Source organism: Spodoptera frugiperda, unplaced genomic scaffold (assembly GCF_023101765.2).
Source record: "Spodoptera frugiperda isolate SF20-4 unplaced genomic scaffold, AGI-APGP_CSIRO_Sfru_2.0 tig00000782_1, whole genome shotgun sequence".
In the NCBI taxonomy this organism is placed as follows: Eukaryota; Metazoa; Arthropoda; class Insecta; order Lepidoptera; family Noctuidae; genus Spodoptera; species Spodoptera frugiperda.
Window position 1 is genome coordinate 1,686 of NW_026095718.1, and position 66,975 is coordinate 68,660.

General features: G+C 34.6%; 1 protein-coding gene across 1 annotated transcript; it reads left to right on the plus strand.

Moving 5' to 3' along the window:
• The first annotated feature begins 36,195 nt into the window (after positions 1 to 36,195).
• On the plus strand, positions 36,196 to 59,483 carry LOC118263131 (homeobox protein caupolican). Its single transcript, XM_050707609.1, has 3 exons — positions 36,196 to 37,360; positions 53,337 to 53,672; positions 59,370 to 59,483. The coding sequence occupies exons 1-3, from the start codon at positions 37,319 to 37,321 to the stop codon at positions 59,481 to 59,483; spliced, it is 492 nt and encodes a 163-aa protein (XP_050563566.1). The 5' UTR covers positions 36,196 to 37,318.
• The last annotated feature ends 7,492 nt before the right edge of the window (positions 59,484 to 66,975 follow it).

Genomic DNA, 66,975 nt, shown 5'->3' on the forward strand with positions numbered 1-66,975 from the left:
CGTTTATCAAAAAATTTATTTGGACATTCCTAACGCGCCTTCGCTGCGCTTGCCCCGACTGGATGTGTTGGCATTTAATTTATCTATAACGCTGAAAATGCCGGAGACGGCCGCGTAACCGTTATTGCTGGGGTTCTCTCACCACTGGCAGGCTACGCACTTCCGCTATGTCAATGATTTATAGCCGCTTACGGCATTTGCGGCGTTTAACTGTGTGTTGTCCGACCCATTGTCCGAGGATCGTCGAATATGGACGAGAATCATTCTTGAATTATGAGCTGGGGTCGGTTGCCCTATAATTTTTGATTTCGCGTCCTAATGCAAAGGGTCAATGCGTGCTTTGTCCAAGTTAAATCTGTTTGCGTCGCCTAAAGGTGACGTTGATTTGTTTGCGTTTCGATTCGTCGCGCTATTGTCATGGGCGTTTTAAAAAACATATGAATGGATTTATATTCGATTGTTGGTACCGGAAGTTTTTACAGATAAATTTTAACAACGTTCTTTGTTGGCAGCGTTGACCCTGAGTAAATAACCGGATATTAGTAGTAGATACATTGTTAATTTTATTGACAAACGGTTTTGATGTATCCTTGTTAATGTCTTTTATGAGTTAAAGGGATTATTTAATTGGAGATTAATTTTATTTATGGTTTCCAATATTTTGTTGTACATTTTTTAAGTAAACAATTGAGTGAAGTTTTGTTATTGAAAGAAATGTTTTATCTCAATTCCCAGGTTAGTCTTTCAACTAGTTAATAATATGGTAAGTGGTTTATGCGATATTGCCGACGTTTATGGTGGGTGCAAGGGTATGACGTGTAGGCACATTACATCGCACAGTTCTCACGCCGACCTCTTACTCTGTCAACGACTCACTCACTCTATCAACACTGAACTTGATTAAACGTGAACCATACACGTTCCTAACTCACTACTTTAATTAATTAAGCAAACCGTTTCAAAGTACGTCTACCATTGGAGTGCCGAAAAGAAATTCGTTGAATAATTAGCTGTGAATGTCCAATACGACATAATCAACTATTGACATAGTAGATATTTGTTATGAATGAGTATTTCATAATATTATGTAGATTTATCATTTAACATCTTAATGCGATTATTAATAATGTTACTATACAACAAGAGAAGGCCGTATCTAATAAAAATCGTTTTAAAATCCTCATTTATAAAGTACTTATCCTAAGCACACCTTTCTTTAGTTCTCTTTAATTATATGACGAGATAAATATTACTATTTGCTTATAATGCTACAAGCAAAGGGAGTAATTTCCTTTACTTGTTGTTAATGTCAGATTAACACCGAGGAAAGGAAATAACACGTCATTTTAATTAACACGATAAAAAATGTCTGTCTGTTAATCGCTTAATCGAAATATTGATGAGATTTAACTTCAAAGATAGTTTACTGTGATGTTTTACTAAAGTTTTATTCAAATACAATAAAAATATGTATAAAATTGAAATTTACCAACGGCAAGTACCAATGTGACTTTTCCGAGTTATAAATATAATACGTACTTTCTAAGATTATTTAGATACCAAAACACAAACCGTGAAGGAAAATATCGTGAGGAAACCCAGGCTTATATTTACTAATTATATGTTTGAAATCGCCGACCAACGTGGTGATTAATGCTCATACCTTCTCCGTGTGAGAAGAGACCTTTGGTCAGCAGTGGCCACTTATAGGCTGATGATCATGATGATGAAATCCGTACTAATTTTAATATATTTTAAATAAATTTTCATGAGAAACAGTATTTTATTTTAGCTAAATATACATTCTTTAAAACTTGCGTTCATGACTCATTCCCATCTCAATCATCACAAACGTATAAAGTCGTTAATATACATAAATATAGCTATACTCAGTTTTTAATTCACAACGTAAGTTAGATGAAACCGCAAACAGATGCTTGCTTCTTGCTAGGTTCTTAGCGGCAAACTTTAAAGCTTTGTTCTGACCGACAAATAACTAATTTAAACGCAGTGAGTAGCATGTGATATGGATTTAGATAAACAGATCGTACGCACCGATACCGAACCGAATGCATTAGATAACATTGATGTTAATTACTAGTCAAATTCGATATACTTACTTCTTTCGAAATATTAAAAGTGTCTATTTTTAAACCTTTTTGAGATTGTAGATTGGTGATGTCACATAACGATTGCATCATTGATTAAAAATGTGGAAATTATGATTTAATAAAATGTTGGTAAGACCATGACAAGAAGTTTTCCTGATATTATTTTATTTATCAAATCATACGTATTACTTTCGGCGGATGGCGGAATGAACTGATGCCTATAAAAATGATTGGCCACAGAAAGTTCTACGAAGTAACGAGTGGAAGGATGGTAGAGGGGCATTTCCCTGCAGTGGGATGACCAAGGCAGAAAGTAGAATAAAATAAATGAAATGTTATCACTAACAGTTAGTTACGGAAAAAAATAACATAATAATTAAGCCAACTAATATTGTAAATGCAAAAGTTTGTAAGGTTCCATAAATCCATAAATTTATACAAATGTAGAATGATTCACAAAACTTATAGAAATTTTTCATATTATGTAAAAAGACTGACACTACGTAAAAATACTTACAGAAATCGATTCTATTTTTTCAATGAGGTGAGTTAGTGACTTAACCTTAATCAGATACTATAGAAATGGTCCGAATTAATAAAATTCACCATTATTAACTAGTTGATGAACGAAATATGTCTATGAATAGTTTGTGTAGCCATGTAGCTACGGGCTACGAAAGCTTCGTGTACTACGTGGCTACGAATATAAATACTGAAAATGTAAAACTCTGATTTCAAATAGTAACTACATTGGAATTTTTACTGAATATTTTGAAAGATTTCAATTTATGAAACACGCCGAGCGTCACCATTATTAACGGCGAAATATGCGATTGCTTACCATCAGGTAAGCAATCGCACACTTGAAACACCAGAGGCGTTACAAGTGCGTTGCCGGCCTTTTGGGAGTTATGAATTTAAGGGTTGTTGGGGAATCGGGGATTGGGAAGATTAGGAAGGGGGTAATTGGACCTCTGGTAACCTCACTCACACAACGAAACACAACGCAAGCGTTGTTTCACGTCGGTTTTCTGTGAGGCCGTGGTATCACTCCGGTTGAGCCGGCCCTTTCGTGCCGAAGCATGGCTCTCCCACACTTATACATGAAAATACATGAAAGATACAAATACATGAAACTTACTTACGTAACATTTTATGAAATCTTTATCCGTGTTAGTAATCATTGATATTGGACATATTATGCTAGTCAAATCAAACGGGGTTTGATCTATTTTCAAAACCTTTGTTTTTCTGAGCTAGACTTTAGGAAATTTATACTCTAAAAATATCTTCTGGTTATACTTAAACAAGTGTTAAAATTATAGTTGCCTAAATTTTCTTTATCTGTTGTATCACTTCAACTTAATTCATCGGAAAAACCGTGTCTAGAGATTATCTCGATTATAAGTAATCTGTCGCTTAATCAAAAATAAGTAGTATATAGTTTAGCATTTAATTTAGCTGATAACGAATTGAAGGCCTGTGCTGTTACTAAAATTGTTTGGCTATGTAGACCTTTTAAGTTTCTTATCATATTATTACAAATCACTTAAATATAACAGCATACATTACATTTTAACATTTTTAACTATAATGTAAAATAAACTAACTAAAATCTAGTGCTATTTTAATTATTCTGCATGAAACTATTATGATCCTCAGTGAGCAAACTAATCTAAGAACGTCAGTGCCAGTTTAGGACTGTCAACCTAAATGAAACTGTTGAATGGTTCAAACGAAGGAATAATTCTAACTTTATTTATAATTCAAAATCATGTTAGATGGAAGTAATACTATTAATTCCGTATTTAGCTTTTTTTATTTCTATTTATATTAGTTCTCTACAGACTTTCGGACCGTGCCCTAGTCATTTTTTTTTTTTACAGTGAGTCTAATCTATATTAATAGTACCTATGTTACACACTACAATTAACCACAACTATAATTATTACTACAAAAATAGGTACTTACGAATTTTTACCGTATTATAGCTTATGCAATATCGTTAATTTTATAAATATGAAACTTCCTACTTTACTAACACGTGATAGAAGTTTCAATCACACAACCAATGATGCGGAGAAATATTGAAACCAAATAAAAAATATTTCAATTACAGTAATAGTCCTTAGTATGCGTATGACCAGGAGAGCAAAGCTATGTACTGAGCTCCTAGTAACTAAAGTAATTACTAAGCAATTGAGATACGGTACCTCAAAAGATGTTCCATGCACGTCAAAAGATATCTCAAGACCCAAACGCTTCACTTTTGCATTTCATTTGGTTTTGAATCTCGTCCAGGGTGGTTAAAAAGTTACGGAAACTATAGAAAACTAACCATACAACAGATTAAAAGTCTTCTATAGAAAAGTTATTATCTATAAGGAAAATTAGCGAATCGAATGCCCATTTAAATTAGGTGTATTATATTATTTTTGTTTCCAATGAAGGTTATTTTATCTTTCACATTGATCTAATTGTATTTTATGTAAAGAAAACAAATTCGCAAATGTAATGAAAATTATTCCTTTAATTGACCAGTAGAAACTTTATTTGTAAGTTACCTCTCTTTTATTCTCCTTCATAATTCGTTTGCTCCGTCATTTTTCAACCATCCTGTATTACTTCAAGTTGTGCATCAAATTAATTTAAAAGGAAGCATTTTATAGTTTTCTTACCTTATTTCTGTGCAAGCTGTTTGTTTGTCAAACCTTTTGCAATATGAGTTTTAATACTTGGTTCCTTAATAATTACATAGACTTCGTACCTACTGCAATATACAGAAACGTAGAAGCAATTATATAGTATCGACTGCTTCCACATTCTGATGTTTAGATATGTTACGTGACTGGTAATGTAATTGGGTAAACATTGCGAGTAACTAATTTAATAGGTTAAACCGCTGTAACAAAATATAATTAATTAATGAATTTTTCAGTGATCACTTAGGTGATTATTTATTTCCAGTTTTAATTTGTTTTTTTCTTGTTGTCATACCAACTTAAGTATATTCATATACCAATTATTATTGATCTGGTTGCAAAAATTTAAGTCGCTGTTACAACAGAGAATTTGAATTTACAATAGTAAATGATATTAAAAGGTATATGAATTAATAATTAAAAATATTAAACACGACTTTTTATTTTTTTTACAGAAACAAATAGGTACTTTCGAGAGTATATCGATTTGAAATATCGCGTGACGTCATTTCTTGGTACTCTTTATAATATGTAGAAACTCCTAAACTTTGATTCGTTTTCTTTTATGATGAGATACGTGTCTAATATGTTTTCATTACTGGCGGACTAAATAGATTTTTTAATTTTCATACCCCGTCTCAACCCTATCATGATCACCTCTATCTCTCTTCATACTTACTTAAAATTGTGAGTAACTAAGATGTTTACCCAAAAGTTTGTGTTCAGCAATCTGGTTTGTGACTGCGAGACTAACCATGAAACTAACAATTAAATTTATAACATTAAACGACCATTGTTGTTAAGTATGTATAAAACTTGTGGTTTTATTACACTTTATGAGCATATCATGAAGTTAAATATGTGAATACATTGTTTTATACTCATCTGGTTATTATTAGATGTTATTTATCATAAATGGTTTATCATAAATGGTAAACTAGCAGTTCATGTAGAACTGCTAGTTTAAAATATTGTTAATGTTTTTTTGTTACCGTGTGGGCCGGCCGACTAAAACATTGTGGTGAGCCGGTGGTTTAAGGCGTCCGCTTCTTATGCATGAGAGTGCAGGTTCGAAACCTACCAACGGCAAGTACCAATATGAGTATTTTCGAGTTATTATGTACTTTCTAAGGTTGTATTATTTAGATACCACTGAAAAACGGTGAAGGAAAATATCACGAGAAGACCTGAAAAATAATTTTAATAATATGTTTGAAATCGCCAACCCGCATTGAGCAAGCGTGGCGATTAATATCATTCAAACCTTTTCCGTGTGAGAAGAGGTCTTTAGTCAGCAGTGGTCTTATAAGCTGTTGATGTGTGATGTAATTAATTTTATTTTGAAAGCGTTTTGAATCGATTTCAACCTGCCTGCCAAGCTAGGGGATTATGGAAAACTCTATGATAAAATGCCTATGTTCAACCGAGGATATTTTGGTTGATAATAATAAATGATGATGAAGAGAGTGAAATGCAGGATTGAAACGAATCACGTTAGACATAATTTATGCTTGAATGCACTAATGTTTTTTATTTTTATGATTTTTATAAAACGTTGCCCCACATTAGGATTTTCTCCTGTGTCGTGGGTGCGTTTACAAACATACAATTTCACATACACACTAATGATGAATGTGCTTATTCCTTTGAGAAATGGGCACCGAGTTGTTACATTTTACTGTGCTGAATGTCTTCCATTCGTGTGGGTGCCGGTGCCTTTAAGTAATACCATCACTACCTTACCGGTCACGTCAGGTGTGCTCTACGTGTTCTTGTCTTGCATCCAATACTCTAATACTAAGTAACAGACTTAGGTGCAGTCACAAACCCATCTTTACTTTACAGCATTTCCTATTTCGAAATGTTTTTGTGTAGGTACCATGTAATATATATGATTACACTGGTAGTCTCAATTATCTATGTACATTTAATGCGCAAAGTTTTTTTTTTTATTTTCTCCGTTCTTATTTTGATCAATCGATGCTTAATTTACTTCAGCTTAGTTATGCAGAGGTTACTGTTGAGTTCGTTAACTCGAGTACTCAGTGACCCTTTTGTTTTCAGGGAAGGAGTGTGTGGTTTTAGTCGGTAAGAGTCCGACATAACCTGCTGTCTGAAGCACAATGTAAGACAAAAGATATCCATGAGGATTTGAACTCGTCAAAAAAATTATGCAGCGCTGAGGATTTTAATGAATTTTCCCAATTTAATGTAGGTCCTCGAGTATGATGTTCCAGGTGTTCAGGAAATACGTTATGTATACGTTGGATTTACTTTTTCCTGACCTATATACAATATACTTAAGACTATAATTGCTTCATTTTAAGTACCTACTAATATCTTGTAATCCAATATAGGACGCATTAGTAAAAGTACTTAAGTATTATAATATAAGAACGTAAGTGCTTCCTATACTACGTACTTATTTAGTAGATTTAACATTTTGGTATCGATTGTCATCGTTATTTTGGAAACCATCTCTGGGAAACCCAGGTAAGTTCTTGATTCGTCGGATTAGATTGTATTGATACCTACAACTTTTTGATTCGCTGCAATCAAAACATCAAGGAGCCTCGTATCTTTTACATTAATCACTTTGTTTAAAATGTATAGATAAAATTAATGTAGGCAGAACACTTTTGATGTCTAAACGAACTGTAAATCGAGATTAAAGGAAACCTGCAACTTTATACGTAATTACTTTTTGCTTCTGAACTTTACAGACTGAATCACTTTTCGAGTATAGCTGGTATAGTAGAGTTTTTTTTTGTATAACCTAAAACTGCTTAAATGGTGTAAGTCTATTTTTCTGAAAGAATCTAACAGGGGTCTTCAAAACTCAAATGAATAGATGGCTTGTAAGCTGATGTGTTCCGTGTCATGGGCTGCGTCAGTCTGAACAAGATTATTAAACGTCATCTGAACTGTTTCGTAAATATGAGGCACTTTTAATGTGTATCTCTGTACATAAAGATATTTGATACGATAATCTCAGTAATTGGCAAATATTTCATAAACATTGAGTTACATCCTCTATCAAAAAGTAATGTAGAATTAATCGCAAATCGATTCGTAAGATGAGTACAAACAACATGTTTTTGTTAAACGTGACACATTAATACTACGATGCACCTAGATCACAACTCATCAGCAGTCGAGTCATGCAAGAGACAGTATATTGCACATAACTATGTTCATTTCTCGTTAGCCAGCAATAAAAGGCAGGCGCAAAAACGTCGAAGCATTTCGAGTGCCAATTAAATCGCCACAAACATCCTGTAAGCCGAGATTATCGTATCGTAACAAGCATCGGAAACCTGCCCACTTCTCTCACACTGAATAAATTAAATAAAAACCCAATATAAAATAAATTAGAAATTGTTACACCAACGGTTGAGCACTGTTCTGTCTTGGGTTGGCTCATTAACTTTGCGCATAAGCGGAACTTAACGAGACGAAACCGAGTGAGGAAATATTTATATTTTATACATATTTCATGTTGTCTTCAAGATAATTTTGAGGCGCACAATTTGGTTTCCACAGCACTTATTTGTCAAATTTAATTATGTAGTCTCTCAATAGATGGCACTGTGCAGCGCTCAATTACCACGCAACGCACGTGCGACTGCCGTCTATAGATATTTTATGTCGATTCAATTCCGTTTCCTTCTGAGTATCTACAAATACGTAACTATAACTTCTTCAGTGACTAAATAATTGTTATCGTATATTCCAAGTACATTGATTTATTCATTAAATCTAATAACTTATTCCCTGGTTAGGTAAAAAATATTCCCATATAGTTACATTAATATAATTATATTAGTATATAGTTATTCTATCAATACAAACTTTATTTGACATTACAGAAAAGTTGACCCGTTTTGATTCTCAATATTTCTTAGTCAAGAGAAAAGCCTACCAGAGCCTACCTTGAGCACGCGTGACGATTAGTGCTCATTTCTTCTCTTTGTGAAAAAATACCTTTTATGAGCAGTCAGCCAATGCAGGCTGACTATGATGATAAGGATGGGGATAATGAAATTAAAAACCTTGTAACTGTTTTAAATTAAGTAGTAATTATGTTTTACTAACACCTTATTTTTATTTACAAGTTGTGTTAGGACTTACCTACCATAAATATAGTTTTGATCTCTAAATAATCTAATAATTTGCCTCCACAACAAAGCTAACAATTTTTATTCGTTTATGAGATTTATTAAAAAATGCTTAAGGGCCTATGTTACCGGTGAGGACTAAAACTCCAGTCATTAGCGCATATGTAAGCTGTGCTTATTAATTTGAATAGCGTATGTTTCAAAATGCAGAACGTTGTTGCTGGCAGTTTGTGTGTGTTCCAGTTTGTTTTGATGGCGCGAGGATGCAGGGTAAGACAATGATCGAACAAATAGGGGTTTGTCACGCGACGCACGCCTAATCAGGGATCGACGATGTACCAGAGCGCTACCCGACAACGCTTATTTATGCCTTGCCGATATCGAACGACAGTTTTTATTACCAGACGATGCCCGTTATAATTCATACTACACTGTGCGCACGTTTTTAACGAGTCCCTTTAAATAAAATGTTATTTTCCCATCCAATTACTATTTTCAATGGACGCGCTCCCCCCTGTTCAGGTTTCGTTTTCAGGGTATAACTAGAGTAATAAATTTATAAAAAATGTTATGGGACTTTCAAAGAGACCCACAATTAATACACGTTGCTAACTGTCAGTCGGCGCTTTAATTTTTATGATTAAAGTAAAATTTATTAAAGCTTGTTCTGAAGAAATATAGTGACTTAAGATTACAATGGTTTCTGACCATGTATAATGCATTATTTTGATATATAAGTTAATGCTAGTAGGTTCTACATTAGTGACTCAAGGAAGACCCTTATTACCTTCTGAAAAAGTTAAGTTAAGACCCTTATTACCTTCTGAAAAAATGCTGATAAATTCAGCATACAATTTAACTTGCTTTTAGTTTGCTTGGAACTTAAAAATCTTATAACCTCCATAACACTTAAATCAACCCGTTAATCGAAATTTATTAACCAGTTTTACTTGCTAAGTCTAGGTACTAAAAAGTGATCTATTATTATAAAACCAGCTTATTTATAGACTATCTGACATGATACAACGTTTCACAAATATTAATTAATCCCGGCAGACTTCTACAACAGTTCTCATGATTCGTATATTATACAGTATCTACTTGACAGATTATAAAATAAAAAAGGCTTTAACACACACTCAACTAAAATTATGATCATCCGTCCACTGCGCAGTTGTAGAAATGCTAATTCTACGGATTGTGTTGTTATAATAAAACATACTAGTTAATTATTAACAAAATGCTTACACAAACAATATCTTACTAGTAACAATGTAACCTTACACAAAATGTAAGTTTTAAAATAAGGTCAGCTCCTTCTATAAATATTTTAAGAAAAGAAGAAGAAAAATTGTAGTTCTATACTAATCTGTTTTTTTAAATAATAATTTAGCATGGGTTCTAAGCAAGTAGCAATGGTGTTAACTTAATTCATTGTTTCTTATGAATAATTAAAACGGAAAATCATAATCTAAATGTATGTAATTAAGATTAAGGCTCATACCTAAACTGTGCCTATTCCGAAGATAAAATTTCGGGTAACGCTTCGTTTACTTGCTCACTGTCAGTAACATTGTAAATATTCTAAATAAAACTGTCTTTTGCTGTGAAAATCTCATAAAAGTGGAGAAAGCGTAGCATGTCTATTAAATAAAGGCTTAGTACTCGACTAAAATCACGCACAATTTGACTAAAAGTAGAAATTAATTTGAATTTAAATGAGTAAGAAACTCCTTTCGAAATAATACTAGGTTGTTACAATAGTCTAGAAGTATTCACTGAGTTCACTAAGTGATCTGACGATATTATTTCAGTCATGGACACCGATTATTTGAAGCAGTGGATTGCTGATCGACGCAACGAATTAAGAAGAGTTTAGCTGAGTAGTAAATGTCTTTGGGTTGATAATGCTGACAAATTAACCCAATACCTAATTCCATTTGTGAATTTTCCCATGAAATAGTGTCTATAGAGTTTAAAAGTAATTGTGAGCATGAACCTCCATTAGCATCGATCGATCGTTCTGTTGCTGACGTAGGCCAGCAATTTCCGTCATCTATCATTATCACCGTACAATTTGCAGTTAATTTCCATTCTGCAGGGTATAAGCGATGGCTGGTCAATATTTTACTTTCTACCATCCAGTAATGCTAATTCTTTACCTAGTCAAAGTAAATTATTCAGTGTTCAGTATATTATTCGAAATAAAATATGAAACGTCGGTACTTCAATTATCTAAACTGGTACGCAACACGTTGCTACTATCATCAGTTAATATTTTATATCGGTTCAGCAATTTTAGAGATAAGCTAGCGCGGCAAACAGACTCGACGAGGATTACGGATTTTTAGTTGTATATGTGACAAATAAAAATAGCCTGCTAAAATAGCATAGTTCCTACTAAGTACATCTGCTAGTCCTCTACTCCGAACGAAAGCTCGCCACATGCATCTAGCCCCCTGCGAGGTCTGCTCCACCTAAAGGGAGGTCTGTCTACGTTCCGTTCCGTGATCTCCAATCCACTTTCTAAACAAGATATAGCAAAAATATTACCTTCAAATTAAAATATATTTTAAGGCATTTATAGTTACTGAAAATACGGTTATAATCAATAAGTTTCATGCTATTGAATTCCAAATATATGTAAATTTTCTCAAAAGAAACTTGTTCAGCTGTTGATGTCCGGTTAAAGGAAAATGAACTGCAAAGATTCATGAAAATTGGAAACTATTTCTCAAGAAGCCTGCGGGCCACTCTCGTGTTACTTTGTTACTTGAACTCATTTGCAACTTCATCGAACTTTGATTTTTTATTTCATGTGTGAAATTAACTTGGGCTTGAAATTATTTATGTTTTACTAAAGATGAAAAAATATAAGATATAAAGTAAAAGTATACTGACCTAGGAGACAGAAATACTTATTGGAAAGATATGAGAAACTGTTTCTTGACGTTTATTGCTTCAATCGATATATTTTTAAGTTAATTAATCAACAAATCATTGTATCCTTTATCCTTCAACATGCTCTGAGTTTATGTGACAATACACCGACCATCTCTCTTTAAAATGGCGAAAATATGCGACACGTAAAATACCTCCATTTTGTAATAAAAGCACTAGAAAGTTTCGTGTGTTAGGTTTGAACCATTTTAGTTTTTAAAGTGTGATGGCCAGCAAAACCGCAGAATCCAGGCATGTGAATATTTTATTGGAATGTCACCTCTTTTCTTTGTGTGAATTCCCCCAACATAGCGGATTCAATTTTGGACGGATTTAGTCTGTCTGGTACCATAGTGTTTGTTAGCGCTACTGCCTGTCGTATTATAAGATAATTCAATTATAATAATTCTAAAGTAGAACGGTAGTCATAGTAATTTCTCTCTGAAATATGTTGTGATACTTCTTCTTCAATGAAGACTCGGGTAAGAGCGCTGATCACTTACCATCACGTCTGTTCGTTTCCCCCTATTCCATAAAAAGGCTAGGTTGATACCTGCTTTTTTCGTCGCTCACGTATGTTAAGGTCATCATATTGTTAATCTAGTTTCAACCACTACTGGTTATATCTCTCTTCCTTTTTCTATCATACTTCTCGGTTTTTCCCATCTCTTATTCACCTTTTTCCAGGGATTCTGACCATATCTTTTGCCCAACGCATAAATAAATGAAAAAGATAGAAGAAACTAAGTCTGTTAAAGCCAATACTCTACTAATATTTTCTGCCTGTGTGAATAAAATGTCACAAATAAAGCGTAATGTACAATCACAATCCTTTAACACATTCAGAGAAAAATAAGTTCACGTTACATAATGCATTTCTTTCTATCCTCCAATGATCAAATGCTTGACTTTTTTTGGTACAAGCATACTTATTTTATAATATAGTTTTGTGTTTATTCGATGTATCTTTGTTTATTGAGTTCTTAGAACTTGTGCATAATATCGCTGTAAAGCTTTGCGAGAACACAATAAAAACCATATCTACCCACTGAAAACAAGTACGATAACTTTAACAACACGGCAAAATGCATACAAAGTGGATAGCACTTTGAATGTGATATCGTAAATATTCATTTCAACTCATCGTCCGAGCTTGTAAATATACGTAAGAATAATGCACTTGGTGTATAATTTTTGGTGTCTATTCTTATGAATAAATGGCTGTCAGCATACCCTATGGTGCCATTCTTCATAATGCTCGATCATCTGTATTTATCTCGCAATGCAGCTTTGATCGTTTTGTAAGGAGAATAAAATATTACAGTTATCAGAAGTTAAGAAAAGAATTGTAAGCTAAAGGAATGCTTCATAGGTGTAATATGCTTTAGTTGCAATTGTTAGGATTATTGAAGTTTCCATGTTTTCTTTCGAACATATATTTTTCAGTTTAGTAATAGACCCAACGTGAAGTTATTATATATTCAAGTTTAAATATCGTGTTCTCAGTACGTACGTATCGTAGTTTTTGTGCATTCGTATATTACAGTTGCAAAGCGAGCATTGTAACAACACGTTGATGGTGCGTTTATTAAACGTCGTGTGCAAAGTATCTTTAACCCTATATGAAGCAAATTTGATTATTTTTGTACACTATTTTTATCTCTGGGTACAATCGCACAATTAAATTTACAATTACTTTTGAAGATTCTTTACAAATTCGTCTAATTACTTTCTTTTACTCCATTTTACATAGATTATTAAGACATGTAATCATAAAATATATTCAAGCAAATAAATGCAGGTAGGAGAGAGAAATCTAAAGCATTAGAGCTCTTTGTTAAAGTGGTCGTTTAAGGAAATGCCAACCAATATCTGCCGCCAAGCAGCTTCGTAGTATTCCGGTTTGCAAGGAATATGCGAGTCGATGTAATTACAGGCGCATAAGACATTTCCACTTTGCCTGAATGCGCGTGAACTGAATATATCCTATAGATATAGTAAATTCCTAAACTAAGACCTCTAAATCATCAGCAAATAATCCCTTATTGAGTTGATTTTCGGATAACTGTTATGAATTAGAAATATTTATAAATGTTTACGTGGATTAGGAATAAACAAACATTGATACACATTTATTGTAAGGAAAATTTAACATAAGCCCTCAATTCGTCATAAGCCCAAAATTAACCAAATACCTGCCTTTACAAACTAAATTAGCCTAACTCCGAGCTGACTAAATAAGTAAACATAAATGAAGAACATAATGACATGACTAATACAAAGATATCATAACATCTCCATTACCAATCTGGTTTCTTCGTTGTCATTCACAAAATGAGGGGCACTTTAAAGTTTCTTAATAAACAAAGTAACACAAAATATTTATAATGAATCGTAAAACTGTTACCGCGAGGTGAATCTCCTCGACGTCGGCGTCGCTCGTGGTTGTCTTAATGCATGATTACTCGTTCCTCCCACCGCATCGAGCGGCTATCATTGGCTCTCACCGACCAGACGCCGCCTCCACTCCTGCGCACACTCTACTTCAAAACAACTCCATCCACTCAATAAACAAGTCTTGAAGTCCATTGTCTCCGCACCATTATGCCGTCACATCGACATGTTATGCAGTCCCGTCATAGATCTGTTAGAAATAAATAACAAAAAACATCGCCTATTCTCTCATGGCTACTCATTAGCCTCACTTCTTTAATAAATAACACTTTGATACGTGATTATATATCTCGTATCTAGTTATCATTTGACACTTGTTTTTGTGACTTATTAACAATGAATTGAAATGTTACCAGTTTATTTTTTTAATAGCCACGGTGCCTGATCGTGCTTTACAGTTTACTCATATGACTACTTAGTTATAATTGGGGATTCATATTCCAAGATTCATTTCTTTAACAGTACAAAGTTTGATGGGGATATTTAATTAGGTGATGCCATAGTCTGAAACATCAAGGCCATGTACAGGCTCGATGCGGCGAGCGTCAGAAGCGTGAAATGTGGCGCCGGCGAGTGGAAGTCGCAGGGGAGCTGCAAACACGACAGAGGGCGGGGGAATAGCGCCTCCGCGGGAATAAAACCACCGTTTGCCTCTGACGCCCGCGCTTCCCTTATAGCAAAAAGTCGAAGACGGAACGAGGCGACAACCACAGAGGCTCGCCTCCACGCTGCCGCGGATAAAATCGACATAGAATTAAAGAAAAATACAAAAATCACTCATTGTTCTCATAAAATGAATGTGCTGGGAGTTGAATGTGAGGCTTTTTGTGAAAATATTCTCATACTTTTAAATGGGATCTCGTGTGGCGCCTCCTAATGATTCGTCCTTTTTGCGGCGGCGATGCGCGCGCCGGCCGGACGCTCTCAACATCTCTAGGCTTTTGGTGTGTCGGCGCATGTCACCACTTTAACTTTTTGTTTTACTGATTCGGATGTAAATTAAACAGTTTAGGCGGCATTGTTCTCAAAAACGGCAAAGATAAGAAAGGGAAATTTTCTTTATTGGATTCGTTTTTTGTTTAATTTATTATGTTTTAGCTTTCCTTTGGTAGATAGATTCACATTTCATTAAGTCGTCAACAATTAATAAGTATGATTAAACCACATTATTTTTAATAATTAGTTAGTTACTATAAGTAATTCCTTTCACTTCGCAGCTAGGTACCATCGCAATTTCAAATTAAATTTCATTCACGAAATCATGTTTTTATTTTTTTTAAAAACGTTGCCCCACACTAGGCTTTTCTCCTGTGTCGTGGGTGCGTTTACAAACATACAAGTTCACATACACATGACACCCAGACCCGAAACACCAATTTGTGGATCACACAAAGAGTTGCTCCGTGCAGGAATCGAACCCGCTACCCGTTGCGCGGCAGCCTGTTGCCCAGCCACCGCACCAACCGTGCAGTCAATATGGACTCGAAAACCCAATAAAAACACGATTCTTTTATTTTTCTACTTCCTACTGCAGTAACAGTTTTGGCTGTAGGTAATCTACAAGGGATCACTCAGTAATGAAAGCTTCTTAAATATTTATGAGACGTTTATTTTTTTTTCAGAAATCCTAAAATTTTCTTTCTCGTTACTGTAGTTACCACTTTACTAGATAAGTCTAATTCATCTTCAAGCTTACTCTACTTACGATATTCCTAAAAAGCAACTTCAACATTACCAACTCGTCGAGTCTTGTAAATACGGAATCAGACAGCAACATTCACATTTTCATCCACAAAACGTCGAACGATTTCAGTGTAATCACCGTGGGTCGTCACAAAATTCCAGTCCGCCTGTTTATTCATTGTGCATAAACGTTCATTTGTTTGTGTACAGCCGATGGCGTGGCGGTGTGGTTACGAAACTGGGAATAAATAATAAAAGCCGTGCGAGCCCGAGTCGTGACACCAACTCTTTCACTAATGGAGCGTCGACGCTAAGTTCGTATTGTGTATCCCAATCAAGATGCTTCGTTAGCTTTTCCTCCGCCTTTTTACTGATCATAATGATGTACACAAATATCACATTTATTAGAAATACGCTGCTTATAAGTAGATAATTGACAGAGAAATTGATTTGTGATATCGGCGGTCTTTCCAGCAACTTGGCAATCAATTTAAAGCAAAGCTGCCGCTCGAAATAATTTTGCTGATGCGATGCGACAGCACTATAAACGTCCGATATAGTTTTAATTTTGTTTAGGAAGCTGTCGGTCTTACTACTTTTTTTTTCGTTTTGGGAGGCCACACAAGAGAACAGTAGGCGCAGTTATCTCAAATTGATGGGGTTAATCTTAAAGCGATGCTTTGTCGTTTGTCTTTGGACACCGGCTTTAGTTGAGCAAGATAGGAGAAACAGAAAGCTATTACGTGTATTCGAATGACAGTCGTTCAGCTCTTATTTTTATTAGAATTATGACCATATGGCTAAAGCAATAAGTGCCAAATTTGGTAAGTAATTAGTTCAGTTGTTAGTAAACGTTTCCTCAATTACTGTTTCTGTAAAAATTTTAACTACCCTATTTGGTTCTGACATTACGTTTCGATGTCATTTTCCGTTGCGTGACGCGACAAAGTAAGTCAAGCAAAAGTTTGACTTGTTGCCCTAATTTCATTTCACTGGTATATTTTTTTATTTGAAGTTTTATGTGAATTGAGTTTTTGATTTATTTTGTTCTCCACCTCCCCTTGAATAAATTTTAGGCTAATTCGTTCCTTCATTCGGTTGTTGAACGCAACTTTGTCATCAAGTGGTGTAAGTTTACTTAGTATTGAATGTAGAGTTCACTTAAATAACTATTTAATATATATTCCTCAGCTCCTAGATTCCTCATAATATCTGGTACATAACCCTCAAATTAATGAAACTTTATTCAGGCCAATTCAAAACAAAATTATGATTCGGATACTAATGAATTCTCAGCTCTAATTAAATACCTAAATAAAATACATTACATATTAATGGTATTACTTAGTAATTTAGTTGTATTGTCTAATTAGTTTTTTCGAATGTTTGTTTGACATTGGACGACTTTGAACGAATATTATAGTACAAAATGGCAAAAAAACTTTAAGTATTTTATCACTGAGCACATAAAGGTTATAATAGAATGGAGATTGCTGCCGAAAGTGGCAGTTAAATCTCTTACAGTTGCCATTTTATTACACTGCCAACTCTTGGTTTAATATGCGTCCAAAAAGTGTTGGCAAAAAATAGGCGCCACCAAGGAGAATCCCGTGTCGATGTACAGCAGGCAGGTCCTTATAATATCGTGTAGTATATTTTTTACGTGTACCCTTTGGAGGCCCGGATTTTGTGTTAAAATACACACCTAAGTATCATTAGCTATAAACACAGTTCTTTGTGTCTACCTTTGGAAGAAATAAGGGCAATAAAATGGGGAGATTGAGGTGCCGAGCGGATATAGGCCAACTATGGAATAGGCTTCTATCGCTAACATATTAACTGGTAGTTCAAAAATGGATTGTTCCTTACTATTTCCCACAGACGTGACGTGTCAGATAACACCGCGTAAAAATGTATATAAATTGTAGAGTTTCTTTAACATGCCGCCATTTTGTTTTCGTAGTGTACTTATCTTAGTAACTGATAACTCTAATCAAAATACCGATGCTATCAATATATCGCTGTATAGATAATACAATAGCCGATTCCTCATAATGTTACCTTATAAATCCTTTGAGCGACAAAGGAGTTGCGCCTACGCAAGTCGCCAGTGCCAGTGACCCCCTCCCCGCCGCGGACACCCGCGCCCCGCGCCCTCGCGCCCCTTTACCGCCCGAGTTCACTGTGGCGCCTTATTATGTTACCTTTGTTTTCAAATTTAATTGGCTTCTCAAAGATAACTTATCTTGATAATAAACGACGACCAATAAACCGGGGGTCGGGAACAACTGACTGTTCTTCAAGATAAGATTGCGCCTTGAATGACGTCTAATAGTAGCTAATATATTTAGTAACATGTACGAATACATGAGATTTAATAAATTCCAGCCTCGGGGAACTGACAGAGCTACTGTGCTGTTACTTTCCGGTGAACAACGAATAATACCTACACTTATTTATTGAGAAAAATATACATATTACACATTTGCCTTTTATTCATAAATATGTATTATTAGTAACTATTTTCAACTGGAGCTAAATTTAAAATTCCCACTCTTACCTGCACCTATTTAGTTTGTAAATCGGAATTAGTTGTTTTTACTCCTTACTCCAAAGTTCAACAGACAACAGAATATTTAGTCCACACTGAATAACAAATACTTACATCATTATCGTTTACACGAAGGAAATTCTGAGGTCAGGTCTACTCGAAGAATATTTAACATAAGTTGTATGTAAAGGATCATGTTATTATCATAAGGCAAATGTCCCTTACTTTTATCGACGTTGTATTTCAAAATGAACGTTTTAATGTAACATTTTGTTCGATATAATTCAATTAATTGGTTTGATTAGTATGATATTATAAAAATCATTTTTTTTAATTTATTCTGAGAGCATGAGATTGAGAAGAAAATCTACCTAATTTTCAAACAGTTAATTAAAACTAATAGCAGCATTTGGTACTATTTCAACTACTACCTCGGGTTTTTGTGCTAAAGAAATACCTCTTTTTTATGTTTTGAGGAGGGAAAATCATGCAACGACTTCTTTCGGTTTGGTTGAGGCAGGAGGGAGTGTCAGACTCTTCCTGACTAAAAACCACCCCGTTCCTTCTCCTGCTTTGAGCCGGAGCTCCGGTAACATGTGACGTTGCCCGGAAAAGAAAGACCTCTTAGGAGTTAATTACGAATCATTCAAGGTTACAGACATATTTTTTTTATATTCATACAACTATTTTATTGCCCACCGGGCTTAACCTTTTATATTAGAGGTATCATCAATTAGACATGACTGACTATTGTTTAACGCAACAAGATATAAATGCATAGAACCAGTCTTTAATATCATTCACAAGTATTTGATACCGTTAAAGTTTATCGTGACTATAACAATATATCAGAATATGGTTCGATTGTATAACATTCACTGATGTTACAGTTAAGATACGAAATAATTATAAAATCTTAATGAAACTAGGTCGTATCTTTTTGATTGTTCCGATCGTTAAGTGCAAAATTTTGTAATAACAAGTAGATTAAGAGTATGATATGGATTATATTTGATTAAACGGAACAAATATGTCTTTACGTGTCCTCCAGGTACTTACCTACTGTAGCATATGATACCTAGTTTGATACTGATTTGTTCGATGTTATCACTCAAAGAACCACTTAACAAATACCTGTAATCATTTAATACCTGTAATCATTTAACAAAGAAGCCATCTTTAGTTTATGTTATGATTTATGATATCTCGTTTTACATTGAGGAAAAGGGGTTGATTCTCTTAACCTTACGTTCATTGTTAACAGTTTAATTGGTAATTCCAATACATTGTGCATATTCATTAACATGTTCTTTAATTTGATTTAAGTGTTTAAGAAACACACTGCCTGAATTAATGACAAATAAGTATTCGTGTAAAAATAATTAAATTACTTTTAAATAATTTAATTTAACCCATTGCATAACAATTTTAAAATCTAACCATTTTGTAGTTGGCTTAAAAGTTCATAATATTTATAATATGTAAATACTAATGAAAAGGCAATAAACTTATTTTGAAATATAATAAAATGCATCAATTTAAACGATAACAAAGAGTGCTATTGTCTCGTTGAACATGCAAGAAGGAGCCCACTAGTTTTTACTGCTGAACATTAGTGATCAAAAAGTGTTTAGTTCGATAAAAATCTGGCCCTGATAAAGGCAGCACCTACCTACCTATGTATAATAAAAAATAGACGAGCAAAAAAGTGATAAAACACTAACAAAAAATAAGTGTACTAAAAATCGCCGGACCCACAATTTATTACCGCTTTTAGCAAAAGGTTTGTTGTTTACAAGACATCTTTTATTTAAATCTTAATTTACGATTTCTCATTCAACAACATAAAGATAAGCTGGATTTAGAAGGCTAATAGTTTTAAAAATAAATAAAATAAATGTTATCCATAAAATGTATGTGTAAGCGGAAATTGATATGATTCTTGTCTACTATAAATTGTTCTGAGATCTGGTTTACGTAGGCCTAGTCTAATGTTTAATGTCTGATTAGTTATTGACTACCCAGTGCTTAAAAAATAGCTAATTTATTAAATTTATACTCTATACCCACAATATAACAACGTGGTAACCTGAAAAAATATTTTCGTAAACGTAATAGCAATTGCTGACGAATTAAAAAATACCGCTTATCTACATTAAATCAATATACTTACCGTTTTACCTAATATTGTATCAGCTATATTGATATTAAGTATGTAAGTAGTGTTAAATCATTAAACCCGATGATTGTTCCAACTGATTGTATCATACCGACACATATTAAATACTTTTGCTAGTCCTGAGGAAACCGGCTTGAAAGTTATCAGTAGGTAAGTATCGACCAATAACTTATTTTTAGGTCAATGAAAATATAGGTACAATTATAACAAAGACTTGGTTATTGGTGTCGCATAAAATATCGGCTAAGTAAAACGTAATCATATTCATCTGTTAGTTTAGCGACTTAATTACGGCACGTGTACACGATTTCACGCGTTATAATCGACTTACTTATTTATATTATATATTACTTAATATAAAATCTAGAATAAAGTATTTAAGATCCAAGTTTAATTCATTGTAAATTAGGTCGTGTAGTGCAAGTCAACTTCCCGTTTCCAAAACAATGCGGGCATTGTTACACAGAAGTCTAAATTTTTGAACTAATTTTGGTTTGTGTTAATCACAGACCAAGTGACCTGAGACATACTGCCCCAAATACATCGAACAAACGAACGTTACATTTATGTGAATGATAAATTTTAGTGCACAATAGTATTGCTAGTGTAAGGTCATGTTGGTATATACCAACATACTACAAAATGGTATCCAAATGGATACTATTATGATTTGAAAGCCATTTTTGATGCTAATAAGTGGCATCATAACAATAGAATATGTAGCTACATGTTGCAATTTTTTGAATATTTGACGGAATAACATAAAAATGTTTACTGACTGACAATTATTTGCGTCCTATTAAGAACAGTACCGCACACATTTCCAATTTCTGTTCAGTAACACTTAGCCAATAGCCTCGAATTAAGGAAGAACTGAAAATCTAAATCTAACAAACCTTTACTTTTCACTGGCAATCATTACGGCACTGCCAAAAAATTATCTGTAAAGTATGAACGTTTAAACTAATTATCTATACATACATATAAAGGAAACAACGTGAAACAACGTGACTTAATAGTTCAAATTAAAATAGACCATCATTAAACAATGAAAATAGGTATTGGCAAGTTATAAGTAATTTAAAACGAAAAAAGTTTTTTTTGGAAATGGGGCACTAGAGTGTTGTGAACGTTTATGTCTCGTCTATAAAATATAGGTAATTCTGCTGTCTGAGTTGAGACAGCAGACGTCCTAAATTACTGTTAAGGAAAATCGGTTCAAAAGTGTTTACCAATTTCTTAACTGTACTTCAACCGACTTATAAATATCAACCGAAACCACAGATTCTGTAAATGTGTTCCTATCGTATACTACGCAAAGTGGTCAGGACTACTCAAGGTAGTGGAAAATAGCTGGTGCACTTTGCAATAGTTTCTATCGTTTCTAACACCACATTTTGTCGAAAAGGAACAACGTATTTTTGTTAACAGCATAATACTTGCATTAAAATTAATTCAAATTACGTCTTCATACCGTCTATGTCACTTTTAACCATCAGGTACTAATCTAACTGCCACACTCAGAGTCATTTAATGCTTACTTAAACTATTCTTTAGTAACGATTTTGTATGGAAAACAACTGCTAAGGACTGGGTTAAGTAACCATTAAATGACACTGAGTGCGCGAGTAAGTAAACAAAACGTCAAGCGCAAAAAAGTGTAGAATTTGCGTCAATCCGTCAGTTAATTTGCAAATACATTTCAAATTCTAAGGCAAAGGTATATGTATAGGGAGTTCCTGCTTCTAATAATATTAGAACTACTCGTACACCGAGTCGAGTTAGATACAAGACAGACTACTGCTGTGTCGGTCGGTTCACAGACTTGTCAAAGCAATTAAATCTATTTCGCATACAGCACAAGAGAGCATTACTGTTGCTACCATCGTAATATTGTGTCACACGGTGTCCTCTCAACCGGAGCCGTTAAACTTTGAACTTTATGGTATTTGAATTAAAATATTTTTTCCTGTATTGGTTTTAGTGAAAGATGACGGTTACATATTTTCAAAATTTGTTAAAAATATGAATGCTTAACTCTATTTACCTATGAATACATTGAGGAAATAAATGTAAATTAATGATAATAATAATGAGTCGAGTTATCAACACATAATTAGGTACCTATTCTAATTTACGCAAAAGAAATGACATGAATGATTGAAATTAAGAAACTGTTGTTTAGTATTTTTAGCCAACGAGTATGTTAAAACAGAAACGCAGCAAAATTAATTAAAGTTTGTAAAGTTTTAAGGGTCGCCATATTTTAATTACATCCTAGTGATGTTTATGCATATGGACGTCCGTGACTTGCACAATAAAAGTACGGAAGAAAGAAAATAATAAGTCACTGCACGTCATTATGTGTGTGTGTGTGTGTGTGTGTATTCGTGCATACTTGAACTTATTACATGTCGGTTAATTACCTCTTTAATCGATTACCATTGTTTTCATCGTGGTGAGTACAGACGGTTTTGTTTTTGTAATTAGAATTTGCAAGCACATATTTTTCAACTTCACTATCGGGTGTTTCGTAATCAGCAGCAGCATAGTGAAACTCAATTTGAAGTCAAATTCAACATTTCCATTTACTAAATAATGATAAAATTAATACATAATTAATCATCTAACATCGCGTCAGAACCTCCCTGACCAACAGCCTTATGATTTATTCCTATCTCTCAGCATAGTTCTCTCCTAGTTAGCTACAGATTGGCTGTAGGTAGGTGCATTTTCATAATATATACTACAAGGAACAGTTCGATTTCATTTAGAATAGACTTTATATCGAACTTCTGTGCTTCAAAATACGGGAAACATGGGTGCAGGAAAGGTATGTAGGTAAGTATATCAAGGAGTATAATCGACTACCATCGATATACCGTAGTATTTTGTCCGTGAGGGCTTGCCTTTATTTTATTCTATCTTTGTATAGAGAGAGAAGTAGAAACTATTTGTTTAGAACGACATTGACGTTCCTGAAAAGCTTCAATGCTGAAATGGCTAGTCGGTATGGATGAGTCTAGTTTACGAAGGACACTCTTATTTAAAATTTGTGTCGAGTTTGTACCAAAGGTAAAAAGTACGAAATTTCAGATTTAACTAAAAATGGTAAACAAAATATCTTGTGAAAAGAAGTGTAGGCTGCTAATATTTACAGAGGTTTTCTTCTTAAACAATGGAAGGTCCTAAAAGTTGGTGGCAATATATCTGAAAAGAATATTATTTACTTGTTTCATTCAATATCTTACATTTATCATCACACATTATTATGTCAATACTAGTTTCCTGCCAGCGGTGCCCGCGTTCTAGGAGGATAAATATTGGCCCTCATGTTATTCCAGACTACCCCTGTTCCAAATTTCATCCCGTTTCCTTTAAGTCGTTTTGATGAACAAACATAGAAACAAAACAAACTTTCGCATTTATAATATTAATTTGAACTTTATACTTGTATATGATAAGTCTAAATTTGATTCACAGACAACGTGAATATTAATAAACGACTTTTAAAATTGTGTATCCTCTTACGGCTAAAGGCTCCACGCATTGCTCTGGTCGTGTTTATGTCGGCCAATTACACGGGGCGTACGTTAATTAACCACGTAACCATTACAGCCAACAGTGCAACGTAGGTACGTTAACACAATAATTAAAAGAGGGATTATTTATTCGGTTTGCTTTGAAATTTTAGAGTTTACTATGAAAATAGTCATAATAATATTTCACAAACATCCTAGTACTCTCATTAATTTGAATATTTCAATAGGTTCTTACAGAATATTTCGCATCTCTCGTCGTACAAATGAATACGAAATTTTGCTATTCAGATTTTTGTGTTACATGTTCTTCTATATGATTTTTCATTTAAAATGGTTATGAATATTTACCCTATTTACTAAGTTTCTACTACGTAACTTATAACATTAATTAGCTAATAATGATGATGTTTTTTTTTTAATAAATGCCCACTCGATGTCATAGCAAATCTCTGATGGAAAGCACTCGCAAATGCACTACACATTTCAGTTTCTATCAAATTTCTTATTGTAGTGTAGATTCTAATGTACATACACAACGAACGTCCTTATTATGCGTATTAACCTTTGTATACCAAGCATTTTTATTATAATAACTTTATTACCTATGTACAGAAATTTAAGAACGCTGCCTCGCAGTTAACCAACAAATTGCTTATACTTACAAAAATGCAAGGTCAATATATTTTTGTTTAATTACAAAGAAATATGTTTATACATCAATGCTATGTAGCTTTACCACGAATTCTATTTTCTCGTGTGGCCTTATGATCCAATCAATATTACTATAAGAACCGTAACGCAATATGCACCATTGCATCTGTAATATCAGTGGTAACAGAAATACGTAAACATAAACTTTCTAGGAAACTGTTCGACTGCGCCATTGCTACTGAGAAAGAAAGCCCCCCATAATAGCTTAATCATACAGTAAATTGAGCATCCTTTTTTTTTTGAGGGGGGAAAATCATTCAATGACTTCTCCCGCCTTGGGTGAGGCGGGAGGAAAGAGTAGTAATACCTCAGTGAAAGAGTAGTACTTCGACGGTCAAGTCGGCCATTTCAAGTTGCATGAAGTAGCTAGGTCTTAGCATGACGCCGGTAGGCTCTATAAATTACAAATACTCTAGAGTTAGTACAAAATATCAAGTCGATTGCTCGATGGTTTAGTAAACGAAACATAAGATTCCGATCGAGACCTTAATGTTATAGAACTTCAGGCCTCTTTCAACTAAATCAGGATTTCTGTCGTTGACTGAAAATAAAACTTCGAGTTAGGATGCTACTATGTAACTTTTGAACTGCCGTTGTCGGTTGCGTAGCGTGAACGCGAGATGACGCCGTCTAATGCACATAGGCGGCTAAAATTGTGATATGATGAAAATATCAAGAATGATACAGTGCTGCAGCGTATCCATACGCCCCGTGCAAAACAACAATAAACGCAAAATAGAGTAGATAACTCGATCACACGTCAGATATGTATGCTGATTTAATAATGATGGATAAGGAAGAGTGAAATGAAAGGGACTCGTTGGGTGAAGAAAAAGTCGAAAGCCGTGGCTGCACAATATGCAGGCTTTACCAGTATCAACTCTATTGGTAACTAACTACCTTTTCTCCTGGTCCACGGTAGCTAACGGCTAAAGTCACATCGATACTTTTTATTTAAAGTTAGTAAAGTTTGTGAAAGAAACCTTAAGGGCCTATGCACACCACGTTTTTTAAGCGTCGCCGTCGAGATTTATATCTATCTAGTTTTACAGTTTAAATATATTGAGCAGTAGACTGCAGATACATAGTGAAACGAAAAAAACGTTCGAAAAACGAATGAGTCCTTCTTCTGTCTAGTCGTTCTGCAAGAATGACCATTCGACCAGATAGGGAATGAACGGTAATGGAATAAAGGGGTAAGCAGAGGTGCACATTACGGAACGTATGCCGCTATACAATGTACTTAGGTAATTAACGTAATTCCCATGTAATAGGGGGTGAGCCTACTGCCATATACTGGGCAAAATTCCAGAATCCGTGCTACGAGTCCGAAAAAGTCCAAAGAATTGTGCCGAACAAGAACAATTGGTCTCGGGTTCGATTCCCGATTCGAGTCGCACTTGCGATATTTCGACTAACGAGGCAAAAAAATTTAAATAAGTACGTGGCAAATCTAATATTACACTGAAAGAGTTAAAAAAAAAACTCGAAAACAAAAAGAAGCTCCAGGATTGGTAGCGCACTAAATTCCAATTTATGGGCCTTCGTAGGGACCTCTAAAATGTAACATCACTTGTGCTGGTGGTTAGCTAGTCCCGAGATCCCGGGACATTTTACTTTTTAACTATTAAACAACGTTCCTTTCTTGTTTTGGTTGTTTCCTACATATTCTTAAAGTTTGCCAAAAGCCAAAAAAATATTTGCACGATATTGCATTCGTATCGCTAAAAACGCGCGTCAACGGCGCGTTTAAGAAACGTGGTGTGCATAGGCCCTTTGCCTTCAAGTTACTACGACTAATTGATTCCTGTATTTTTAATTTGCTTATTTATTTTGCAGGAATTTAATGTCGTTAGCCTTACACACAGAAGCTTTTTTCCAATTCTATATAAATTATCACTTACAATTCAATTGTTTGATGGTCTCTCGACCCCGGAAAGGATTTTTTGCTTGAACATGTTACACGTTCATACCTTTAATATATCCATCCATACAAAATGAAATCGTGTTACTTACCCATTCAGTTCTAAGACATTAATTTTCATGACCTTGATTTTTAAATAGGTATATATTAGACTGGTTTTCACAATGGAGTACCTACATATAGTGTAAAATATACGTAGAAACTCTATAAAATCTTGATAAGAATTCAGGATATTGCGATATTTTTATAATACAATACCAATTAAAGGTCACAATGTTAGAAGAACCAACAGCCTATGAGACCCACGAACGTGGTGTGGTTGAATGGCGACCATGGACCGGAAGACGCAGCGTGGGCACAGGACAGGCCACCCACTAGGTGGATCGACAACCGACGATTGCCTTACGACGAGATGAACAGCCATCTGAACAAGTCCGCTTATACTGTTGTGGTTCTTTTCTCTAAAGACCACTACAGAATCAACTTGCACGGTTCTCTCACATTATCCTCTATTTCATTGTCTGGACTTTAAAAGAGACTATGAACTCTGAGTTTGTTTCGGCATTTCTTCTTAAAGTAGTCGGATAGGAAATGCCGGCCTCATCCAGCTATTTGAAATATTGACGTGTAAAAGTGTTATTTTATAACCAACTTACAGAAATAAATACATATCATTTATCATTTGATGAACTACGGTGAGACCTTCATAATTCATAATTCTTTATTGCAAATCCACAATGTAAAGATAAGATGGTAATATAAATAACATGGTAGCAATCGTGGACCCTGATGGGCACAGCAAATAGTAATTTAGAAGAGAGGAAGGCGTTGCGTATAGAATTATTTGTTTATACTCAAGTATTCATATTCCTTTTCAATGTATGTATAGGTACTATTGTTTAACAGTGGACGTTATTCAGTTGATGATTTTAGACCGGTACAGGAAAAGAAAGCGAGCATATAGTCATAAATAAATTAAGTATGTTCTTTATGTCTGCTCTATAACAAAATAAAAAACAATACAATGCCTGTACCGTACTGTCTTGTTTTTATCCACAAAACAATGTGTATTTGTAGGTTACACATAATATTATTTTACATAGGTACATGTATACATTTAGGTAATTGTGTAATTTAACATTTATTTATTTTATATACATTCGCGAAAATAGATTTGATTCTAGTGTATAGTATATGATAGATATAGACTGTGTCCATTTAACAAAATATTTTAATGACAAAATCTATTATATAACTCTATTCAAATAAAATGCCATGCATGCTAATACGGTAGTATGACAACACTATACATCCAAAAGAAGATTCACCAGCGTGAAGTACATAATTTTGCAACCTGTCAGATGTTTTCAGATTTTCGACCACTTTATTCAAATGGAGTTGGAGCTAACGTCGTCGATTTCAGTTAATTTTAATACAAAAATTAATTTATGTAATTAAATTCCTAAATGTATCACGTGTAAATAATAAAATAGCAATTATGTATGCACGTAGAAACTTCAGGAATAAAGGTTTCTAGAGGCTACATGCCTCTATAAACTAAATATAAAATCGCTAACACTACGGTATGTTTACTATTTAATCAATTTCCTCACCACATAATCTTTAGTGGCTAACATATGGCAGTGATATGTCAGCCAGTCAACCTTTTGTATTTATAGATTGTTATTATGATACAAATACGGTCCGAAACTTTGAAAGTTTCATTACCCATTAGCGGTTTTGTTGGAAAACAAACGTGTATATTTTGCAGTGAACCAACATTGTACTGGCAACACTGTTTGATGTCCGCCCCGTGTTATATTGGGTTGTCACTGTGGCGACAGGGTCAGCCGCGCGACCCAAAACTAACAAAATGCTCATTTGAATTGCCAACTACGAAATTATGAATATTTGCATTGTTATTAATCTGACCGGCAAGTGTATAAACACTATAATTTAAACTTTGTTTCAAACGATTTGAACTACACGGACCTTGGAATTTACATTTTTGAGTAATTGATTTCTAATTAGATATTGCATGCAATCTAACTATACATATATTTCTAGTTTTAATTTGTGTTACTAATTACTATTGCATTAAAATTATATTTCTCATTAATTTTTTTTTTTATTTAAAGGCGATTTATTGTAATCCAGCTAATATTGTTGTTTTGAAAGTTACGGAATCGTTTTAAATTATCTAAAACCGTAACTTTAAACGTTAACAAATACAATATTACACGAAGCTAAAACCAATTATGGTTACACATAATTATAAATATCCTACAATGGTCATGAATTTTGAAATCTTGCAAACTGTAAAAAAATGTGTTCGTCATCATCCTTAGAAATACATATGTTCAAAGATCTAAAGGCATTATTGAAAAATTAAATTCACGCCTAGTATGTGAAGTTAAGACGCCAAAGGTCTTCAGATTTCTTCATTCAATGTCACGTTTGACAGTTGTGTAATGTCTAGCCCGTAGCAGGTAGCTCGTAGCAGAGTTTTCCCTTTTTCAATCTCGTTGGCGTGCAATTTGACTAAAACATACAGTTCTAAACTCTTTAAAAAACTCTTTCCGTGTAATTACATGGAAAGAGTTTACGAACTGTAACCTGTGCCTGTGAAACGGCGTTTTAGATGCCCAATGTTTGAAATGAATAACAAGAAAACGCGCTACGAACTACGCGCTACGTGCTACGGATTTTGTCCCCACTTAAGAGTAAAATTAGAACTTATAGATTTACGGCTCTTATAATTTTTGGCAATAGGACCTAAATAATCGCTTGGCAACTCTTATTATTCCATTTTTCTTTCACGAGAAGTAGTCTATGTAACTTTCGGACTGCTATCAATTTCAAAAATATTCGTTTTTATTTCTTTAAAAACAAGAACGAATGTGATTAGGTCTTAAAGCAATGGTTTTCTTGACTATGTTATTCAGAAGGTTTATAAATAAAATTGTGTGTTAACACTTTTGAAAACCTGGTTATTGATGACTATCAATAACCAGGTTTTCAAAAGTGAATTAGACTTAATTCAACGAAAAACGAAGTTTCGTTTACTTTGTGAACAAAAATGAACAAATGAAATGAAGATTAATAAATAGGTTTTGATTTGAAATTAAAAATAAAACGTTATTTTAAGTAATTTCATTAGTAAATCAATAAAACCTACGGGATTCGAGAACCGGAGAAGGCCCCCTGAACTTTTATCGATACAGTTTTTATAATAAAGATCATTTGTGTTAGTTGATATTCGGGAAAATCTGATTTAGAAGAAAATGGAAAATACAGTTTGATACTGATTCAAAATGTGTATACGTAGTATCGATGAGGGCCACAAAACAAACAAGTTTAGAGACAGACAGAGGATCGTTTAATCAGTCTGTGCTGCAGACACGGCTCGCGGGACGGAGGGGTGGCGGGGCGGGCTACCTTCCACTAAATGACCATCCCTCTACTCCGTTAACCCGTGCCACCGTATCCACAAACAGTATACTCGGTGAGTGCGGCAAACAATAGTGCGACATACTCTATTAGAAGTGAACCAATATTTATTTAATTAAATATATATAGGAACAGGCAAGTCTTTAATTACCTACACTTAATTAATTTTAATTACTTTCTTTAATGAAATTGTCTTATTTTGCAAATTAATGTAATCGTTACGCGAATTAAATACGAATCGCGACATTTGGATTAAATTGACAGTGAATTTTAACAATTGACAATTATTTATACGTATTACAATAAGATATAGTTTTAGAATGTTAACCTTAAAATGAAAAAGTGATCGAGAATAATCAGGATTTAATCGCACAGTCACAAAATGTTGATTTGATTGGACATTTTTAGGAGGACTAGTTTTAACATTTCTTATGATTAAGTACTCAGAAGCCCAAAGCAATCTGACAAAACTATAGATTTAAGAAATATTGCGTCAAGTAGTTTACGAAGAACAAATGTAAATTCGGTCCAAGTTATATGGATCCGGATAAGATGTTTAACCACAAACTATTCAAATTGGGCATCTCCACTCTACCTATTCTAGAAAAACCGAAGTAACAAGTCGTATTGAAAACCAACAAATACGTGCACAGTGGTAAGTTAATATAATATCTTATGTTTGTGTTCTGTAGTGGTAGGTCTAAAAGATTATAGGTCTGTGGCTGTGCCTCTCTTGTTATTTCCGCGCCCTCGCCGTCGGGGTTGGGCGGAAGCACTCCGCCCGCCCGGATTCATTTCTGGTTTTCGCTACTCTTTTGTCTTAAACTGTTTTTGTAACTTGTCTTCTCTCTCTCCCAAGAAAATGTTCACCACTTATTCAACGTGTGCTCCTAAGATAAGTTCACTAGTAATTAAATAAAAAAAATGCTTCGTGCAACCCGATAATTAAGTAGGAGGTAAGTAACGATCCGAGCTCGATTCGACTAATGGAGCAGAAACTTCATTGTAGAATTGTAACTATAAGTAGATACGAACCCATTCATGGGTACGACTTGCAGTATCTACCTATAAATTTACTTTTGTATCTTCTTTGCTTATATGTATCTGTTATAAGTACTAGTCAGTGACAAACTTTAAGTAGGTCTACTCCTAATTACTTTTGATATAAGGTATATATTTTTGTTCAATAATTAATTACCGTATATTCTACGAAAGTAATCACGTGCAATAATTCTATGCATTGTTTAAGAGTGTCAGATTAACTTGATTACGAATATGTTCTTAAGATATATTGACTTCAAATTTTATACTTATTGTTTTATTCTAGTCTTATTAAAGTATTTTTATAAATAACAATGCTTATTAAAGTCGTAAGGTACCGTAGCGCCCTGTTATTAGCGGTCCTTCTGACTCATTCAATTTAATTAATAAAGACATTATTGAGTATAGGAGTTACCCGCCCATTATCAGACCAATTAAAACATCGTTCAGTTGGGAACTCGATCACAGAACATAATATCTTTTAGCGGGTGCTTTCATCAACCTATAAAACATGCATGCATGCTCGTGCATGCATGCAAGTATTCATACTAATTCTTAAAAATAATTTAAGTCTTTTGTATTCTTAGTTTAACTATACATAATAGACTACATACCGACCAATCGATACCAAGCCTCTTTTACCAGTTAATATTCGGTCTTTTGAAAATAGTAGCCAAAACCATCAGACGGTCTGTATACTGTCATGATACCATAAGTGTAAATGATATTTATTTTGCAAATAGGTTATAAAATAACACTTTTACACGTCAATCTCTTAAATAACTAGATGAGGCCGGTATTTCCTATCGGACTACTCTGAGAAGAAATTCCGAAACAAACTCAGAGGTCATAGTCTCTTTTAAAGTCCAGACAAAATCAATTAAAGATGTCGGAGAACCGTCCAAGTTTATTCTGTAGTGGTCTTTTGAGGAAAGAACCACAGCAGTTTGAGCGGACCTGTTCAGATGGCAGCACGCATGTGTCAGATTACAATTAGCTCAGCTGACGGCGACCAAAAGAACATTTGGGTAGGCCACACAAATGCTCAAACTATCAGAACATAATTTACTAAAAATAAAATGACTAGCAAAAATCTCACACGGTCCTCTAACTAACAATTTTAAAAGGAAATATAAAAATATAAAACAATGTCAAGATAAGTTAATGTCAAATTGTATAAAAATGTAACTATATGTTACAAACATGTCAACAAGACCTGTGTGGACATTATAGCAGTTCATTCCCAAGCCTGACTATCATCTAAGTAGTCTTTAATTTTATAAAAAGCTTTACTGTAAACAGATTAACTATAAACTAAATCAATTTGTTATCTATTGAACCCTGAGAATCTCCTTTAACTTTTTGACCGTGTCGGCAGATAAGTGTTGAACGCAAATCTTCCCCTAACTTCTTACCAACATATGCCGTGTATAAGGTACTTGAAAGGTTATAAATTAATAATAGCTTCAATTTAATTCTAATCATCACAATTGTCTTGCTATTTTGTGCCTATGTATAAAAATTCTACTATAGTCCCTGCAATTTCCACTTCGAATTCTAGTTCTCATATTTTATTTCCCTGCGTCAGAGAGATAATTTTAACAGAAATAAATAATTATTTATGTCTCTAAAGTGCATAAGCTAATAATGCTATATATATATGTAAAATGTTTAACGTATTTCCTTCTAAAATTGATACTTCGATAGCAGAGCGAATTTAGTTCTATTTCAACATTGGAATCGAATATGAATTCTAGATTAAATCAAAATAGAAAGCCGGAGGCCTGAGTGCTTTATTTATAAGAATAACTTTCAAATAAAATATTAAAATCTATCAAAATATTCCATTTCAAAATCTAATGTTGCACTGTATATTTAGTCGAGTAAATAAGTAAGTAGAATGGTAAAAAATCTAAAAGGTTTTAATTTTTTTATTTCTTTTTAGGTATCCTAATAGTTGGATGTGATAAAATTTTGTAAACTATTCCTGTATTATACACTTTTAACATATAATAGAAGTTCTGATATTTATTATCTGCCTATTATAAGTTATGTATTGTATTTTCTAACAAAGTGAAATATAAATTACGACTTGTAACCTATTGTATAAGTAAATTACATACCTATATTCCAAAATCCAGTAATTTATTATTAATGTTAGTCCAAAAATCCGTATCTGCATAATCGTATTAGAATAACCTGAATCACTAATACATGCTTAATTAGCGAACTATTTAAAAATGTGTAAACATTCACGGCCGAGGTATTTTCCAAAGTAAATGCTTTACTCTAGGTGTCTGTCTATAAGTTATGAACTACCTACGTATTTACGTGGGTATACTATTTATTTCAAATACCCACTTAAAATTTTATTAAAATTAAAATAAACATTGTGTAGTCAATTCAATATTTTTTAATATTATAAAAAAACTGTTAATCCTTGATACTGCAAATCTTATTTCAATGACAACGGGTACGTCTCATTGTGGCTGTATGTGTCGTTTCCCATTTCCTCTGATAACTTCCTTGATTTAATGCAGGCGTGTGGAAAGAGGTTGATACACAAACGTACCTACTGGAGCACAGATCAAAAGCGCAAATGAATTTTGACGTATCCACACAGGGGCATATCGGATAAGCGGTGGCGAGGTATCTAGAGGTATACTAGGTAAGTATTTACCAGCAATAAACCCGCTTGCACACCTCCCCCACCCCGCTCAAACAACGGTACACCCACGGACTCTCGGTCTACTCATTTCGTATGCAATTTTATTCATTATTTGTAATCTACTTCAATCGAATAGGGTCTCAGTATAAATCACTTTTAGGATTTGCTCGATAGGACGTATGTAGATTGACGCTTTTAGTGTGATATTTAAATGCGATGTGTCTTTGTGCCGGTATAGTCGCGCTAATAAAGCCTGCCTTCTACGAACTCGATATGTATGAGATGCTCCACGTCAGAAACTCATTTGACTAAAACAAATAACGTTCACTTTCTTTTTATTTTCTTATGCGCACGCCTTTTAAGATGCCGATGCGTCTTTCCATTTTATTTCAATCTGTCGTTGAAGCTATAGAGCGTTTATAGGTGTAAGTGGACGGCTCATAAAAGATCACCACACATGCCTTGGCTGAAATTAAAAGAAGCCGTCGAATGAGCTACGTCCACCGGTAACTTCAAAAATAACAAGACGAGAAAATATTTTCACAACGTGTTTATTGCGAACCGTGTCAGTCAGCAGGCAACAAATAAATTGAGGAAAATTTTGTAGAGACAACATAATTGACTGGCAATGTTGAATCTGTTCTATAAAGACCATTTTATAATACTTTGACGAAATAGATGGGAACTTATTACAAATTAATGTCAAATAGGCTGAGCTCTAACAACTGTATGCAATAAATAAAAATGTAGAGCTTTAACATGTTCTTGATTTACTGACATTGTCCCGCATTATGAATGTGTGCCGACAAACATGAGCGCAGACATGTAAACATCAAGAAGAAGCGCTTTCCTCGTATATTGGCGTACCTACTTAGTGTAAAGACTATCACATTAGACTCGTGAAACTGGAAGTTCACAATTTAAATTGGACATGCAAAGCGCTGTTGACTGTGACTGTACCTAAATGTGTTTGACTTACCTACTCGTAATTTGAAAAGTCTTTAACACCCTAAAATTGACGTTATTCTGAGACGTAATAACTTAAAGAAAACGTCATAGGATAAGCAGAATAACCGATATAGTAATCATTGATGAAGAGCAGGTCCACCCTAGGTCGACATATTGAAAAAGCATGTCGAAATAATGAAATACAAAATTACATAATTATCTTTTTCTACATCTTGAATTTAAAAAAAATCTAGCTAAGCAATTTGAAACATTTGTTGTTGTTTCTAATCCGTTTGTTAGTTTTTGTAAACATTAGGTTTCTACATAAAAACTTTTATTAATTTATATGTGCATGTATTACAAGTAACTTTATTAGACGAGATGGAAGAAAATCGACTACACAGATCTGATGTCATACTGATTAAATCCAGTTTTAATAGACGCAAAATTAAACTAGTTTGTTGTAACCGTGTACACTTTTTGTGGCAGTCTGACTTTAGGAGAGTCAGAATCAGGACATGAGTGTGCAAACAGTGTAGATGTGTAAGTACGCTGCGGTGTCAGTAAGCCGGTGTAATGAGTCAAAGGATTAAGGTCATGGTTTATGCTGGCCGGCGGCAGCGGGTGGCACCACGGCCGGAGCGAGAGCGGAACATAGCGTGCGGCAACGGCAGCAGCGCCGCGATGAGTGACTTTGGACTGGCGTCGCGCGCCGCTCGACCCAATTGGTCGCTCGCCGGTACCCGCCCAGAGGAGGGGGCAACGCACACAATCTCACACTCACCTAAGATAATTTATTTTATGTTATACCGTTTGAATATTTTATATCTGTGTGAGTTTTTTCGGTCGGTATGCGTTCACTGTGAAATATTCGCGCGATAAGAAAGAAGAGGGGAACAGATCGATCGGGGACGTTGCGCTTTTTATTTCGATACTTGGTGTGTTATTGTCATAGTTTAATTGTAGATGGATATCTTCCATCATCGTTTTACACCGTCTTTAGCAAATGGTAATATATTTTTTTTACTTAGGTAATTACTGCTAAAATTCCTATAGAGCCAAAAACATAAAACTAAATTATGTAGGGTACCTAAGCCTACATCAGAACCGCAGTTTCAATTGAATTAAACGTGCCTTGAAATTCGTCACCTATTTATTATATTCTTGTTGCCACTTGCAGTACAGAATTAAACTTTTAATGGGATTTCGCATTGAGAGAAACAAGTTTGTTTATGGGACTACACAAAATATAAGCAAGTCACGAGTAAATGTACTTAATAAGCCAGTTCTATTTGTGTTGGAGATAAAACTTCGCATTGGTTACTTGGTACGCAATACAGACGTAAGTGAAACACATTCAAAAGACCGTTTAATGCTGTCACCGCTAACATGTTTCCACCGCTAAAGCGACCCCCGTAATATAAGCTATCGAGTACACAACAGGCCACAACCGTCGACTTACAGACAGACTTGTATAGCTACTCAAGTAAGATTCACATGGAAGGAAAATAAAAATTACAAATGTCGTGGTTACCTTTAATCAAATGCAAAGCTATCATTAAGTCGACGCTTCGGCAAACTCGCTCGTCGTGCGCATCGTCACTGTTAATTATCACAATATATATGTATAAAATAAAATAAAAGAGACCGCTTCGTACCAATACTAACATAAAAAATACGAGAAAAGAAAGAGAAGCTTTAAAAAAGAAAGGAGTGCATCTACCCCCACCTCCGGTGGCCCCCACCGCGTCGGGCCGCCCCTGTGGCGGGCGCCACCCACCGCACCGCAAAAATCGAGAGCGTCGACGGCGCGCGGGGTCAAACGGCGACGCGAGCGTGAAAAGAAGGAGCGGTGTGCGAGCATCACGCACACAACGGCGAGTGTGCGTGTGCGCGCCGAGAGGGACGGCCGACGAGAGAGCGGGACAGCGGCGCCAATTACTATCACCTGGCGGGCAGCTACCGCATTACCCACTGCCGCCGCGCGCGCGACCACGCGCCCGCTGCACCACGCGGCTCGCTCCGCTCCTGTGACGCTCCGCTCTATCCCGACTCTACACCGCAATCGATATTCGCGGACTCGCGGCTACCCACTGTGCACCGTCGCGAGTGCATCCCGTGCTACGCTCGCTGGTTCTCGCTCGTCTCGGGGATGCACCGCAGCTACATCGACTCGCGTCCTGAATAGTGCCAACGCGCGCTAAACATGCAACTGTGAAGTGTGTGCGGACAGTGACACAGACATTAAACTAATCGTGATCGTTTACAAGTTTTCTGGCGACTTACACAGAACGAGATGACTTCCCAGTTCGCCTTCAGAGGATCTCCCCCCAATCAGGTAAATACACTTTAAATAACATTACAAAACTTTTTTGTATTCTTCAAATTAATAATAACTAAACAAATTATTGCAGTGCGATGTAAGATGATAATATGTGAATGTGCTGTACCTCTATGCCGTTATTAATAAAAGTGATATGTTCATGTGGTTAAAAAGATAGGATTTGTTTTTTTTCTGATAACCAAAATAAAAATAAATTTTGTTCTCCTAATTTTCTAACATATTTTTATCATAAGTATCACTAAAGTACACATTGGTAAGTAATAAAATAATTGTACCACCAACAATTCATGTAATTTAAGACACCATGTAAACAAATAAACATGGATATAGTAAAGGATAAAAATAATAGGTAACATCACAACATATTTTCCATGCAACATTTAATTTTAATAATTGGAAAATGTAAATAATTAAATATCGACAATTTACGATGTGAAAAATAATTTTCATCGCACTACTTACCTATTCCCGATTGGACGAAGTATCTAAAACAATCGGAAACTTAGTTAAACTATCGATTAAACATAGAAATTAATCGATGTAATTCAGTCTGATACTTAAGCACATTACAGAGCTGCACTAATGTGCAAATTGTTTCCGAAAATGGATTGATTGCAAATAGAAACTAATGCAAGCTTTAATATTTCTTTCTGTCACAAAATCACGTATCAGTTTATGAAATTAACCTCTCCTATTTTCTGTTACTTAAAATTTTGTTGGATATTTATTATTATTTATAATAATATCTTTGGTAAGCAATGATAAACATATTTTGCCGACGCAATCATTATAATCGAAAATATATTTTTATCTCTACACTCTCTCTATTTATCAAAAATGTAGAGACATTATTTTTAACTTAACTTAAAAATAAGGAGTATCTTTGGTCCTCATAACTATTTTTATTTATTACGGATAAGTTGGTAATCCATCTTAAAAATGTCATTATTTCTACTTTATAAATAAGTACTTATATTAAAATAAAGAGTAAAACAGAAGTTTCTAAAACTCTTCCACTACACAATAGCCTGTTGACAATCTTACTGGCTGATACACAAAAACGCATTCGTATCTTTTATTGCAAGTACCTTAGACAATGATTGGAAATATCTAGATAATTCAAATCACTATCTAAGTACTATCGGTGACTACAAACAATTGTTCTTGGAATTAGACACTTACCAATATCCTAGATAAACTTAAAAAAGGCACTTAAAGGAAACCGTAATCGGCGGCAAGATTTAATCAATATAAAAAAAAAACAGGCAATCATATATCAAATCTGTTACTATCTGTTTTAGAAAAACAGGCGTTTTTATAAGTAAACATATGTACTAATATTAATTAGGTACCGTACGCATTGCCAAAAGAACTCTTAAATCAAATGTCTCTTGAGAACAGTTTCAAAGATATACTTTTTCCGTAAGTCGATTGCGTCATAGTTTCCACCACGACCTGAATAATCAACCAATTCATTATTATTTAAGTTATAATTATTATTTAGTTATCGGCTACATTTGTAATTAAAACTGAATGGATGCATATTAAAATCTGTATGATGAAACGAATAAAGAGAAACAACCTAAAACAATTTTGTAAGGGCAATTGTTACAAAATCGTAAATAGAATAGGCTACGTGTATTGCTTTTACAAAATAAAATAATATTCTAATTGCATTAGACTAACGACATCAAAAATAGGTTCATTATTTCTTTATTAGGTACCTACACAATTTTTTGGTTAATATATTGCAATGTAATTACATAGCATCTTCTTCTAGATTCCATAATAAAGTTACTCAATGTGCAAAGAATTACTGTAAAACCTAGTTGTCAATTAAATTTAATTTTTATCAGTTAACTTTGTGAAAGAAATCGATAAAATACAACAAAATATCAAATACCTTCATACTACATTATATAATAATAATATTGTATTGTACTTTTATATTTATTAAATATTAGTTCAAAGAAAACAAAAAAAAATAATAGAAAGAACAATTGCAAAGAAAATGTTTTTACCAGTGACTAGAAATATAATAAAAATATAGCGTGACAACTTCACACAAATGAGACAAATCAATATAAAATGTTATTTTACTTGAAATAGTAGAACCACGCTTTACAATCTACTCTATCGTTCTAAGGAACGCAGTCATCAATAACTTTAGAAACAGCAAAACCAGTTAGAGCGAGTTTTTATGTAAATTTATGTTGTATGTGTAAAATCAGGCCTAAATGTTCTTTGTTTCGAACAATTCTAACGCTACGTCGGTACATCTCTAATATAAATTAAAGTGTTTTAGATAATTCTAACCAAAATAATAATGAAATCGTTTAAATCCGACTAGATTTTTGCAAATAGCCTACGTGAAACTCGTAAAGACGTTATCTTTACGGATTCTGGAGAGATGTGATATACCTAAGTAGTGTTCTTGCTCGTATTTAGTCTAATGATAAACTTTACCATTGCTTTACTTTCCCGACTTACTTGTTAAAACGCTACCTTCTGAAGTACTTTCGTTCCCAAACCCAATAAAATCCCCATAATAAGTGAGTATATTATTTAAAAACAAAACATTATCTTTCAAGTGGATGTGATTCATAAATCAATTATTGGATTTCCTGTCACCCTTATTTGTTATCCGATAAGAGTTTATTAAATTTTGCACTCGTATTAATATCGGCCAGTTATCTAATAATACGGTTAGTTTTGCGCGCCATAATTAAAATGGTGTGAAGACTACGTACGCCAACGAATGTTAATAAAGATAATACGGAATGGTTCGGTCAGTGGCCGAGTGCGTGCCGTATGCGATCTAATTTCGCTATCTCCTTGATAAGAGGGAGCCACAGTCACTCCCTCAACACGGAGAGGATTATCCTCATTATTTCCCAGTTTTGAAATGTAAGCTCCATCGACAACTGGACGTAGCACTCCGAGACTTTTAACACTCAATAGTCTTGCCTCGATCCTGTTGCAGTTATGGCTCTCTATTTTTTTTTTCTTCATTTCATAATATGAGACCGTAATAAAGTCTGACTTTAAATAAGCTTACTTAATAAGAATTCAAAGTCTTTTCTTTAATAGCTGTATGGTCCCATTGCTTTCATGGTACGTTTTTATTTAAATAGCAATTAAGTTCAAGAATGGGCTGTAAACGTTTATACTGCGTTGTAGCGTTCGTTTTAATACCTCGGACACGTTAAATCTCGGGTGGCATCATTTTACTTTCTTACAGCTTAGATGGGATTGATCTCTGCCAAGACTAGTTTCGATATTGATCAAATTCATTATTAACAATTTATTTAAAATACTGCACACCTATTTTTAATTCAAACTAAAAAGTTATCAAATAGGAACCACAACGTCTACGTTGTGGTTCCTATTTGATAACGTGACATGTCATATCGGATTATTCTTATTCTCATAACATATTTAATTCTAAGGGAAAGACTTAAAATATTTAGATTTATTTTATCTCATTATGGTTTGAATTTAAATTGCAACAAGATCGGCTACTTTACTATATTGGCTTCCTGTTTAAAATCAGGAATAAATAAAGATAAAGATTGAAATCAAACAATCCTTATATTTGATGGTTATTTTATTTAAATAAAATATAGGCAGATACTGTACGCTTAGTCAATGAAACTCTGCGTTTTATTGTCTGTTGATAAACACCATGTACGAGTAGGTACCTCATTATCTACTTATTCTTTTGTTCTTACGTTCATTTCCATTTGATAAACAAGAGGGGGGAACAAAAGACGACAAAGTTGTTTTTATTTAGGTCATTCGAGACTCGTCAAGCTTGCGTTCCAAGTGTCGAGTTCCAGATTAATATTTTGTGAATGCGTTCGTGAAGTGGACGTCAGTTCTAAGGAGGAATACACAATTGCGCAATCGAAGTATGTAGGAAAAATTATTGACGAAACTTCATAATGGCATTTTTCATACTAATCATAATGTTGATTATATTACAAGTGCAGTTACAGTAAGAGCCGATAAAAATTTAAGATTGTATTTTAATAAGTTCTCAAGGCTGTGTACTTGTGCACGGAGGTTTACTCCCTGCGGTAATTGAAGGTGGGTTCGAGAGGCGAGGCGCGGAGGCGTGAGCCAGCTCTGCTGAACTATGGGAGCCTACTTGGCTTGCTTGTGGTCACATACAGCGAACACGCGTGCACGACCTCGGGACACGTAAACCGAAGAACAAAACCAACACCATTCATTTAACTTCATAATGAGCCATGAACAATCTTCGTCATTTTTGCAGTTTGCATTCGACCGCTTACTGACCCCTTTTTGTTCAGAATCGTAATTTGACGTTTGGTACTCGTTTCGACTTTAATAATGCGTACCTAATAAAAAGCCATGATTAAGTAAATGTTCGTCTGGTGAGCTATTGTTCTTGATAATGAGCCAATGTTTAATGATATGCAAGTGTGCTTTTTACATTTGTGTAACAGGATATCGCGCCGGGCTTTTGCTAATTAGGTAGTTGTAGTATTGTCATTATTTTCAAGAGTTTCGTTATAAAACTAAGCAGATATTTGTTACGGCAATCTGTTCGTTGTTACCTCATATATTATAAATGCTTACTACTGGCTTATTACAGAAGCTATTTATAGATCTGTATTTCATATAAATATACCTAAAACAATTGTATTTAATGCCAATCGAGTTTGTTAACCATTTTAATTTTATCAAATTTATTAGGAACAATCGACTTAAACTAAATTATTCGAATGTATACAATTTAATATACATGAATCCACCTATTCACTTTTTCAATGACATGTTAAACTGCATAACTAAATTACTATTGTTTGCAAGTGACAAAATTAGGTGCTCGTTGTTATTTCTGAAATGCTGAATATACTTGAACCAGGTACTTATTTATATAACAGAGTTTATTAATAGATACGGTGTTAGTAAATTTGCAAATGGCTTCAGTTTCAGTTTGAAAAAAAGACTTCTGCGGCATACATGTATGTCCTACGATTTATTGCGTTTGCATTAATGCCATTGTCGTAAGTCGGTTTTGTTTTATTGTTTTTATGTTTGTAAAAGGAGTCCTATTCGTTAGACCATTCAAGAAAGTACGGAAACAGTGTATTCATATAACTATGTGACCAATAAAAACATAGAAATAAAATAGAAAATTTGCCATTTTATTCGTAATGGAATTGTACTTATCGAGCCGATAACTGAACTCGAGAAAAATCTTTTTATAAGATACCGTACCGTAAACCTGACACCTTATCTCACGACCCCGAAAGCGGTGTGGAGCGATCCTCGACGCACGCCCACTCGACTCGCCCTAATCAGATAGGTGAATGAGACGTTCACTTCTCGGAAACTTTAATTAATTTCTCCGAAATGAAGGGAGTGTGCTGTTTACGTGGTTAGTAAATTTTGTAGTCTCTCGTTACGGCAGCGACGAATTGTGATAGTGAGTCTCATACAAAGCGCAGGCGCAACCGGATTTAGTAGCGTATGTGTGCGTGCCGCGTACACTCGCCCAGAGACATACTCCATCCATTTTGAGAATATCAAGTCGAGTTAACATCCTTTGGAATATGAATCTTTCCCCTTCGCTACAGAGTTTAATTCAGCTGTATAATCTAATAGTCAGTCGGATGGAACCCCGAGATATGTTACGACATTTTGATGGTAATAAAACTTTTTCGCGTTCAAACACGGCAATGAAAAGGCCGTGTTAGCGAGTTATGTTGCGATTAATAAGAAGATACAGTAATTCTTATGGATGACCGCTGGAAATTATTGAATTTGCTGCTACTTAAAGAAGCAACTTTGTGTCCTCTGGTTAATATTTTGCGAACGTAAAGTTATATCGCAAATATTTTAATCTCTGTGTATGTAGAGTTTCTTTGGCGATACATAACCAATAGCCATAACAATACATAAGTCAGTAATTTTGTTTTCATGATTTAGGATTTTATCTGAAGTCATTTACAAAACTTGGTACTATTTAAAAAAATATGTTGAAAAACAACATTGCATTCAACTTAAACTTAACAAATTTAACTTACCAACTTTATTTTACACTTTCTCAACATCTTTCAGCCATTATTCCGTCACACAGGTCTTTGTATACTTAAGCAGACATTATAAAAAATACAGTATCAAAATAACCACAAGACAACTGTAATACACGAATAAACGAGCGTTGCGGCGCGTCGCGGCCACAGATCTTTCGTTAGTGGTCCTAATCAGGCGCGCCATAGAGACTCGTGAAACTTTATTACCAACATTGTGAACTTAAAATACACATGTATGACAATTACTGGCGTTGTCTCGCCCACGGTCGTGTGTGTGCGACGGATGAGGTGCTCACATATCGTTAGTTCACACCTCGGCGCCTTCGAATACTCCACCCGCAAGACATCGTTCCAGTTGCGACACACTGCCGCACTGACACTCTAGCTGTATAATTATAATCAATTCTTTCTTTTTTTTTTAAATACATTAAACCAACCGTCTGCTGCTGACCATAAGCTAGAAATTAAAGCCAGTGCAGGCTTGAGGGATGAAGCTACAACTTCTTAATATTAAATTAAAATTGTGTTAAACTAACAAATATCCTTAAATCATCCACATTTTTGACATGTTAAAAGCTCTCAAGGACATATGAAAATGATCATCATAAACTTTAAGAAACGTCCGTACCGTCCGTCCGTCCGTCCGTCCGTATGCGTCAGAACTAATAAAGACTTTACAAGTTACTTTATGTACTGGTACATGTCCCTCATTAAACAGGACGGTTTCAAAACGTCCTGCAAATAGAGTACGGTAACATCACCTAAGAATTTCACGATCGAACACTAAATTGAATAAGTTTTCAAATTTGCACACTGCTCCGATAATAAGAAACTATTAATAGACAGTAGTCATTAATTTTATGTAACTTAGTGATAGAATAAAAGACACACATACGTAAATAACCAGTTGAATACATACATTTTGTTTTATAGAAACACAATTTTTTGTCCAATTTGTAAATAAATTATAGTCGTTCACGTAGTAATTTTGTGCGAGAGTTATTTTGGTAACACAGTTGTCGATTAGTGGGTAACGACAGGGAGTTTGCAATAAAGGCTCGACCGGGAACAGCACGGGATGTTTTGAATCGCCACCGCTTTAATGGCGTCTGTATTAACCGATAATTCAAATTTCCATGCCCCTCTTCCAGCTCTAAACACAAGCTGACATAACACACAACTGCTATATGCATACCGACAACATTGCGAAGCTAACATATTCGGGGATAACATTTGTGTCGTTTCCAATGACTTTACAAAATCTTTCTGATGACAATATCTAATGACTTAATCTATTGAAATGTATAAAGATATATAAAACTATTCCTGATTATTTTAATAGAGAATGCCAATGAAATATATTTCTTAAAGTTAATTATCAACGTTGAGTAACCATTATTATAATTTTCCTGATAAGGAACAAATAATTTTTAAGAAGAAACCAGTAAAAAACTAAACATTTAATAAGAAAATCACTTGTTATAAAGTATCCACAAGCGGTATAAACCACTCTATATCGATAATTGTAATTGTGAAGCAAATCGCTGTACAATGTCCTGATTGCATCAATCTAATTTCAGCATTACAGTAACGCAGGAATGTTTGCGACCACGTCACAGGGGTATTAAGCAGAATAATAGTCCGGTTATTAATAGACAAGTACCCGCGGCACTAGCACATGTTTATTCCGTAACAGGGGCCAATAAATCTCGCTGAACAATCTGAAACAACTTCATTAGCGAAATCAACGTTCGTTCGCACCGCACTGGATGATTGAAGACACATAAGACGTCGTTGCGAGATAATGAAACGGATCTTATTTTTCATATGTGGATATCGAATTAAAAGGTGCAGGTAAAAGTTTTCGTCCACATTTGTGGGTGCGATGGAGTGTGTCGACAGGCTCTCCGGTTGCTCTCGAAAGAGTTGCAATTTTATGAATGAGTTGTTTGAATGAAACACAATAATAATACGGCTGGGGCTGCGAACCGACGCGGAAAGCGCGCTGTAGAGACGCGGACGTGTACGTGTCCGAACCGCCTTTTAAACGAGCATATTTGGTACGACGTTAAAGATTTCACCTCCCCATAAAACACTTAATAATATTGTATATCGATTTACAGCGCCCCGGGGCGCGTCGCTGTTTTTATTTAAATCGTGTGAAGCGTACTTATTTTAAATTATAATAATGAAATAAAAGGATTAACGTTTGTCGAATAAAACTTTGTAAAACATATCACGGGTCTGTTAATAACATTAGTAGTTACTAGGTACAATTTCGTTATGTAAACAACATATTGCAAACTTTTCGTCTGTTATGTAAACATTTAATGCTACTATTAAAGTTTCTTAGTATTTCGTCATACAGCAAGTTACTAGTGAACTATAATAATAGTAATTAACAATTTCCCAAAAAAAATACATATGTTTTTGCTACGAATTGATAAATAAATGTTACCTACTTGCAGATCATCAGTCGACAAGCTAAGAAGGCTCTGTTATAAACTTGCCGACACTGCTTTATATCATTTTTACGACCACACCCAAAACGATGTAACAAAAAGAGCGTATACAACTTGCTTGTAAATTTGCGACTATACATTTTAATTAGACTTATCTAAATACAAGAATAAATGAACTTTTCGTGTACCAACTTAATTAATGGAAAACGATTGTAAATTATTATTATCTGCAACCATGCTAGCTACCGATATAAAAAAATCAGGTAATAGATATACGCTCTACATACTACTTATCTTAACTGAAACACAGATAGACGTTTAAGTAATCTGTTTTGGTTGAAATATTATCTCAAAATTCTGAAAACACGAATTTATCAATAAACAATAAAATATATTTGTGTAAAACTCACTGCAAACCTGCAAGACCGATTGACGGACGACTTTTACAGTATTAATTAATATACTTAGATAAATTAATAGATAGGCGTTTATTATCATTATGCATCATTAATGTGTATTTATCTTTACATTAACATATCGCCGAGTATTAGAATAAGGGCGGCGGTTCCTTTTCAATATTTATTCTTTCCTAATTCTACCCTAATTAGGGAAGGTGTGAATTTCTTTGAGGCATCGTGCATTTTGAGGGTGGGCCAATTTTGTCGGCTTATCTATACGAATATCTTGACACAGGATGCGGTCGAAATAGACACCTACCTTAACTGATGATGCACCATGTAATTGTCCAATTAAAATAAAATTTTATGTAAATAACTTGACGTAATAACAAGAGACGTTAAATTTTATTGTGCCTTAAGGTAAATGACGTTTATGCCCCACGTAGTGAGCAGCAGTGAATAGCAGGGTGGTAGTTTATTAAGATTGACCATTCGGTTAATATACTACTTCACAAAACAAATCGTCGCGAGCATGGAACGCGAAGTTCAACCGTTTCGGATGTAGATAATTACATTGCCAATGTTAGTTAGTCCGTAGAAAAGTGGATGAAAAACATTGAACAACCGGTTAATTAATTAGTTTCCTATTCATGCGAGCGAGGTACGCTGTTAATTGAGGCCGAATCACACGATACACTAGCATTCATTGTCTAAAACAGATCGACGATAATCTATCATAGTTTGTCAGTGCGCAACTATGTTTTATTCACTCGAAGCTTAATTATAGAAAATCATACTTTAGATGGTTTTCTAAGATAAGCTCTGTATATGATTTTAGAAAAAATCTGTGAAAGCACTCGACTTTTTATTCGTTACCACTATTTCTTAGCATTTTCTGTTAATAGTAATTAAATATTGTTGGATTAGTATCAGATTAGGGTAGTTCTTCAGAGACAAAATTTTCGATGTCTATGGGAATATTTTTGAAACCAACTAACAAAACAGCATGTAATATTTTTTTTAGTATAGTTTAGCTATATCAGTTACTAGGACAAATAATATTTTTTAAATAATTGCAGTCTAGGTACAAAATATTTTTTTTAAAGCTTGTTCTTCTGATTCATATGGCGTGTCCGTTTGCCATTTTCCGGAACAAAGTAGTCGATTTCGCATTTTCCCTTTGATACTTCAATATAAATTATAATTACATCGAAAGGAGATGAGTTGTCCTCTTAAAAAAAATATGCATTCGTTATAACTATGTTAGTATGATTATAAATAAATAAATAAGAAGTGTCCGGCGTATAATACTGATTAATATGGCGTAAGCTGCGAATGATCATACATGATCGGGTATTAATAATGAGAGTCTGGCTTCCTGTGCGGAGGGAAACCAGGCCTGCAACGGACAAGCTAGGAGGCAGACGTGCGGCTGGTTGGCTTAGATTCAGGTGTTACTAAGGTAAATATCTGATTCATCTGTGTTTGGTTTACATGGTATCCTGATTACAATGCCTATTATATAAAATTTACTTTACAGTTTTAAAACTTCAATCTATGTTTCGTGTGAAGCTTTTTGGTTATACATTCGTGTAGAAAAATGATAAGAATGAAGTCTGTATATACGATGAGTTATGCATGATTGTAAGCAAAATCCTGAGTCATCTGTGCCTGATTCGTATGGTCAAAACCGCATATGAATCATAAAATAATGCTCTTGTTGCGTTGTCCATTTTTTTATTAGTCTTATTTTTTAATTAACTTAGCTATAAATATTATAGCTATAATTTAAAAACTTTTTTTTTGAGGAATGTAATTAATATGAGTCTGAAATTGCTAATCCGCCCTGAGCAAGCGTGATGATGAATGCTCGTGTTTTTTCTGTGCGAAAGTACTCGAAAATGGTATGCTAACAAGAAATTAAAAGAACGTGAAATTAAAATAAATACAGAGCTTATTTACATACAATTTTCTGATTCATCTGGGCAGAAAATATTCGAACGTCGATATCTCGAAAACTATTTTTTAAAAACGAGTCCCTTTTTCGAATATACGTTATTTGGCATATCTATTTTCATATGAACACGTGTTACAGATCTTAAAGTGGAATTAAATTTTGGCCATATGAATCAGTCGAAGAATCAAATTTCGAAGAACTACCCATTATATAGGTTCAGCTCTGATAAATTTGAATGATATTAATAAAAACAACGTTTTCTATCCAATGTTAAGATGTACTATGTGTGACTTTATCATACTAATCTGTTACAGGAAAAGAAATCCGAGAATATTGTTATGTTAATCACCTCAAATAAGACTATGCATGTATATTCTAAGCAAATAAACATAGATATCTATCTGATTATAGAATTGAAAGCTGCTACGGGAGCATGTAGCTGTTAAACAAATTATTTTAATATGATTGATCTTAATCTGCCTGTAATTAACCTGATGTTTAGGAGAAGTAAAAAAATTACCACATCAGAATTATTCGCACACGCTTTTCTCAAGACAAGGAATGTAAACGCGAACGCAAGCTGGCGTGACGCCCGAGCAGGCGGCCTTATCATACGATCTATCAAATTGTGATGCTTTTTCTTTTACAAACTATGTGCGAAAAGGATTAGGCGAGAATATTAGCACTCTGATAATTCTGTGAACTGTCTTGCCGCTGACTAATAGCTTAAGCTGCGGACCGCTACATGGTAACGGGCTCAAATAATTATCTTCGCTGACAGAATCAGCAGACCTGCTTTGACACATATGCAGGGCAGCCATATCACATTCATGCATGGTTAATGATAACACCCGACCGCAATATACTAGCGTGTTTCAGTAAACGGAATTTATAATATGATCTATATCAACTGACTGTTTGCGTAACAGATTGCTTGATTGTTTAAGATGACTGATTCTAAGTGGGAGCAAGCTCACACCGGGACTATGCAAAGCTGCAAAGACATTTATCGGAGAATTAAACATTAGCAAGAATGTCAAAATTATTACTGTGCACCCGTAACCTTATCGTAAATTTAATACTTTAATGATGTCTGCTAAAGGGCCGACTTTGATAAAAAAATCCCGTGGTACCTGGACAAAAGCCATCGCTCGGCGTCACCCACGGTTAGTTAAGCGAGCGACATGTCATCGATATTTTTTGCCCGGCTGATGTCTTTAACGAAATTCATGTCATTGGGTCCGATTTCTCTAAGATTAACTTTTTTACATTATTTAACAAATAGATCGAACCCTTATACGCTCGAATATTCAGTTACATGGTTTAACACTTAAAAGGGCTTAACGACTCTAACATATCCTGCGGGTTACGATAAAAAAAGACGACAAAAAGAGAATACTTCTCGTGTTTGTTTTTTAAAAGATGTCTGCCGAAGATAAGGTGCAGCGGCACTTTAATCCTCCAACCGTCCGATATTTGAAAAGGATATGATGACAACTTTTTTGTATTCTTTATCTAATAAGCACACATAACCAATACTTACTTATTTCAAAGTTTGTCTAAATAGATAAATGAAAATTACGTGTTATACGTGAGTATTTAGTTACCTGTCATGTTTACGAACCGTTTAGGAACTGTCAAACTAGCGCTACACAAAGCGCAGGACTTGTTCTATGCAAATATCTCGGTAAAATATACCAGAAGTCAATTTCAATTACACAAACTGCTGCTCGCGGTGTTAACTCCGAACAGTGAAAAATGGCGCATATATTCTAATTTCATAAATTGTAACTGTATACTTACAATGTAAAGGAAGAGATACGCTTCTATAATTCATTCGTTTTATCAATTAACAGCGGTTGGAGTAGCTAGTAAACTAACCAGTAGAGCTTGCAAACATTTTCCGGAATAACACACTTGTAACGTAAAAAAATGTTGTTTCGTGTTATAAACTAGCACTTCTTTCTCCTCTTTTTACTCCTGATGAGGCCATTCATATTCAATAGCAACTGTTACTAGGTTTTCTACAAGCTACAGACTAGATAATTTACTACAATGACGTGTCTTAAACCATTTAGTCTTCGCCATCCTAACGTTTTCCCGGCTTGTTGCCTAACTCAACTTCACTTAACGGAGCTTGTCAAGTGTTAATTATAATTAATAAGATCTCGACGAGCGAGCACTTTTTTCAATATTAGAAACCGCAAATTGTTTGCTTATATCTTGTCTTATATAGCAGTTGTAAATACTTTTCGTACTGCTACTCTATGCTGTAGAATTTTACAGATATAAAGAACAATGAGCTTACTCAATAATGATGGAATTTATACCAATGACCAAACATCATTAAACACCACAGTATACATTTTGCATCATTTTGTAAAAGTATTTTCAGTAATTATTGACACTATGATTGCTGACAGTAAATAGTTAAAAGCCAATTTTCCATTAGCATGGGTCACTGGTGACCGTCATTGCTGTTCAACGTGTTAAAATAAACATTTCACCTTCAATACCAATAATTAAAGTCAACAATTTGTCACCAAATAGAGTTTCACGCGTTGAAAATGAATATCTCATTATCTTTCATGTGAACGACAAAAATTAACAGTGGCATATGGTAGGATTACGTGGCCTCTACGCGGGATTTACGCCGTACCTACGTGGCGTTTACGCGAACCCTACGTCGTACCTACGTGGCTTCTATGTGAGCCCTGCGTCTTACCTACACGGCCTTTACTCCATTGCTACGCTCCCTCTACACGGTTGCTACGCAGCCTCTACACCGTTGCTACGCTCCGTCTACGCAGCTACTACGCTTCGTCTACGCTATTCTTTACCTAATTTTGAGGTGTACTATAATATGCAATAGTCGCAAAAGGTACATTATATAAATAATATTTCTTTTTTGCTTCGTTTCAATATCCAAAAATGATACAGATAAAAAGTTGCCAGATTATTCAAAAAATACGATGACAGAGACATAAATAGACGTGAACAAGACGTAAAAGATACCACGATGACTTATTTGGCTCTCTAATTACGGCTGACGCAAATAATGACAGCAACTGTTATTTTTTGTTTCATTGTGATTTCATTGGTGACCTACTTTGAGAAATATCTGCACTTTTATTGCTAATTAATTGTTACGTAAGTTCTTAAGTTTTATTAATAACCAATAAACACATTTTGTTTATACTATCTATTACACGTGCCTTTGCTTGCAAAAATTAATCTATTCAACATCTTTGTAAAGCAAAGGTTTTAAATCTTATTGTAGTGTATAATGTATAATCTTCAGTTCGTTGGGTATTTATCATAGTATCGAAATTGTACAATATTCGTCAAGTTATTCATATTTGAAAACGGACAATAAGAAAGATAAAAAATAAGTCCAGTTACATATTTTTTACGATATTTAGGACTTAGTTTCGGTCTACAGATACGTAAGTAATCCGATATCCCGGAAAAAAGACATAGTACACATACATAGTAACCAACCAACATACGAGTCGTACTTTGTAATAGAGATACCTTTCTGGGAATGAATTTGTTAACATTGCCTCAGAGAGATTTAGTGTTAACTAATACCTGTTCACAACTGTCGACCCAAAACATAAATAAAGCATGCAGTAGGTGGTGTAATAATTATATTATGTCGTCTCACCCACCAGACACTCGTGTCGTTTGAACGGATTGAATCCCTTTTAAGCACCAACGTCGCTTTCAGCCGCAGCCCCTATATAGATCGATATCATCTCTATTACCATAGTCATTAGGTCGAATGAGCAACGATACACGCAAACACCTACCAACTCTAAAACCTCCTATACATAAGTACAGTACGTTAGCGAGCAAGGATTAAATAACTATGCAGGGTATGTAATGTAGGTAATGCAGGGATTCGACGTTTAACGGCTTCGGGATTACCTCAATAATTCCCTCAACACAACAAATGTTTTTAGCCTGCCGTGAGGGGGTGAGTGTGGGCTCAGCGGTGCGATAGGTTGTCGAAATGTTGGAATCTATAGCAACAGACATGACAGTAGGTATATGTCGCGTGTTTAGGGCGACTGAAGCCATACTTCTGGCAGACGGGTCATAGCTCCAGCTTAATACGTCCACAGTCAACCGCGACGTGACTTTACTAGGCTTATGGCAACAGAACCGCCTCTTTACACAATTAAAGGTCAAGTCACACTGTTTCTACACAAAATTGCAAAATTATTCGTAGATGAAAATTAATATTCGAATATAATTGGATAATTTTTGACATAAATATAATATTAAAATATTGTGGACATACAGCACAAAAGACGTAGAGCATTAATTGATTTCTCGAAAAAAAACTGACATGAGATGTGTAAAAACGTCATTTCTCGAATCCTAATCCCCATTGAAAATACAATGAATTTTGGACGGTTGGAACCATTTTTCATTCCAATGACAAATATTTAGAAAGTTATTTCGGAACGAACCCGCGTGCGGGTCCACACTGAGCTCAATTAAAAGGACAATCTAAACTCGCATTTCTGGCATTATAATCGGACAACAGCCGGATGTTTATTTTGCGACCGCGTTATCGATTCAGGTAGTTCGGCGAATAATAAATCTATAACAACAACAATGTGTCCGCCCAGCCCAATCCCATTGTGATTTATTCAAAATTATCAATCGCATCAAATTAGTATTACTCGCTCGAGAACATTAATATTTTTTATGTACAGGACCCTCGCCGTTGATATTTGCGTACAGTTGGTTCGCGCTCACGTAGCTCCTGACGACGGGACAGACACGCCCAAGGTTACTTTGATGCTCACCCCTTTTCACACAATCGTTAAAGGCTCGTTTATTATCCATCAATTATTTTATATTATTCTAATTTTATTTTAGCTGTCCATTATGAACTTTTTGTCGATTTATGGTACATTAACCACGTGAGCATATCTCAATTGCATTTTAATTTGTTCTTAACGCTTTGCGACTGGCTAGCTGTGCGCACGGAGGCCTCCTATCTACACATCGCGTCTGCATAAGCGAATGAAAAACGCGCCATAAAGGCATTTCAAAATTTGCAACTTACAGAGCACCATCTCGACAGCCTCCAACAGTCCGCCGCCGGCGCAGGCGGGAATGAGCGCGGGCGCGGGCGGCGCGAGTGCCGCGGCCCGGCCCAGCTCACCTGCCGCCGCAGCCCCGCGCTGCTGCGACACGGGCCGCCCTATATTCCAGGATCCTATCACCGGACAAACAGTCTGCTCGTGTCAATACGAGTTTCTCAACTACCAGAGGCTCGCTTCCGGCGTGCCCCTGTCTATGTACAGTGCCCCTTACTCTGACGCAGCGGCCGCTACAGCTGCCGGTATGGCGGCGTATTTTCCTGCTTTAGCAGCTGATCAACCACCCTTTTATACAAATGCTGTAAGTATACATCAAGACTAACATATGTATGTACACTCAAAGTTTTCGACCTGATTAGCCATAGGAATCGGAGAGTCAAACCAAAGAACAATTACTTCCATTGAAACTATTGCAAACGACACCTAGGTATCAAACAGAGACTAAATTAGTTACTGAAATAATATCAACTTCATTATAGATACCTTCACGAGCATACGTCAGGTACGTCTGTTTTCACACTGACGTCTGTAAAACCGATGTGGTTACATCGGTTTTACAGACGTCTATGTTTAATTTTTTTTTGTAGGCATTACAATTATACATATATTCAAAAACAATATATTCGTTTAGTAATAAAATAATAATTATTTTAAACGGCATATTATTAAAATCTAGATATCAATCTCAATGTATCAATTAAAATTTTAAGTGCTTAATTAACGTGGACAGAGTTAAAAACAAGCACATAAAGAGCGCTGGAAACAAAAAGCTTTAAATAATATCCAACAATGTCACTCATTAGTATAGTAATTAAACAATCTTGAGATAATAATGTTATTTGACCGAGTTTAGAACAACGGAGCCAATCCCTGCGGTTGACATGATAATCAGAGGCTAGTGTTGCAACAAACATGAATTAAGGATATCGGATTGAATTGCAAATAAAAACGAACATTAAATTAATTCTGCGCTTTTTGTAGTGTCGAATATCGGTCACTTAATGTTCCTCGTCTCTTAATTTCCATCGCATTAGAAATCACTTTTTTCATCAGTCTGTCGATATCTACTTATATCGAATGGATGTCTGTACGTGTATTTCGTTTGGCTTAATCAAAAAACGTATAAACAAGACTCCTTGTTAAGAAGAATTAATTTTGTGTTGGTTTTCCTTGTTCATAAGACATATTATAAAAGTTACGGTATGAACATATTCAACTGCACGGTTGCCGTGCAACGTGTAGCGCGTTCGATTCCCGCACGAAGCAACTTTTTGTGTGATCCACAAATAGTTTTTTCGGGTCTAAGTGTTATGAGTAAGTAAAGTTACACAAGACACAGAAGAATACCGTAGTTTGGATTGGACATTTGGACAAAGGTACAAATCAACCATTAAAATTTTCTAATATTGTAGATATAATTTTAGAGATAATGGAAAATAGTGTATTTATCTATTTACTTAACGTGATAGAATTACGGACCAATCTACTTAATAAGTAAGTAGGAGGACATTTACCTAGTAAAGAATGAGTCACTTATTCATTTATAGTAAAATTTACTACTGCTAGGCTTCATGAGTGGCCAGTGTTTATGTGACTGTGACCAAACCACGCCGAGTACCACATACTTACAAAACAAGTTTGCTTGACAAGTTTCTGTCCTATCTGATACCAAGTAATTTAATATTTTATTGTTGTACTAACGTCGACGTGCTATTGCTTTTATTAATTTGCAACAAAGACGTAACATGTATGTCAACTAATACCGTAATATTTAAATTCCAATGTTCTTTTTTCTGGTATTAAATATAAAAATATGCTAAAGTTTAAAAATAAATTGTTTAACAGTAATAATATTGTTGTATGTTAATCTAGGTCATGAACTGTCTATATACGGAATTTCATTGAAACTTGTTTAATACATTTGGCATAACTGAAGAATATTAGTAGGCGCAATACAAAGTTTTCAATAAACACAGTTCACAAAATGCACTCGAACACAAAAACTAGTGGCTATTCAGCAGCTGTGTACCAATTTCATAGAATTAGTACTTAGTACTTAAAGTTAATTACCTAGAACAATAGTCATATTCTGTATCTCCTGTACACTATCACAAACATAATTAACGCTCCCAACAGTTGCTTATCTTTTTGTCCAAACTAATCTTATTAAATTATGACTTAAATTAATTACGTCGACAAAAGCTTAAAACCCATCACAGCTTGGAAACCAAAACCATCTAAACCAAAGGGATTATATCCCTATCTACATCTATGGGCGAGGAGCTTTAATTCCATTTTTCCTACTTCCTACTACAAAGGGTATTACGTTAAAATAATTAGGATACGTTGTCAAAATATTACGTTAGAGAGGTAGTTATAAGACTCTCGCGCAGTGTTAAGTAGGCACCACAATAAGGTTTACGACATAAGTAATAAATACATATAAATTTGAATCATAATCCGTTGATGTATGTTCTTTTGTCCATCGACCCAAAAAAGTTGTACCGAACCAGGCGGCTTTAATAACTTAATATGTTTAACAATTTCTTTCTGAGGATTAAAATGTGTCCAGAGTTCCATATTGCATTTATACAGGATTATAAAATAATAACGTACCAATATTGGAACATGTCAATCTCATTTCGTAAAACTTTATTCTTTTTTGAAACGTGTAGTGTAGACTATAGGTAGTGGACATCACACGTACAAATTAACTTGAATGGTCTAAAATAATACAAAAACGTGATCATAAAAGTCTCCTTGTGTTGGATTGTACCCCTCGAGACGTGTGTGGGTAGTGACTTTGAATGATAATGATCATAACAACATAAAAGTAGCCACGCTACGTAATATATGACGTGTAGTAAAACTTTTGGAGGAAGGTGTTAAAAGCCGTGAACGTGTCCCGGCAGATGATTCAATCATTCATGAAGATATGATCGTACATCATCAGTGGCGAAAGTGTTAACTCTGGCCGACGCCTTCAATGGGATCCTGCCTCACGTCGTTTTTTTAGTTAACGCCTTTTATTTTGTCTATAATTTATTATTTCATCCCGGCTCGTAGGGTATCCGTGCACTGTAGACTTGTTTTTTACTTCTTTGTTTGGTCTTTTTAGCTGTCGGATTATAACGTGTTTGTTTACACTTCAAAAATTAAATGTAATGCTTACTGTAAACAGAAATACGTTTATGAGACAAACGGAATATTTGAAGTGTCAAAATATTTAATAGCTCGCCCGGTCTAATCGCTTCCATTTGCACATGTGGGGCTATGGTGACGGGAAGCCAGCGTTATTTTATGAAAAAAATAATTTATAGTTCCGAAGAAGTATCCTAAAATAAATCATCGATCTTTGCTACCACTTTTAGTAGTAGATTTGTGGTTAATGGCCGCTGTAATTTATGATAATTATAACATGTATAGTATTGTAATCAATAGGCACAGAGATTTATTCAGAAGTTTGTAAGTAAACATCAATAATTTTAACATAAATTATCGATATACTACTTGTGGTTAAAACAAAGTAAGTTTGTTTTATTTGTTTTTGATAGAAAGTGTTTATAGACGTAGTGAATGGAACACATAAATAAGTTTTTTTTTCTAGACGTTAAAAATAGGTGCACTAAAATGTGGGTAAATCGGTTTATAAATTAAGTATGTGAGCACTGAACACACTACAGCATCAGACTTGTCCTCGTCCACGCTACTAAAATCATCGACTACTTTATAAGTAAAACATAATACTGTCTTCAACATTTATCATTATTTTTATTGTAAAAATAAAGTAACTAATCATTTTTTAAAATCCGTCCAAAGTATTGTATCTACTTAGTACCATTGTGGACTCGACGACATTTGAACGCTACCTGAGCTTGCGTGTCAACCACATCGCTCACCGGATTAACTTATACCTTCCATAAAAGTATATACCTACTGGCTAGTTCAACACACTAATGTTAATGGGATTATAGCTAGGTTCCATTAAACTCATAATGTTGATACCAATAAAGATCACGGGCAAGTTTTTTGTGCTCAAATAATTGTTTCGTTAAGACCAACACATCTATCAATCATTCCCTAACCGTATAAGTACGATGGCGATCAATTTGTCTCTAAGTAAGCCAAATATTTAAGTATTAGACATTACAACAATGTCTAAAACAGTATCTTTCATCAGATTGCCGGACACTTAACAACAAAACATTAGCGTTGCATTTTAAAACTAGATTATTAATCTATAGCTCAAACATAGATTCACGTAGCACAATTGGCATTTTAGCTGTCAAACGCCTACGATGGATGGGATCAGCCGATTAAGTAAATATTGCAGCAGCAAAGTCGGCACAATAAATCCACAGAGCCACAGATTCGCGTTACGGCGTAGTCCGATTATTATTTGAAGTAACAGAAAACTGGAATTATATCACAAAGGTCGCAGCAACAAAGACCGACAGCGCGACTGGATTACGCTGTCGTACTTGAGTAAAATTTATTATCGGATTTTCGATTCGGCCACCAATGAAGTTGTTGGACAACAAAATCTTTTGATAGATTTATCCTGGCTGACCGCATTAAGACTCGCTCCTGAGTTATTTTTAATGTGTCGCTATAAATTTTTGGACCCTTAGTGACAGCCATGCTTTTTACGCGATCTCCGGCGCACAAACTTAATAACAAATTAATCATAATTTTAAAACTGCTGTTTATTTAATGTTGGACTTTCTTAAATAAAGTTATCTCAAAATTTAAACATTTCATATTTGTTTATTTGTGAAACGTAAAAGCTTAACGATTAAAACAAAAAATGTGGATGGAACGATGATTGATGCACGCGTCTCGTATCTTTACCCATTAAGTAATAATAGTTAAGACCAAAACTCTGAAGCGATCGATCAAGAAATCAATCCGACGAGGATCATTTTAGTAATGGATTGCTTTAAAGCTACCGGAAATATGGAAGGAGATATTATAATAAAATTACAGTTAGACGGTTAATAAAAAGTATAGCGGTGACAAATAGCAGACATTATAGTACAAATAATGAGTAATCGTGAATACAATAGAAACATATTTAAAGGTCAATACGTTGCGTAGAATAGTGGTTGAGCAACTCTGACGCACATAAATCGTACATCTACATGAGAAAAATTAAAAAAAAAAATTTCGTTCCCCCATGGAGATAGAACTTGACATCGAGTATATTGGTTACTCTAGTGGCTACTAAAACATGTTATTTTATCACATATGATACATAGTTCGGTAATATTAACTTCTAGTTATACTTTCTTCTGGGAGCACCATTCTTCGGCATGTATGAGTGGAGTAAATACCACGGACTAATTTGATCATCCCTTAATTCCCTTTCCTAAAGACCGGCAATGAAATAGTAACTTTTCTGGTGCTTATGGGCCCAACTACTTACCATTGCTTGATCATGCTAATTCATTTACTAGTTTACCACCTTGTGTAAAAAAATGCAAATAAAATATTTCGTGTATTTTTATATGATATATTACATTAGGGTTATCGTTAGAGTTAGAGCTAGTTACAGGACTACGCAATTAACAGACTCCAGCGCTCTTCGGTTAACCTGAACTTTTGAAACTGCGATCTTTTACACAATGGATCATAACAAACCCTCTAGTGCAGTGGGTTGTCACGGGCGGTTGATAATGTATTAAGTATGTAAAAGTGAATCTATAATTAATAATTTTTATTATAGATGATTATTATAGTATTCAATGGAAGTTTTTCTTTGTATTCTCTGTTTCCATAAAACTCTAGACTTCATAACTACCTATTGCTGCGTTTTAAAATATTAAAGGTTTAGTTTTAGTATTGTCAGCAAATTCAACGATCATTTATTAAAAACATCGATTATGGTGTTAAAATAAAATACCACTTACAAAATAAATGAGAACTCTATATCGACTTTGTCTATTTTAAATGAATTTCGAGTAGTGCTAATAATCTATTTTGTATTCCTTATTCTTAGGCTGCAGGAATCGAGCTGAAAGAAAACCTTGCCGCAAGTGCAGCTACCTGGCCATACCCGACGGTGTACCACCCCTATGATGCAGCCTTCGCCGGATACCCCTTCAACGGGTGAGTAACACTAAATTTTTATATCTGAATTCAATTCTGTCACCAGGGGTAGTGCCTTACCTGTACCAGGTGATGAAAAATGATTTTCATGATGCTTCATAACGAGTGATTCCCAGGTTATCTAAGTAATATATTTATTCTTAAAACTAGAGAGTAGTAGAAAGCTAGCCCGATAAAACATCAAAAACAAAATCCTCTAAACTCTGACTGATAACATTTGTCTAGTAAAATCGCATTCGTCTATAATTCAGGTGCGTGTCTCTATCCGCCTGATTTACAATTCCCGTTGACAGAGCTGGGCTGCTCTGTGTCTGGCATAATTAATTTTTGAGTAACTGGCGCAGCGAGCCAATACCAGACAATGGCTGGCCCTCGACAATTTACAGATAAGTCCCTAACGGCGCAATATCGACAGAGTAGACGTGCAAATCTCTAAAAAAGGGGTAAATCCGACGTAAAGGCTAAAACGGCTGCTATGCCCAAACTACCTACTGTCACTCTGCATTTCCTGGTTCCTGCCCATGCTACTGATGCTCTTTTTACGCTAGTGTCCCGTTAAAAGCAAGCCTCTAAACGTTTATCGAGGCACGTCATGACAGCTTTGTGGCTGCTATTGCTTTTACCATTTGATAGACTGCCTTTAAGCCACTTCATACGAGTAACGCGATTTGGTAAGGCACTTTTAATTAAACTAGATTATGTATGCCTTACTAGGCAATTCTTACAACAAGTCAATTAGTTCCTCCTGGTTTCTACTTATTAAATCGAAAGTAATTTTCGTAACCGGTAATACGTCAAATACTTAATTACTGTCTTATTAAAATTAACCGTTAATTTCAAAGGTGAAACAGCGTGTTATCATCGGTGTCACGCAATTGAGGGATAAAGATTAAGGTTCTTATGTTTCGAATTAATTAAGTGGAAGTTAAATACCAATATGTAAGTGTCTTGAGACACAAAACGAACGTTTTCATTGGTTTATTCTAGATCGCGTAGCATAGCAACATTGTTTCTAAAGTCAGGCTTGCGGTTTTTTAGTTGTCGTGGTTACAAAGTAAGAAAGTAAGTAACAACACCTTATATAGGTAGCTGATACAAAAACTACTTTGTCGGTACGTAACCAAATACTTGAGCAGAGGGGTAGGTGTAGAATGTCGATGTGTACGCCCCGCGGGTAAGCCAGCGGTTGTACGCGCACATACGTACACGATAAATCTCATTTAGTTTACTGCACTTCAGCTTGTCATTGAGGCCTACTTGTACTAATATTAAGGTTTCTTTCGCACGTATTTAATAAATAAGATTTATTTACTACAAAAATATAAATAACCAATAGTATCGTACTACTAACGACCTCTCGATGGTATAGTATGCAAACATAGCTAAGGACCTTATATTCCCATAAAATATTTTCCTATCAACATAAATACATACTTAACGCATTTCCGTATGGTAGGTAATCAAAATCCGTTTAACCCCTTAACAGCTTACATTAGCAGATATCGTTTTTTTTTTAAATAAGTAGGCAATTCTTGTGGAAACCTTTTGATGTATGTATTATCGTAATCACCACAAACGTACCGATGTAGATAGGATTTGATACAGTCAACACGCTTATGTAAACTGATAGCGGCAAACTGAAAAGGTTACAAAACATGAGTTTATTAGATAATTATGAATGTTGAATCAGATTATCGAAACTGTGTCCATGTATGTGGGCGTATGGTGTGTACACAAAAGCTAGCCTTTAAGTGCGCAATTGATGCCGACCCATATTTGAAAAATACGTCTATTTTTACTATTGATCGGCGTTGTGATTGAGATTTACTTTGATATTGATAACACGAGGGACGTCTCCTTTTTAAAGTTATGCAAGTTACTGCAAAATGTATTAATTTTAAAAGTAGCAATGCACTTTTTGTCGATTTTTTTTGTGTTTAAATATTCCTATTTTAGGCAGACAGATTTTTCCAAGCCATTTTTCAAACTGTGTTCTTTTAGTAAGATTTCATCGAAATAATATAAAAAAATATTGTACATTTTGTTGACATTGAGTAATATTAAATAAATTTAAAAGCGCTGTAAGGATTTCTTAACTAAGCCACAACTGATTACTACCTTTAAAGATAAGGTTCCTTTATCTAAAACAGTTCTTGATTCAAAAGCAAAAGATGCATTCTCTTTCTGTCTAGATGACAGTACTCGTAATAAAAGGAATTTTTAGTTAATTATAATATCATTCAGATGGTCATTATAAAGCTAAATAGTTGAAGAATGTGTAAATTGTGGATCGCGTATGAGTTCCGCCCTAATGCTGCTTGCAAGGCGTAACCCGCAGCCCGTGTAATTTGACGTCCATAGTGAACTCCATATAGATAATTGTTCAATTCAATTGTCGTAATTGGTTCTTATCGTTTCACTCGGTAAAACAAATAAACAAACAAATGCAAGGGTCCTATAAAAACGTAAGTAGAACTGTACAAATTAATACCACATTACGCATACCACGTAGAATATGATGCGTGCGACGATATTGCAACATAACTTCTTTCTACCTGTACTATACTATGCCACACGTCGGTGGTACATAAAATTAACTTTAACTTAACCAGCTCAGTGACTTTTGACTTATTACTTTATTTTCTAAGTAATATTAAAGTTGCTTTTCTATTACAGAACTTTCGTTGTTAATTTTCCTAGTTCGTGAAGGACACATGTAACTTTTCTAGACAACGTCATTTTAAATGCTAGAATTACGTGTGAATTAAATTTTATCATTATTTTCACCTAGTCTTGTTCACTAGTTTATGTTGAGTAGGAAAGAAAAAGTACCTTTGCAAAGAATTATGACACTGAAAACGTTTTTGTATCCGAGTACTCTTTTAAAATTTAGTAAAGAGATAGACATTTTTCAAATAAACTCGTCAACAACTTGTGACAGAGACGTCTGCGAAAATAATAATTAATAAGCAAATGAATAGTGTTTCTTTCACTAAACAAATAGGTGGCAAAAAGCAGGAAATCTGTATTATGCAGAAAAACTTGCTTTACACTTTTTGTTACAGAAACACTTCATTAGTTTCACGCGTTGGTACTTTACAAGATTTTTTCAACGATAACGCCGGCATACCTATTGATCGTATAACAAGAATACGAAAGTTAATACAATCATGGCATCGTTCTCATGAACTGTTTTTGCTGCATGCTCATCGCCCCACGTCGGTAATTATAATTAGCAATGGTTTCATGTCAATGTGAGGAGGAAACATGGTTTTTACGTCACATTTATAACTTATAGACTACTCATAAACGATATCTAAACTGTAATTAATCGACAGGTGAGCTATATGCATAAGAATCGCATCAATTTACAGTAGACACAAGGGTTAAATATTCAACATATCTATTTCTTACAGCTAATATTCATTCAAGGGTATTGCTATCCGTTTAACATGAACAGTCATCGTTTATTTTATATGGTAGCCATGTAAAATAAGCCAAAATATGGAAAATTGTTTCCTTTATTGAATGATGTAACATGTGCCTGACGCTCCGGAAATATTTAATATTCTTGTTCCATGACCATAAAGTATGTAAACACCAGGGCAATGTATCTTGAAGCTAACTATTTAAAGTAGATTTGGACATCAGACTTAAGTACAAAGACAGTAGAAAAACGTTATCAATATAAACTGATTACTAAGAATTCTAAGATAGACGATCAAGTTATTGTGATAAGGTACTCTTACACACTACTCCCTATTACCACGGGAAATAATAGAACTATGAGACGCGAATGTATGAAGCCTTTAGGAATTAATAGTGTGAGTCTAATGTCATCATTAACCTAATGAGAAACAAAAACAACCGCGGATATAAGTTAATTAGAGACTTTATAAATCGTTAATAGATTGCAGGCGGTGTAAACTAAATGTAGAGAGAATACTTTGATTTATACGTTTTTAATTGCAGTGCTGTGCAGTGATGCCGCGCTAACTTCGCCGAATGAATATAGATTACGCGATTGAAACTAACTTGAGACGTTCTTCTACCTCAACGAAACCCCTCGTTAATTTGAATTAGTAATTTAAAAACATTTTGTATCCTTTATTAGTTTGTATGCCGTACTATTGGAAGTATTTATCGTTTGCTGTAAAACAGTAATTGGCTATAAAAACGTATCTGTGCTAAATAGGATTGCTAATAGCTACATTTACTTTACGCTGTTCCGGTTTACGTATTAAAAAGTGTGATAATGAAGAGTTGCTTGTTGTTGTATTTCAATCGGCCGGTGAAACGTAATAAATAATGTAAGCGGTACGTCGGTGCTGACTAAAACATGCATCTTAATTACGCATTATATTCATAATTGACAATCACTGGTATTCAAATTAGTTTGTCGAGTTCCTAATAAAATTATTAGGAACTCGACAAACTAATGAGAAGTGTAAGGACCATGCTTTGGCACGAATGGCTCGGCTTGACCGGAGTTATACCACGGCCTCAAACAAAACCAACGTGAACTAACGATTGCGTTGTGTTTCGCCCTAATCTTCCCAATCCTAGTATCCATAATAGCCCTTAAATTTTTAATCCCTAAAAGGCTGGTAACGTGCTTGTAGCTCACTTGATTTTTCGGATGTGCATAGGTGGTGCCAATTGCTTACCATCACATAATCAGTCTCCTCGTTTACCGGCTTATCATATAAAAAACCACATGATACTTTCTGAAGAGGTTAGCTGAGGTTGTCACTTATTGCTTCTTGTAAAAGTTAGCCTATTACACTACATTAGACACATCTAAAGTTGAATATGAATTGATAGTTCAGGCGTCCGAAAGTACCTATACGACCCAGGGTACGTGGCAATGCTGCCAGTCTTTTATTCTCCTTACTTAACAATAACAATGAGGAATGCTTAACTTTAGTTCTTTTCATAAGAAGTTATTTTTAGTTCAATTTTTGCGGTAAACATATAAATACTTAGGTTCGGTACAAGATAATACCGAATTACTAAGTAATCCTTTGGCATATCAGGACAGGGCCGAACTTGAATTTGTATACTGTTTATCGTCAGGTTTAATAAAAAGCAACACGAAATATTATGTCTAGTTACATTATTATATTATAGGTTAGTTTAAAACTACCAATCATATTTGTTTTTCAACCTTGAAAAATATTTAGAATAAGTAGGTACAGTCGTTAACAGTAATTACTATATTTTTCCATTTTAAAAATTAATAACAAGTGACGATTTTATATGATTTTATCTGATTCAATTGAATACCAAATCCACGGTTATTTTGTTAGTAAATTAATTAAAAACTTAACTGTGCAACGATAGCGAATCAGTTAAGTTAACATGTTTTCGTAAACAATTGTCTACTTCCTAGACTTTTTTAGAAAAAAGAGCGTTATTAGCATTATTTTATTAACCGAAAGGAGTTTTTTATTCCACGGGTCCATAGTATAAAAAGTGCTTTCCGTGACTTAGACGTAATTTAATCTTAATGAAAAACAGGCGTGTTGCATTAAACACGTTAAGTTCGTTGCTCACTCGAATTTTACTTTTAATTTCACTTGAGATAGGGTTCAAATTGGTTTTGATAATATGTTGGTGCTGTTGAATCAAACGATAGCAGTTAGATACCACGGTAGAGCAATGTGGTCATTGCTACTGCCGAACGCAGTCTTGGGTTCGAAAAGAGAAGGTAGTTTCCGACACTCGATGTCGATTTTTTATAAAAAATGTATCCCTTATCACGTAAGAATTTAGGTACATTACAAATAGCGAGAGTCAACGATTATACAATGTTATATTAATAGAATTCTATTTATTTTACTTAGGTTGGTAATAAAAGTAACTAAAAAACCTGAAAAGCGAAGGTTGTCTTACCTGTATAAAAAACATACAAAAAATGTAAACGGAAGGCTTAAAATAATCACGGCAAAGATTTGGATAAGATAACGTACAATATATTGAAAGAAACGAAGGTGGATTCATAAACAATGCGATAAAAATACCTGATGTACACGACGATTGCACCGACAAGTTTCTGGGGAAGCTTATTTCTGTACTTAACTAACCAAATTATGGAAGTGTTCCTTACAAACAGTTTGTTAATTAAGGACTAATCTTTTTCTTTTCTAAACTTGTGCATTGATTAGCGGTTTAGTTATGTCACTGCACATCACGAGGTCTTTGACTTATTCCCCGGTTTTTATTCACAAAAATGTTGAAACGTATCTTAAAAACAATTTCTAGTAATCCAAATAAATCTATCCTAACATGCCTTCATGTTACTAAAAGCATAAAGATTGTTAGAATCTAGATAACTGTTAACTTTATGTAACTTTTAATTTATAAAAACCTCTAATTAAAATGTTTTACAATAAAAACTTTAAAGTCTATTACATTCTAACAACAAAAACAAAAGATTTTCATTTAGATCGTCAGCGCCAGGCAGGAAGCCCACAAGCTCTGCTTAATAGGTAGTCGTGCGATCAAAATCTGCAACTGCCAATAACGAATAAATCACCGTGTCAGTCGTGAAATAACAAGCGTTAAATAACACAATTAAAATGTTGTAAAACGTCGAGGGGCGTCTCACTAATAACGAGCTAATAGAAGGTTTGAAGTGAGCCGAGCTGCGGCAGGTGCGAGTCCAGACAACGACTCTTTCCCGATGCGTATCTCACACCTTAATCACTCACGTCGGCAACAATCCGTAATGATATGTACGTACTAAATAAACACGAAAACGGACCATAATTAAGTACATTTAACTATGTTACCGACTTGAAAACGTGATAGAGGTGAATTAAACAGCTTTTTATTGAATTTTTTAATACGCTTATCGTTACCAACTCAGGTGTTTCGTTGATAAAACTAAGTATAATTAGTACGTTCTAAAACCTAAACACTATTTGATTTTAATTCTATGGACGCTAGATCAAATGAGATCAATGATAACGCAGTTTGGGTTGCTAAATATTTTTATTAGGCCTCAGCTGTTTGAGTAGCTCACAAACAGATAAATATTAATTTAAAAAATGTTAATTTAAACTGACAGGTAGATGTTATTTGTGAAACGAGAACTATCAATAAACCTTCATGTCGTTGAATAATATATCAGCGAATAAAACATGCCAATTTATAGACTTCTTTCGCAAACTATATGGTCGGAGAATTCAGTGTGAGAGCTTTTTAAAACAGTCACCGTAATAAGTCGACGGCACGACCACCAATAAATGCGGCAATCCAAATACAAAAAGTATTAAAACTATACATTTTATTATACAAGGTACAGAACTATCAAAATAATGCAGTATATGTTGGTACCAAGGTAAAGTGTTTCAATGTTTAAAGATTTTCTCAATACACACGTGAGTTTTAAAAATAGTTATTCATAGTCAATGAATATTAAAACAAAAATCATTAAATTCAAACAAACAGGTGGCTTGTTTCAAACCCAATCCATCCGAGCAATCCCTAGA

Coding starts and splice junctions, on each gene's coding strand:
- LOC118263131 (XM_050707609.1), top strand. CDS start 37,319: ATGACTTCCCAGTTCGCCTTCAGAGGATCTCCCCCCAATCAG. Junction 37,361..53,336: donor GAGGATCTCCCCCCAATCAG/GTAAATACACTT, acceptor TGCAACTTACAG/AGCACCATCTCGACAGCCTC. Junction 53,673..59,369: donor CACCCTTTTATACAAATGCT/GTAAGTATACAT, acceptor CCTTATTCTTAG/GCTGCAGGAATCGAGCTGAA.